We start from the raw sequence: 72,089 nt of genomic DNA, 5'->3' as shown, positions 1-72,089 counted from the left end.
CACGTCGAGCAAACCATTGGAAGAATACTGAGAAATCAGGGTAGACAGGTGTGTGAGAAGGTGCATGGTGTGGCGACCTGGGTGGAGTGGTGGTGGTGGGTGGGATGGCGGGCGGAGGTGGGGCGGCGGTGTCCGGGGCCGCCGCGTCACCCGCGCCTGCGGTAGCACCAGCCAACGTCTGTGACAGGCTGTCTGGTTGTCTCGGCGTCCCTCATCTTCCACCTCAACTCGTCTGGGAGGCTTGGGACGTCGGTTTGACCGCGCCATGCCGAGGAATTACTCGTAGATGTGAGAGCAAATGTGTCAGTGTGCCTGGTGTGGCGGGAAGACAGCTGGGCAGGCAGGCAGCGAGAGGTGCAGCAAGGAGGTATGCGCGGGCTCACGGCACGCCGCTTTCGTAATGGCAGTGCAGTCAGTGTCTTGCGGGACTCGACAGAGACCAGAGGTGCGTCGCGCTGCGCTCGTTTCTGGGCAAAGAGACGTAACCAACCCCTGAAACAAAGCGGCACCTCGATGCAAACACTCCCGGGCACTGCACTGCACTATACCGCCGCACACTGCACTGTAATACACTGCCACACGCTGCACTGCACTGCACTGTCACGTAACACGACGGGTCCGCAGCACACAGTCGTAGCACACGTCAGCAATCTCACAGCTGGTGGCGGGAGGACGTGATGGCGCCGCCGGCTACTGGGATGAGTTCTTTCCCCTCGTAACTGATGTCTTCAGGGACAAGACGTGTCGTCACTGCGCCATGTTGGTTGCGGGATGTATAATGGAGGGCGTGTATGCCTAAGTAAGGGGCAGACATACACGCAGTACACGTAGATTCTTTACTTGTCCTTAGAGCTACAAAGGGTAGGAAATGGCGGCCAGTAGCGACTCGGGAGCACAGGCTCACGCGCTAGCTGAATGCGCAGAGAAATACACAGTGTTGCCACATACACGTAATATGCATTAATACAATACATAACCCACAGTATGGTCACGGTAAAAGCTCCTGCAAGGAGGCTTTTCGATGTGGTAATTGCTCTGCACTAGATTCACACTCTGAGGAGCATTGCAATGCTGCTGCTTACTGTTGCCGTGATGCTCACCAGGTACGTTCCAGGCAATGCCCAGGTATCCCCTAGAGCAGGACATTTTACAGCTTGCTAACAACCAATTCATCAGCCTTGGTAGTGCCCGCCGTTAACTCCTGTACCGCCCGCAGAAGGGTGGTACTGGTGCGACATCCTATGCTTCATTGGCCGCTCGCTCTTCAGCTGAGTCTGCCGGACCGAAGACGACAACTTCTGCTACCTCTCGCTCTGTTGGGGCGGGTGGTCCTGTTCATTTGGCCAATAGGTTTGCCCTTTTGTTCGATGACTCGGTTGAGTCATCTCTAAGAAGTTACGAGAATAATACAGACTTGACCAAAATCACCCATATAGCAGATGTCCATTTGCCACCTGTATCTTCTAAGCCTTTGAAGGGCCTGACCAAACGGCACCGCGGCTCTGTGGAGTCGATCGATTTAGCTCAGCCTAAATAATCTAAGGTTTCTCCCGGTGCACGTGACCGTGAATCCTCCAGGGACCGCTCTGCAATGGTAGCTCCAGTTGTTTCTGTCTAGCCTTCTGTGCCGCCCTCCGTGTCAGATCGGGCTTCTTGTGATGAGGACGGTCTTAGCATGGAGACGTCCGATGATATTGTCACAGCCGTCCCTCGTGGACCCACTGTATCGGAAAGTGCAGTCCTGCCTGATCCTCGTCCTCCGAGGACCGGTAGAAGTGATGATGGTTCGCATCACCCACCGATAAGCCGAAAGACTGGGGTCCAACGACCCGGCATATCTCAACTCTCGGTGTCTTCTCGTCGTTTGATTATTTCTAGTCAGGTCAGTCACGGGCAGCCTCAAAAGGCTCGCCCGTCCACTGCACCCAAATAGTCTTCTTCAAGCTTCTACAGTGGAACTGTAGAGGCCTTCGCGCCTCGTGGGGGGAACTCCGAGCTTTACTGTTGGAGTTCTCTCCAGCCCGTGTAGCTCTGCAAGAGACTATGCTTGGTGATAGTACTTATTCTAGTCCTCCTGGCTATCGTGCCTTTTTTAGCACTTCTTTCCCCGAACAGGGCCACCACGGTGGCACAGCTATCCTAGTCCGTCAAGACATACCTATTGTCCCCTTGCAACTCAACTCTCCCCTTCAGGTGGTTGCTGTTAAGATTTTTATGGGACGATCCTACACTATTTGCAGTTTAAATCTCCCTCCTCGGGTTCCTGTCTCCAGGGGTGGGCTTGACGGTCTGGTGCGTCAGTTGCCTTCGCCTTTCCTCTTGTTGGGAGATTTTAATGGCCGTCACCCATTGTGGGATGATGGTGCTAGTAATCCTCGTGGGGTTTTAATCGGTTCTTTTATTGAGGATGAGGGATTTTAAATTCTGGGGATGTTACACATTTCCACAGTCCTACTGGGATTTTTACAGCTATCGATCTTTCTCTGTGTACATCTAATTCTTTCCTTGATTTTAATTGGCGGGTCCTACCGGATTTACACGGTAGTGACCACTTTCCGATTTTATTACAGTCTGTGAATTCTGAGCCACAGTCCCGGCCCCCACGCTGGGTTTTATCCGTCCGTTGGCTGACTTTTCTACTTGTGCTGAGGCTGTTGATTATTTTACTGATTTTTTAACTTTCAGCAGCGCTTCAGACAATCCCTAGGACGTCTGGTCGCTTTACTAAGCGTCCCGTTCCTTGGTGGAACGCAGCATGCACGAACGTTGTGAAAGAGAAACGGGCAGCTTTCTCTCGTCTCCGGCGACATCGTGGAGACCCGCAGTGTCTGGACGCTTTTCGGCACTGCCGAGCTCGAGCTTGCCGCGTTTTGAAAGAGACACAAAGAGCCTTTTGGAAAGCTTATGTCTCTTCCATTAACGCCCACACTTCTCTTACGGATGTCTTTAACAAAGTCCGCCGAATTGCTCGGAAGTATTCTGCTCCTTCCCCACCAGTTTTGTTGTCTGCTGGGCGAACGGTGGCAGACCCTAGGACTGTCGCCGACCTCTTCGCAGAGCACTTTGCCAGTGTTTCCCGGAGGCATCCTGCAGCCCCGGCGCACGTCACCGCCAGAAAATGGAATCTCTCGGCATAAACTTTTCTTCGGCTGGAGGGAATCTTATAATGTCCTTTTCTCTGCTTCCGAGTTGCGGACTGCTTTGTCTTAGTGTCATGACTCTTCTCCTGGTCCAGACGACATTCCTTATGCCTTTTTGCGTCACATGCTTTTAACTTTTTATTAAATCTTTATAATAATGATTTGGCATACAGGCGATTTTCCACCCTCTTGGGCTGTCGCAGTGGTTATTCCATTTCTTAAGCCTGGGAAAGATCACCTCCAGGCAACGAGCTATCGTCCTATATCTCTGACATCCTGTATCTGTAGTGTTGGAAATGATGGTACTTGGAGAGGGGGAACTACTTGTCATCTGTACAGTATGGTTTCCGAAAAATGAGGTCTACTACTGATGCTCTTCTATCCCTGGAGTCTTCTATTTGTGATGCTTTTACTAATCACCACCACCAGGTAACCGTTGTTTTTGATCTGGAGAAGGCCTATGACACAGCTTGGTGTCATGGCATTTTACGTTCGTTGTATAATTTAGGCCTCCGTGGCCACCTTCCTATTTTTATTCAGCAGTTTTTATCTAGACGTTTTTTTACGGGTTTGAGTGGGGAGTGTTCTCTCCGATGCTACTGCTCTAAATGACGGTGTCCCACAGGGAAGTATTCTTAGTGTTACGCTATTTGCAGTTGCAATAAATGGCGTTATAGATACTCTACCGGATGGCGTTCACAGCTCCTCATATGTGGACGACTAGGACTGCTAGGATGTCACTGATTGAGCGAAAACTCCAACTAACAATCAATCGAGTGTCCAGTTGGGCCAACATAAATGGTTTTCGTTTCTCCACCTCAAAGACCGTGTCTATGCATTTTTGTCGTAATCGTGGCGTTCATCCAGATCAGTGGCGCCTCGTGACTGTTACTGATGTGGGGGCTGTCTCACATTCAGACAAATAAAATCTTAAATGCTTTTTTTGTTATTGTTTAACATACCATTGATTGATAGATTATAAAGATAGATAGATAATTATTTAATTCTTTAGGTCTTATCCTAACAGTAAATGCTTGCTTTCCTTAGTGCTGGTTTAGGCTAGTTGAAAAGGAAGTCCATTTTCCTCTTCCTGTTTTGTGCAAACAGATCAATAACTTTTTCATTTAAACCTGGCATATTATTCATAGAAATCTTCTCTATTGAAATCATGGTAAGTGCATTGAGCCTTTCCTGCTTCATAATGCTCCTTAAGAAAGTTTTGACCCCCTTCAGGGTTGAAAACAACGTTCGGGATCTGCTGTAGTCAATGGAATTGTCAAAAGAATTTTTATAAGTTTTGTCAATTCACAGAGTACATCACCTAAGTTATTTTCATTCACAATCTTTAATAGTTCACTCAATTTGGAAAACTCATGCAAATCACTTCTGTCATAGAATGCTCTAAGTTCTGTCAAAAGTCTTTCTTTGGCAATCATGGGGTAAGCTTCAGTGGCTACTTCAACTTCTTCTAAAGTCACTTTTTGTTTGAAGTTAGTGAAACAGTCCTTGTTGAACAATTTAGCAGCTACTAATTGTTTAGTGATCAATATTTTAAAATCATCCCTGACAAATTGAAAAACACGATCGAAAATAAGACCGACGCAAGAACACTCATCTAGCCACAACAACTGCGCTGGACGCAGTCTACACTGCCATTCCGCCCGGGAAGCCTCCCCATTTCTCCCCGCTTTCGTATCATTAAATAGTAAATAATTTCCGTACTTCATTGTTTTGCAGTATTTTTTTTTCATATAAACATATGAGAATTGGTGTTTTCATGTGAATGATAGTCAAACAAATAAATTAACATTATTTTCGTGAATCCTAGAAATCCACTGGGGGGGCTGCAGTCTCGCAGTCCCTATTGACGAGCCGCCACTGATCCAGATCCCGATTTATATTTAGCCAATAGACGCATCTCATGTGTGGAGGCCACTCGATATCTTGGCTTATTGTTTGACAACCGTCTTACTTGGGTTCCCCATTTCCGTTCTCGTAAAGCGTCTTGAAGGACGGCACTATCCCTGCTTCGGGTTTTAAGTCATACTTGGGGTGCGGACAGGGACACTTTGCTGCTCCTGCACCGTACACTTTACTTCCAAAGCTGGAATATGGCTGTGAGATCTACTCATCCACAACGGATGCACGGCTACGCGTGCTTAACTCCGTGCATCATGCTGGGGTCCGCTTGGCTACGGGTGCATTTCGGACATCTCCAATACCTAGTCTATTGGTGGATGCTGGATTCTGGCCGCTCGACCTTCGGCGCCAGTCTTCGATGCTCCGGTGTTGGTTTCGCACCCACCGTCTTCCAGATTCTGTCCCTTGTCTTTCAATATTGCGGGATTCTCGTTCGGAGGTGAATGTCACTCGACCTGATCTTCCTAAACCTTTTGGCCATCGAGTTGTAAATCTCATGGCGGATTTATCTATCGACCCCACTCCTGTGTACTCTTTCCGTCTCCCACGAGTTGGTTATTGGCAGCTTCCTGTTATCTCATTATGCCCTTCTGCCATGGATGGCAAGAAGGATTTTCTGCCAGCTCTGTCCCACACGGTTTTTAGAACACTTTTTTTATCCATTCTAATGATACTCTTGTTTTACTGATGGTTCCAAATCCGACGCAGGCGTTGGGTTTAGTGTAGTTTTCCTCTTTTATCGATGTGGCAGCCTTCCTTCAGTGGCATCCGTCCTTACTGCGGAGCTGTCTGCCATAGTCTTAGCTTTACAAATAATTTGTACTCTCCTGTTTCGTCTTTTACAATTTCTAATGACTGTCGCAGTGCTCTTACTTCTCTCTCTTGCACTGTATCCTTTAACCCTTTGGTTTTATCAGCCCTGGAGTGGCTATATCTTACACAACGAGGATATCGTGTTGGGTTCTGTTGGGTCCCTGGTCACGTTGGTGTTCCAGAGAATGAACACGCAGATCGCCTCGCTAAAAAGGCAGCAAGTCGCGCTCCATCTCCTGCCCCTGTTCCGTTTCGAGATGTCTTTCCTCTAATTCGTGAGGCAGTTGCAGCAATTTGGCAGAGGAGATGGCTAACGGGGGTCGCAACCTCGAAAATGGGAGAGATCACTACTTCCACACTCCCTCTGTGGACATACACCCATGTCTGGGATCGCCGTGCACAGACTTTATTGGCGCGACTTCGTATAGGTCACACGTACCTTACACAAAGGTACCTCCTGACCAGGGACCCTCAACCTTACTGTGATGACTGCTTGGTGCCGCTCACCGTGCGGCACCTGTTGGTAGAGTGCCCTAGTTTGATCGAGTTACGACACCACTACCTCTACCGCGACAGCGGTAGAGGTAGCGGTGTCTATTACATCTCAAAGGTCCTTGGACCAGAGTGCCTGGCCCAGGGCCATGACGTTTTAAGGTTTTGGGAGAAGCAGGCCTTCTCCCAAAGCTGTGAATTTTATTTCATTTTATTCTATGTATTTTAATGTTTTATATAGTTTTATAGTATTTTAGTTCTTATCTATTTACTTGTATTGTTTTTAATTACTTTTACTTAGTTTTTAGATACATGTTAGTAGCAGTCAATTTATAGTAGCGGCGCCATATGACCTTTGTTGTTGCGGCGACATGAAACTAAAATCCATCCATCCATATCTGTGGGACACCGTCATTTAGAACAGTAGCATCGGAGAGAACACTCCCCACTCGAACCCGTAAAAGACGTCTCGATAAAAACTGCTGGATAAAAATAGGAAGATGGCCACGGAGGTCAAAATTATACAAGGATCGTAAAATGCCATGACACCAAGCTGTGTCGTAGGCCTTCTCCAGGTAAAAAAAAACCGGTTACCTGGTGGTGGTGATTAGTAAAAGCCTCACAAATAGAAGACTCCAGGGGTAAAAGAGCATCAGTAGTAGACCTCATCTTTCGGAAACCATACTGTACCGATGACAAATAGTTCCCCCTCTCCAAGTACCACATCAGCCTTACATTTACCATCTTTTCCAACACTTTACAGATACAGGATGTCAGAGATATAGGACGATAGTTCGTAGCCTGGAGGTGATCTTTCCCAGGCTTCGGAAATGGGAAAACCACTGCGACAGCCCAGGAGGATGGAAAATCACCAGTATGCCAAGTCATATTGTAAAGATATAATAAAAAAGTATAAGCACGGTCAGGCATGTGACGCAAAAAGGCATAAGGAATGTCGTCTGAACCAAGAGAAGAGTCATGACACTGAGACAAAGAAGTCCGCAACTCGGAAGCAGAGAAAGGAACATTATAAGACTCCCCTACAGCGGAAGAAATGTTTATGGCATGAGATTCCATTCTCTGGCGGTGACGTGCGCCGGGGCTGCAGGATGCCTCCGGAAAACACTGGCAAAGTGCTCCGCGAAGAGGTCGGCGACAGTCCTAGGGTCTGCCACCGTTCGCCCAGCAGACAACAAAACTGGTGGGGAAGGAGCAGAATACTTCCCAGCAATTCGGCGGACTTTGTTGCAGACATCCGTAAGAGGGGTGCGGATGTTTATGGAAGAGGCCCTTTGTGCCTCTTTCAAAACGCGCAGGCCGAGCTCGGCAGCGCCGATAAGCTTCCAGGCGCTGCGGGTCCCCACCATGTCGCCAGAGACGAGAGAAAGCTGCCCGTTTCTCTTTCACAGCTTTAGTGCATGCTGCGTTCCACTAAGGAACGGGACGCTTAGTAAAGCGACCAGACGTCCTAGGGATTGTCTAAAGCGCTACTGAAAGTAAAATATCGATAAAATAATCAACAGCCTCAGCACAAGTAGAAAAGTCAGCCAGCGGACGGATAAAAGAGCTAAGGTCTGTGAATTGAGGCCAATCTGCCATGTCTAAAACCCAGCGTGGGGGCCGGGACTGTGGCTCAGAGTTCACGGATTGTAATGAAATCGGAAAGTAGTTTCTACCGTGCAAATCCGGTAGGACTCGCCAATTAAAATCAAGGAAAAAATTAGATGTACACAGAGAAAGATCGATAGCTGTAAAAGTCCTAGTAGGACTGTAGAAATGTGGAATATCCCCGGAATTTAAAACCTCCAATCCCTCATCCTCAATAAAAGAACCGATTAAAACCCCACGAGGATTACTAGCACCTTCATCCCACAATGGGTGACGGCCGTTAAAATCTCCTAACAAAAGAAAAGGCGAAGTCAGCTGACGCACCAGGCCGACAAGCTCACCCCTGGAGAAAGAAAGCCGAGGAGGGAGATATAAACTGCAAATGGTGTAGAATCGTCCCATAAAGACCTTAACAGCAACCACCTGAAGGGGAGAGTTAAGTTGTAAAGGGATAACAGGTATATCTTGACGGACTAGAATAGCTGTCCACCGTGGTGGCCCTGGTCAGGGGAAGGAGTGCTAAAAAAGGCACGATAGCCAGGAGGACTAGAATAAGTACTATCACCTAGCATAGTCTCTTGTAGAGCTACACAGGCTGGAGAGAACTCCGACAATAAAGCTCGGAGTTCCCCCCACGAGGCGCGAAGGCCTCTACAGTTCCGCTGTAGAAGCTTGAAGATGACTATTTAGGTGCAGTGGACGGGCGAGCCTTTTGAAGGCTGCCCGTGACTCACCTGACTAGAAATAATCAACCGACGAGAAGACACAGTAAGTTGAGATGTGCCGGGTCGTTGGACCGCAGCCTTTCGGCCTACCGGTGAGTGATGCGAACCATCATCACCTACCGGTCATCGGAAGACGAGGGTCAGGCTGGACTCCACTTTTTAACACAGCGGGTCCACGAGGGACGGCTGTGACAATATCATCGGACGTCTCCTTCCTAAGACCGTCCTCATCACAAGAAGCCCGATCTGAGACGGAGGGCGTCACAGAAGGCTGGACAGAAACTACTGGAGCTACCATTGCAGAGTGGTCCGTAGAGGACTCACGATCATGTGCACCGGGAGAAACTTTAGATTGCTTAGGCTGAGCTAAATCTATTGATTCCGCAGAGCCGCGGTGCCGTTTGGTCAGTCCCTTGGAAAGCTTAGGCGATACAGGTGGCAAATGGACACCTACTACATGGGTGACTTTGGTCAAGTCCGTATTTTTCTCGTCAATTCTAAGAGATGACTCAACCGAGTCATCGGACAAAAGGGCAAACCTATTGGCCAAATGAACAGGACCACCCGCCCCAACAGAGCGAGAGGTAGCAGGAGGAGTGGTCTTCGGACCGGCAGACTCAGCTGAAGAGCGAGCGGCCAATGAAGCATAGGATGTCGCACCAGTACAGTCCTTCTGGCGGTACAGGAGTTCACGGTGGGCGCTACCAAGGCTGATGAACTGAGTGTTAGCAAGCTGTAGAATGTCCTGCTCCAGGCGATACCTTGGGCATTGTTTGGAACGTACCTGGTGAGCATCACGGCAATAGAAACAATAAGCTGCAGCATTGCAATGCTCCTATGAATGCGAGTCTAGTGCAGAGCAATTACCACATCGAGAATCCTCCTTCCTACTCAGACCTGAAGATGACGTCTCGTGGGCCAGGTCAGCCACCTCACGAGAACCTGAATGTTTTTGTGTTTTCCCATAAAAATACAGTAATACAAAGATTAGCTCCAGGGGCAAGGGAAACCACCTACTGGGACGACAATAGGAGCGAGCGCTGGCTGCCGTGGACGGGTACCTCGTCCCCATGCGGACCAATCGTTTTAAAGAAAGGCCCCACATGATGCAGAAAGTTTGTCCACGAGACCTCCCAAAGCATCCCAGCCTGGACACCCAACCATTCAACACAGTACCACCTTATATATTAAAAAGATAGCAAATAAACAACTACTTGAGGTATATGACATTTATTATGATAGTATTGCATCATACATGTTCTATACTGCAATATTACAAAAACATCTTTGTATATAATCACAGCCCACACATAATCACAGTTCCGTATCACAGAATGAAAGGAGATTCCTTTTAGAATATATAATATATATATATATATATATATATATATATATATATATATATATATATATATATATATATATATATATATATATATATATATATATATATATATATATATATATATATATATATATATATATATATATATATATATATATATATATATATATATATATATATATATATATATATATATATATATATATATATATATATATATATATATATATATATATATATATATATATATATATATATATATATATATATATATATATATATATATATATATATATATATATATATATATATATATATATATATATATATATATATATATATATATATATATATATATATATATATATATATATATATATATATATATATATATATATATATATATATATATATATATATATATATATATATATATATATATATATATATATATATATATTCTACATCTTGAATAAGTTTCTTAAGTGGAACATTGTGTTGTACTAGAAGCTGGCTAAGTTTGTCAGTTGCTTTGACACTATGGTGGAAAAAGGTGACAATTTGTTTTACTTTCTCTTTTACTATTTGTAAATACCTTGTATTTTCAGTGAATCTTGTACTACTAAATTTAGTGTATGTGCAAAGCATGGAAGATTGCGTAGTTTCATATGTGATTGGATTGCTGAGGTCATGTTAGCAGCATTATCAGTAACTATACAACATATCTTATTTAGAATTTTCCATTTATTGCATTCCTCTGCAATATTCATTGCTATATGATTTTTTTTTCATCCTTGCTGTTTCTAAAACAACTGATCTGATCTTATAGTCTGAAGAAATGAAGTGTGCCATGACCGTGATAAACTCTTGTGTTTGTCTGGAGGTCCAAATGTCGGTTGTTAATGCAATGTCCTCAATATTCTCAAGTTCCTCGCTGATTTTGGCTACTTTTTGTTCGTACAGATTAGGTAAGAGAGTCCTCGTCAATTCACGGCGACTAGGTAGCTTGTAGCGAAGGTTGAGGCCATGGACAAACTCCTTAAATCCCTTATCTTCAGTTATAGACATTGGCTGAAGATCTTTAACTACCATTTTTGCAAGAAGATCGAGTAATTTCTGTAAGACTGCGTTCTGTCTATTGTCTGCATTAAAGTTGGTTGCAAAGTAGCAGTTGATGTTCCAGGCAACCTCTCACACTCACTTTCAGACTCGTATGAGATAGTGACAGGGATGGAGTCCTCCTGCATCTGCTTGAACTCATTCGGATGTTTTGTTCTCAAATGTTTGGTCATGTTTGAAGTATTTCCACAGTATTTCAAAGAATCCTTAGAAATGAGGCAAACGGTAATGTTAGGCATTGTTTTCTCCATGTATGTCCATACTGGAGCTTTTTTACATCTCTTTGGAGCGGAGGCCATGACTAAAAATGTTGACAAGGACTTGTTTGTGACAATTTCTTGACCAAGAGTATGAGAATTCTGGGGGGGAAATTATGTTTTTCGTGCGAGGAAGGGTTGCACAGTAGTGAGGAACTGTTTGATAATTACAAAAGAATTTAATAATTTAGCATATAATCATGGTGAAGCGCAACACAGGTTTCCCCCTTGTTACGGCCCGCCCGTAACATGCATTACTACCATCACCTCCTCCGCTTGTTACCTCGTTCGCCACCTCTCCGCCTCCCTTCCACGTCACCGTCTCGTGAACCTTCCACGCCACCGTCTCGTGAACCTTCCACGTCACCGTGTCATGAAGCCCCGCTACTGTCCCGAAGTTGGATTCACGCGGCCCTTTCGACTCAACCGAAAGTGTTGAGCCAGCTCTTGGCTTTCTGGATTGGGAGTTGAGATCCAAGCCTCAACCAGTGAACACAACGCCTCTTGGGTCTACCGTGGGATCAACCATCACCCAGCATTTCACCACTGCGACACCGCATAAGTATCACTTCCCCTCGTCCGTGCTTTCCACATTGCCTCTATATAGGATTAGGATTATTGTTAGGTATTGTTGGTTTCTTTATTGTTGTATTTATTACTGTGTTATATGTATATGTGTATGTCATTTTCCTGTGTTTCATGTTTCTTGTTATATATGTGTCAATTTCATTATGGGTTATTAAAATAGCTTTTAAAGTGACCCCTTTTGCATTTCCTCACCAGTGGAACCTGCAGTGTTTTTTTTATTGTTATTGTTCACCGGCTCTCCGATGCCAATCTTACCAGTTTAACGGGTGATCGTAACACCCTTTAAAGCATTAGCTAGACTGATTGCCCTCCATTTTTTTTTTTTTTGGCCATCACCCTGTCTTGGGTATTAGGCCATTTTATTTTATTGTTTTTGTGACTTATATTTCTTTAAAATTATGTCTTTTATTTTATTTTACATATATACATTTTTTATTGGTTTATTTATTTATTTATTTTATTTATATAGTTATTTTAATTTAACCTTTTTTGTTTATTTGTTTTAATGTTAACATAAAATATCCACACACATTCTCATGCACGCTTCATTCACACAAGGAACCTATACCTATCTCAAAACTATTGTCCTTTGCCAGGGCATGGGGAAAAGAGGGATAACTCACAATCACACAGGGTGGCTACGTAGCATCACTACGTATTGCATATATACATAAAGGGAAAACATTCACATCACATCACGGAAAATTGGAATCATACACGCTTTCATACTTTTATTTACATACATATATATTTTTCAAATATTTACAGAGTGGAGAATAAATAACATAATATATACACATAAATCACAACTCTCTGATTAAATTGGTCTCAGTCAGATAAATCATCAGTCTATCGACCACATCCGGATGTTCGTCACCCAGAAGGGTGGTTTGAGTTAGCAGGAGGCCGCGACCCCGGCAATACGCCGCCAAGGGCCGCCTTTCCTCACGATAACGCAGTGAAGCAGGACGTGCTCGACAGATAGGGTGATATTACATGTGGAACACTGTGGTGGAAAGGTGTTGGCGATGAAGGTATTAAGTTGGGTTCTTTATTGTTGTATTTATTACTGTGTTATATGTATATGTGTATGTCATTTTCCTGTGTTTCATGTTATATATCTGTGGTTCATGTTTCTTGTTATATATGTGTCAATTTCATTATGGGTTATTAAAATAGCTTTTAAAGTACCCCTTTTGCATTTCCTCACCAGTTGAACCTGCAGTGTTTTTTTTTTTGTTATTGTTCACCGGCTCTCCGATGCCAATCTTACCAGTTTAACCGGTGAACGTAACAATTGGCGACCGTGACAGGACCATTATAACCCATGTTCAGTGTTCCATTTTTCCAGTGACTTTTTTCTGTGATTGCTTGTGTTTCTGTGGTGTTGTGACTCTGATGTGTTTTTTTCTGTGACTTACTCTGCGTGTGGTTTAAATTTACCTTTGTGCGATCAAGTAGCTCCTTTTGGGTTAAACGTGCTTCGTGACTTTCATTGGTATCGCATAGCAGTGGTAGAGCAGGAAACCAGGTAGAAAGGCGTGTTCACCGATAGCACTTATCTCTATTTTTGCACATAGGCAGGTGTGTAATAAGTGTTATCCAAGTGTTGGGATCATCATATGTTCATGCGAACCCTCAATCCCTCACTTCGCGGATCATTTTCTCGCTAGTTAGAATCGGCCATTTTAACTAGTCTCTCAGACTAATCCGCCTCCTTATCAATAACAAGTCTCAGTACAATTCGCTCCTCACTCTCAAGTCTCGTAACTAGAGTAATCCGGATCCCTCTTAATGCCGTTACTCTCTAGGTTACCCCTCATTAGTGATTGTACTCATAAGTGTTTGCTTAAGTATAATCTAGGTAATTTCCAAGGTTGCCTTTATTATCACTCTGCCAAGTTCCTCACTGAAGTAATTCGCTTATCATTTTTTTGTTGTGGTTTAACATCTATTTAATATGGCTTCCACTCAGTTTAACGTTGAAGATTTTTGTGTTCCATTGCTAATATAAAGAAGGACCAATGGAAGACCATCGCTAAACATTTTGATGTTCCCATCACGTCTCAGATGACTAAAGAGGTCATTAAGAATGTAGTTGTTGAACATCTAGTGCAAGAAGGTCAGTTGCTAGGAAATGCAATAGAAGAGTTAACTCCCATGTCAGCCTCTACGAGGACTATAATACACAGTCCCCAGGAAGAACAGGATAAGAGTAGGATAAGTCAATGGGAAATTGAGAAGCTTAAACTAGAATACCGGATGCATGAAAACAAATGCAACTACAGGCAGAAAAGAAGGAAAGAAATGCAACTACAGGAAAAACAAATGCAACTACAGGCAGAAAAGAAGATAAAGATAAAAAGAGAGAATTTCAGTTACAACTTAAAAGGCAGGAGAAAGAGTTAGAACTTCAGGAGTTAACTCTACGAAATGACGCTAAGTTTAGAGGAAGAAATAGATATAAAGAAACAGTTAGCAAGCTTTAATCCTGCTACAGCTGCTCCGCTATTCCCCTTTTGATGAATCTGATGTTGACGAGTCATTTCGCGCTTTTGAGAGCATTGCTAATAGGAATAAATGGCCCAAGGATCAGTGGGTGTCTCTCCTTGTCCCTAAGCTAGTAGAAAAGCTTATAGGGTATACAACGGCCTTAGTGATGAGGTAGAATATGAAGAGATCAAAGGTAACATTCTAGACACCTACTCTATCACTTCTGATGGATACAGACAGCAGTTTCGAAAGTATGTGAAACCAGTCTCACACCTATGTTGAATTCGCTAGTGAGAAACTAAGACAATTTAAGAAATGGTTAGCCGCCCTTAACATTACCACCTTTTCGGAGTTGCTCAATCTAATGGTCCTGGAAGAATGGAAGAACAAGTTACCTTTAATATTCTGAGGCATGTGGAAGAACGGGAGAGAGTGATCTTATGTTTGCCGCTAAAGTGGCTGATGCGTTTGCTTTGTTGATGGGATCCCTGGGTAGTAGAGGTCGTGGTTCACTGTCTAATGTTAGGTCCTCCTTTGGGGAAGGTTTTGGGGGCGGGTGGTAAGCCAACCGGATTCTCGCCAAATGCATATAATTCCCCTGGTGTACATACTGTAAGAAGCCAGGACACACGATCCAAAATGTAGACACCCAAATTGCAAGGGTTCTCAACGTCAATTTTCTTTTGTGTCCCTAGACCTAACACATTTGAGAACAAGAAACCAGTGGCCCTAGCTAACCCTGTCAACTCTCCTCTAGAACTTTATGACTCGTACATGTATCAAGGTAAAGTGTCCCTGACTGATGGTAAAGACAAGGCAATAAATATCAAGGTTCTGCGTGATACAGGTGCTGCCCAATCCATCTTAAGAAGGAAGATGTCATCCCTAACATCAAGCAGGCTTTCACTGGGAGAAGGTGATCCTTACAGGTCTCGAATCACAGCTCTCCTATCCCTTGGCTAATATTAGCTTACAGTGCCCGTTCATTTCAGGAGAGGTTGAGGTAGCCATTAAACCTGGTGAACTGCCAGTACCGGGGTACATCTTGTACTGGGTAATGATCTTGCAGGTAACTTGGCTGTTCCAAACTTAATTGTTCTTGATTCTCCCTTAACAGAAAGTCCCACTAAGACCCTGGACGAAACATCCCTCACTTCTTCCCAGTGTGTGCAGTCACCAGGTCTCAGTCCAAGTCCCCTGCCTTTTCATCACCTCCTCCACCAATGATTGCCTCTACTGACAACTTGTATAATAACATCATTTCAAAGGAGAATTTGATTAATGCTCAGGAACAGGATCTCACTTTGGCTAAGATCAGACATGTGGCCAGTGAGACAAAGGATATGTCTAAATTGCCTTGTTTTTATTATCAGGAAGGAGTCCTGGTGCCTACAGACAACCTGAACTGAAACAACTAGACACCTGGTCAGAAACACATCAAGTTGTCTTTAAGACCAGCCATTATAGAACTAGCTCATGATGGATTGTCAGGTCATCTAGGCATCCAAAAAAACCTACAAGAAGGCTCTTCAACATTTTTTTTTGGCCAGGAATGAAAAAGGATGTGTCACACTGTAAAAACATGTCATATATGTCAAATTGTGGGTAAGCCTAACGAACGCCTTGTGCCAGCTCCTCTGACGCCTATTCCAGTTCAGACGGAGCCCTTCGAAAAAATCATTCTAGACTGCGTAGGGCCCTTACCCAAAACCAAACGAGGGAATCAGTATTTGTTAACCCTCATGGATCCCACTACCAGGTACCCTGAAGCATTCCCTCTTAAGAACATCACATCAAAGACCATTGTAAAACATCTAATACATTTTTTCACCTCGGTAGGAATTCCAAAACAAATTCAGTCTGACAAGGGTAGCAATTTCACTAGCCATTTTTTCCAACAGATAGTGAATGAGCTAAACATCGACCATGTAACCTCCTCGGCTTAACACCCCAATCCCAAGGCTGTCTAGAGCGGTTTCATCAAACATTAAAATCCATGATGAAGAAGTATTGCTTGGAGCATCAAGGAGACTGGGATGAAAGTATTTCTTTCCTTCTCTTCGCTTTAAGAGAATCTCCTCAAGATTCTTTAGGTTACTCCCTTTTGAATTACTCTATGGTAGACAGATCAGGGGCCTCTCAAAATATTAAAGGATCAATGGTTTACTCAAAATACTCCTTCAAGCCCCAGTGTGTCTGTCTACATCAGTAACCTTAAGAATAAAATCAGTGAAGTCAGATCTTTGCTAAATCAAACTTCCTCAAATCTCAAACTAAAATGCAACAGAATTCTCTTCCCAAATCTGTCATGAAAAGTTTCAAACCAGGAGACAAGGTTTTACTTTTCTCCCCACTCCAGGCAATGCTCTTCACAGTAAGTTCATGGGACCTATGTTGTGGCTAAAAACTAAGTCCATTAAATTATGTGGTCCACACTCCTGACCGTCGTAAGGATTTCCAACTAGTTCATATTAATCTAATGAAACCTTACCACTCCAGAGAACCAGAGGACGACTTGTCTCGCGCTGTACCTGTATGTCTGGTAGGGAAGGAGTCTGGTCCTGTGCCCCCCGAGGAAGAGTCCGACATCGAATTCCTCTTCTCGTCACCTAAAGGACGCCCCTCAAACAGCCAAATCATGTCCAACCTTGATGAGGTGTTTCTTTCCTTAACACCTTCACAACAGTCTGATCTTAAGAAATTATTGCTAGACTTTTCTGAAATCACAGGTGACCTTCCAGGAGTTTGTAATACTATCCAACATGACATAACATTAATATCTAATGACATCAAGCCTATAAGACAACCAGCTTATCGCATTTCACCCATTAAAAGAGACTTGATGAAAAAAGAGGTAGACTCTCTGCTCTGTCATCACCTTGCAGAACCTAGTATATCTCCTTGGGCTTCTCCTGCCTGTTAACATCTAAGCCAGATGGTAGTAGTCGATTTTGCACCGACTACAGGAAATTAAATAAAGTTACGGTGCCAGGAGTATAGGAGTAGCCAAATTTGTAACCACTATAGACTTGCTTAAAGGTTACTACCAGATTCCCTCTCGGACGAGGCCCAAATAATATCCGCCTTCATCACCCCTTCGGACTATACCAATACACAGTGATGCCCTTTGGCTTGTCTAATGCTCCCGCCACCTTCCAGAGGGCTATAAATTACATCACTCAGGACTTGAGGAACATCTGCATATCTGGACGACCTGGTGGTGACTGCGGACGACTGGGCGACACATCTGACCCGTCTTCGGAGGCTGATGGGTCGGTTGCAAAGCCGGGCTTACAATCAACCTGGCCAAGTCCACCTTCGGGAAGTCTACGGTGGTCTACCTGGGACATGTGGTGGGGAACGGCAAGGTTCACCCCAAGAGAGCTAACGTGGAGGCCATCCTTGGCTTCCTGTTCCTACCACCAGGAAAGCTCTCATGAGGTTCTTGGGGATGGCTGGGTTTACAAATGCTTCTGTAAGAACTTCTCCACCCTGGCCGCCCCTGATGGACCTTCTCAGAACTTCCGTCCCCTTCCACTGGACCCCGACCTGTGACCAAGCCTTCCAACACCTCAAGGCGTTTCTCCTCGGAACCAGTGGTCTGGACGCCGGATCACTCCCGACCCTTCCATCTACAAGTGGACGCAAGTGGAGTTGGAGTGGGTGCTGTCCTACTACAACCGGACCCCACAAGCGGCATCCTCCATCCCATCGCCTATCACTCCGCGAAACTGAAACACCATCAACTCAACTACTCCACCATCGAGAAGGAGGCTCTGGCACTCGTGCTGGCGCTCCAACGTTTTGAGTGCTATCTTCATCCTAATCCTCACATCACCAAGGTCTTCACTGACCACAATCCTCTGGCCTTCCTGTACGCCATGAGGAACCGAAACCAACGCATTCTTAGGTGGGCCTTGTTAACTCAACCTTTCAACCTGGAAGTCCACCATATCAATGGGTGGACAACATCATCGCCGACGCCTTATCAAGATCTCCTGTCTCACCTCCTTCATGAGCCCATTACGGAGGTCTTATGGGGAGGAAATGTTACGGCCCGCCCGTAACATACATTATTACCATCACCTCCTCCGCTTGTTACCTCGTTCGCCACCTCTCCGCCTCCCTTCCACGTCACCGTCTCGTGAACCTTCCACGCCACCGTCTCGTGAACCTTCCACGTCACCGTTTCATGAAGCCCGCTACTGTCCCGAAGTTGGATTCACGCGGCCCTTTCGACTCAACCGAAAGTGTTGAGCCAGCTCTTGGTTTTCTGGATTGGAAGTTGAGATCCAAGCCTCAACCAGTGAACACAACGCCTCTTGGGTCTACCGTGGGATCAACCATCACCCAGCATTTTACCACTGCGACACCGCATAAGTATCACTTCCCTCGTCCGTGTTTTCCGCATTGCCTCTATATAGGATTAGGATTATTGTTAGGTATTAAGTTGGGTTCTTTATTGTTGTATTTATTACTGTGTTATATGTAATTTTCCTGTGTTTCATGTTATATATCTGTGGTTCATGTTTCTTGTTATATATGTGTCAATTTCATTATGGGTTATTAAAATAGCTTTTAAAGTACCCCTTTGCATTTCCTCACCAGTTGAACCTGCAGTGTTTTTTTTTTCGTTATTGTTCACCGGCTCTCCGATGCCAATCTTACCAGTTTAACCGGTAAACGTAACAGCAGATCCCGACGGAGGTTCCACGCTCCCTCGAGCTCTGCAGCAGACCGAGCTAGCATGTCAGCCTGTTCATTCCCGCGTATACTGGAATGTCCAGGCACCCAAACCAGTGAGAAGGATTTATGACATGAATTCAACTTATTAATGATGTTGCCCTGGATTTCATTTGTATCCGTGCGGCCGGACTCTATTGCCTGAAGGGCTGACATAGAGTCCGAAAAATGACAATTGAATTATGAGGTGAATTTAAAGCATAATCTATGGCTTTGTCAATTGCAAAAATTTCAGCAGAAAACACCGATGTATGGGTAGGCAGTCGGAACCTGAGGGCACATTCATTCGACCACACACTTGCACCCACACATTCACCTGTCTTGGAGCCGTCTGTGTAGAGATGTAGGGATGGAGGGAGGCCAGCGACGAGGGCCCGGAAGTGGTGTTGGAGCTCCACCTCGGTAACCACAGCCTTCTTCCCGGAAGCCAGCTCTTGATGAAGGTGGTTGTTGATTGCTTCCATGGGGAAGGGTGGTAGCACCAGGTGGTCCGCATCGTCCAGTCTCACGCCGGTTTGCTGGCAGAGCGCGTGTAGTCTGACTGAGACTGGACGGCGGACCGCGTTGTGGAGGTGGTGGTGCTGCCATATAATCTTGGTTGCTGTGTTACCGAGGGAGCCTTCCGGGCTGTTTTATCCCAAAGGATAAAAGCAGGGCGTCGCGACGAATTTCCAAGGGTGGTATATTGGCCTCAACCTCCATCCGCGCCACACGAGTGCAGCGCAGGGCTCCAAGACACATTCGCACACATTCATTCTGCAGTACATCCAATCTCCTCAGTGTTGGTTCCGACGCAGACCCATACACCAGTGAGCCATAGTCTAAATGAGAACGAATTAAGGACTTGTACACCATTAATAAAGATTTTCTGTCTGCTCCCATGAAGTACCAGAAAGGTATTTGAGGACATTGATCTTTTACGACAACGAATGAGCAATTCATTAACATGAGTCTTCCAATTGAGTCTGCTATCAAAATGCAGACCCAAGAACTTGACTGAATTTTGAAACGGTATCGGTTGGCCTTGAAGAGTTATTTGCAAATCAGGTACGTTACGTCTAGTGAAAACAACACCGATACACTTAGCAACTGAAAACTTAAATCCCCAAAGTGAGGCCCAATGCTGGACGGAATCAAGAGCATCCTGAATCCGCCCCGCCGAGAATTGTGCGTTAGGCGAGGAGTGCCATAACGCACAATCGTCGGCGTACAATGAGTATTTAAGATTCCTGGGGACGGGAGTTGTTGACAGAATATCATTAATCATTATACAAAATAAAATGGGACTAAGAACACTACCCTGCGGCACCCCGTTCTCCTGGACGAAAACGTCCGAGATTACGTTACCAGGAAGCTTGACAGAGAATGTTCTGTCCTGAAGAAAATTATAAACAAAAATGGGCAAGTTACCTCTGAAGCCATGAGCGTAGAGTTTCATGAGGATGCCGTGTCGCCATGTCATGTCGAAGGCTTTGTGGATGTCTAAAACACCCCTATCATGAATTCTTTTTGGCAAAAGCCTCTGAAATGCAATGCTCCAGGTGTGTTAGGTGATCCATCGTGCTTCGGTACTTCCGAAAGCCCGACTGCTGATCACCTAACAGACCCTTCGCTTCTAAAACAAAAAGTAGCCTTCGCTTTACCATACGTTCCATGACCTTACATAGACAGCTCGTGAGCGCAATAGGACGAAACGCACTGGGGTCCGTAAGGCGTCCAGTCTTTTGGGGATTGGGATGGTGTGGGCGAAGTGCCAAGACTGAGGAAAGTGTAGGTGGTCCATATTCTATTGTAGAGCGTTAATAATTTTGAAAGGGAGTGGTGGCCGAGATTTTGTAACATGATATATGAAATATTGTCTGGACCAGGACTGGAGCCTTTACAGGATTTCAGGGCAAAGAGGAGTTCATCCAACGTAAACTCTGTGTTGTAGTCTGAGTTTACGCCTCCTGTGGCAAAGTTTGGGACAGTGAGTTCTGCAGCCTCCTTCCTTGGAAGGAAGGTAGGGTCATAATAAGTTGTGCTGCTGGCCTGATGGAATTGGTGGGCTATGGCATTTGCTATTTCTGTTTTGTTATCAATTATATTATCATTTATTTTAAGGGTAGTGATAGGAATATATGGTTTTCTGTTGTTTAATATATTTATTGTTTGCCATACTTTGGAGAGAGGAGTGGTGCGGTTAACAGATGATATGAATTGTCTGAATGAGTCTTTCTTTGCATTACGGATGACTTTCCTTGCCTGAGCCCTTGCCTTTTATAGGCTATGAAATTTGCTTGACTGGGCTGCTGGCTGAAGTACCTGTATCGTCTATTGCGCTCACGAAGTGCTTGTCGGCAATCCGTTGTCCACCATGAGACTCCATGCTTAGTGTAAACTGCAGAAGTCTTCGGAATACAAGCCTCAGCGGCGTGTAATATGGATTGTGTTGCGTTGCTGACCATCGTGTCAATGTCCTCGCCAGATATATCCACGTCGGCAACCCCACGGAAGGTTGCCCAGTCTGCTCTCTTGAAGTTAAACTTGGGAGGGCGGGGGTGGGCGGGATGTCGCGTGCATAAGAGATGCAGATGGGCAGATGGTCACTTCCGTGGAGTCGTCGATGACTTCCCAGGAGAAGTCAGGAGTATATTTGGCGAGAGCAACGACAGATCAATGGCAGACGCGTTACCAGTCCGATCATCTACACGAGTCGCACTTCCATCGTTCAGAAGACAGAGGTTTGTCTGTAATAAAATGTTTACTATCTGCTCCCCACGTACACTTGACCTCTCACTTCCCCATTGTTGATGATGGGCGTTAAAGTCGCCAACAACTAGCCTGTTGCCCGGAAGCTGGCTAATAAGAGATGTAATATCATCATCAACAATGGAGGTATTGGGAGGCAAGTAGAGGAACAGATAGCCAGATACGTGTCGTTGAATCTCACCCTGCACGCGACCGCTTCCAGAGGTGTATTCAACGTCACTTCTGTTTGTGTCAGTGTTTTGTGTATGTATATGGCAACGCCGTGTCCCTCATATCTTCTATACGGATGGTAGTGTTTTAGCACTGCAGGATCAGGCTGATCCTGCAGTCTCGTCTCCTGTAGACAAATAACGGACGGCCTGTGTATGTTCACTAAAAGTGACAAATATGGATCTTTATTCCGAATACTTCTGCAATTCCACTGTAACACCTTGAACATTATGGCTTAAGAGTTGTGGTGGCGGCCGTTTTCTTAGTCCTTTTGCGCTCAGAGGCGCTGCCGGGGACCTCTCCCGGCCCTTACTAATGGTGACATCCATCGATTCATCAATTGTTAACTCCCGGAGCTCGTCGAGAGGGAGCGAGCGTGTGAACTCCTTCTCGACGGCGCGGGAGCGGCGACGACATGAGAAGGGCGTTGACGTTCAAGCTTTGTTAAATTTAATTTATTAGACTTGTCTGTCTTCTCACCCTTACTGGGAGTACGAGAAATAGCAGACAGGTATGGAGCAGAGGAAGTTATAGGAGTAGAGGTTTTAGTAGTAGTAGTAGTAGTAGTTTTAGCAGATGATGAGGCAGAGGTTGAAGGGGAATCAGTGGTGGTAGATGGAGCAGGCAGCAGGTCGCTGAGGTCAGTCTGGATGGCAACAGTACACATCTTAGGTGGAGCCCTTACTGTTGAAGCGTAGGAGACGTTTGAAGCAGGCGCGGCCTGCGTCTGCTTCACTCGCATCCTTGCTTCATAGTAAGAGATCCTTCAGTAGCCTTAACCGTGCAGATCTCTTTCTCCACTTTCCACGCGGGACAATCGCGTGAAAAAGTGGAGTGAGCACCTTCACAATTACGGCACTTCTCTACCATGGACGTGCACTGGTCCACAGAGTGGACCTCTCCTGCGCATCTACCGCAGTAAGCGTGGGAAGACCGACAAGCGTTACCATGGTGACCATAAAGCTGGCACTTGAAACAACGGAGAGGATTCGGAATGTAGGGACGAACGGGAACCGACTCGTACCCTACATGAATCCTCTCTGGCAACTTAGCAGCACTGAAGGTGAGAATGACTGAAGCTGTGCTCCTTCTTGTACCGTCAACCATTTTAGTAATTTTCCTAGCCTCAATGACATCCTGATCAGTCATGCAATCGACGATCTCGGTCGGTTCCATATCCACAAAATCGCGGTGGGAAGCGACTCCCCGACACGAGTTCATGGACACTGGAATCGAAGCCTCGATCTCGATGTCATGAATGAACCGGAGCTTCAACAATGATTTGACTTGACTTACGTTAACTGTCTGAACAAGTAAATCACCACTGGCAAGTTTTTTAACATTAGCAACATTTCCATTATTACAATCGATGACCTTCTTTATTATAAAAGAATTAACCGTAGACAGGCGGGTGTTCGTCTTAGAGTGGAAAGTCACAAAAGTCGCTTTGGAGGGGTCAATAGACAGTCTGGCAGTCGGGGGTCGTCGATCAGTGTCCTCCCTCTCCCTTACGGGGGGAGGGCAGGAAGGTCCGTCAGGCATGGAGGGGGGGTACACCCCCCTCCTGCAGGAGGGGAGCGGGACACAAGTGGGAGGAGGTCAGGGAGGAGTTACCTAATGTCAGATTGTCCTGCCAAACCACTCTAGGGGGGCCGGACGGTGTTAATTCACCCCAAAAGCACGCTCACTGAGGCGGATCCTCCGTAGGTGTGAGAGAAAAGACAATCTGACAACCTGGCAACAGACACCTTCTGTTGCCGCTAAGGAGAGGACAGTGAAAAGGCAAAGCTAAAAACACGGGACAATGGGAAACCTAACTTTATTTGACTAATACCTAAGCCTGATGGGCGTACAAAAATCCACACAGAGGTGGGTGAAGGACAGAGCGCAGGACGACACGTGTTTACAGCACGGTGTCTTGGCCGAGTCTTTGTGTGGATGCATTTTTTTTTTTTTTTTTTTTTTTTTTTTTTTTTTTTTGGCCATCACCCTGTCTTGGGTATTAGGCCATTTTTATTTCATTGTTTTTTGTGACTTTTATATTTCTTTAGAATTAGGTCTTTTATTTTATTTTACATATATACAGTTTTTATTGGTTTATTTATTTATTTATTTTATTTATATTTATTATTATTATTATTATTATTTTTTTTTTTTTTTTTTTTTTTTTAACAAAATATCCACACACATTCTCATGCACGCTTCATTCACACAAGGATCCTATACCTATCTCAAAACTGTTGTCCTTTGTCAGGGCATGGGGAGGGAAGGATAACTCACAATCACACAGGGTGGCTACGTAGCATCACTACGTATTGCATATATACATGAAGGAAAACATTCACATTAGATCACGCAAAATTGGAATCATACACACTTTCATACTTTTATTTACATATATATATATATATATATATATATATATATATATATATATATATATATATATATATATATATATATATATATTCAAATATTTACAGAGTGGAGGATAAATAACATAATATATACACATAAATCACAACTCTCTGATTAAATTGGTCTCAGTCAGATAGATCATCAGTCTATCGACCACATCCGGATGTTCATCACCCAGAAGGGTGGTTTGAGTTAGCGGGAGGCGGCGACCCCGGCAATACGCCACCAAGGGCCGCCTTTCCTCACGATAACGCACACAGTGAAGCAGGACGTGCTCGACAGATAGGGTGATATTACATGTGGAACACTGTGGTGGAAAGGTGTTGGCGATGTAGGGGAGCATGTGGGTGGGAGGGTGCAGCCCATCCTGAGGCGTGCGAGGACCACTTCCTCTCGCCTTGTGGGGCGATTGGAGGAGGCCCACTCGCCCAGGATGGGTTTGGTGGTGTGGAGGTGGAGGTTGTCCCAGTGACTCTGCCACAGGAGTTTTGCTGATGATTTAACAACTGAGAGACATGACTGCAGATCCCGACGGAGGTTCCACGCTCCCTCGAGCTCTGCAGCAGACCGTGCTAGCATGTCAGCCTGTTCATTCTCGCGTATACTGGAATGTCCAGGCACCCAAACCAGTGAGAAGGATTTACGACATGAGTTTAACTTATTAACGATGTTGCCCTGGATTTCATTTGTATCCGTGCGGCCGGACTCTATTGCCTGAAGGGCTGACATAGAGTCCGTAAAAATTATGATTGAATTATGAGGTGAATTTAAAGCATAATCTATGGCTTTTTCAATTGCAAAAATTTCAGCAGAAAACACCGATGTATGGGTAGGCAGTCGGAACCTGAGGGCACATTCGCTCGACCACACACTTGCACCCACACATTCACCTGTCTTGGAGCCGTCTGTGTAGAGATGTAGGGATGGAGGGAGGCCAGTGACGAGGGCCCGGAAGTGTTGGTGGAGCTCCGCCTCGGCAAGAACAGCCTTCTTCCCCGGAAGCCAGCTCTTGATGAAGGTGGTTGTTGATTGCTTCCATGGGGAAGAGTAGGTAGCACCAGGTGGTCTGTGTCGTCCAGTCGGATGCCGGTGAGCTGGCAGAGGGCGTTCAGACGCGTCGCGACTGGACGACAAGCTGCGGTGTGGAGGTGGTGGTGCTGCCATATAATTTTGGTTGCTGTTGTACCGAGGGAGCCTTCCGGGCTGTTTTATCCCAAAGGATAAAAGCAGGAAATTGCGACGAATGTCCAAGGGTGGTATATTGGCCTCTACCTCCATCCGCGCCACACGAGTGCAGCGCAGGGCTCCAAGACACATTCGCACACATTCATTCTGCAGTACATCCAATCTCCTCAGTGTTGGTTCCGACGCAGACCCATACACCAGTGAGCCATAGTCTAAATGAGAACGAATTAAGGACTTGTACACCATTAATAAAGATTTTCTGTCTGCTCCCCATGAAGTACCAGAAAGGTATTTGAGGACATTGATCTTTTACGACAACGAATGAGCAATTCATTAACATGAGTCTTCCAATTGAGTCTGCTATCAAAATGCAGACCCAAGAACTTGACTGAATTTTGAAACGGTATCGGTTGGCCTTGAAGAGTTATTTGCAAATCAGGTACGTTACGTCTAGTGAAAACAACACCGATACACTTAGCAACTGAAAACTTAAATCCCCAAAGTGAGGCCCAATGCTGGACGGAATCAAGAGCATCCTGAATCCGCCCGCCGAGAATTGTGCGTTAGGCGAGGAGTGCCATAACGCACAATCGTCGGCGTACAATGAGTATTTAAGATTCCTGGGGACGGGAGTTGTTGACAGAATATCATTAATCATTATACAAAATAAAATGGGACTAAGAACACTACCCTGCGGCACCCGTTCTCCTGGACGAAAACGTCCGAGATTACGTTACCAGGAAGCTTGACAGAGAATGTTCTGTCCTGAAGAAAATTATAAACAAAAATGGGCAAGTTACCTCTGAAGCCATGAGCGTAGAGTTTCATGAGGATGCCGTGTCGCCATGTCATGTCGAAGGCTTTGTGGATGTCTAAAACACCCCTATCATGAATTCTTTTTGGCAAAAGCCTCTGAAATGCAATGCTCCAGGTGTGTTAGGTGATCCATCGTGCTTCGGTACTTCCGAAAGCCCGACTGCTGATCACCTAACAGACCCTTCGCTTCTAAAACAAAAAGTAGCCTTCGCTTTACCATACGTTCCATGACCTTACATAGACAGCTCGTGAGCGCAATAGGACGAAACGCACTGGGGTCCGTAAGGCGTCCAGTCTTTTGGGGATTGGGATGGTGTGGGCGAAGTGCCAAGACTGAGGAAAGTGTAGGTGGTCCATATTCTATTGTAGAGCGTTAATAATTTTGAAAGGGAGTGGTGGCCGAGATTTTGTAACATGATATATGAAATATTGTCTGGACCAGGACTGGAGCCTTTACAGGATTTCAGGGCAAAGAGGAGTTCATCCAACGTAAACTCTGTGTTGTAGTCTGAGTTTACGCCTCCTGTGGCAAAGTTTGGGACAGTGAGTTCTGCAGCCTCCTTCCTTGGAAGGAAGGTAGGGTCATAATAAGTTGTGCTGCTGGCCTGATGGAATTGGTGGGCTATGGCATTTGCTATTTCTGTTTTGTTATCAATTATATTATCATTTATTTTAAGGGTAGTGATAGGAATATATGGTTTTCTGTTGTTTAATATATTTATTGTTTGCCATACTTTGGAGAGAGGAGTGGTGCGGTTAACAGATGATATGAATTGTCTGAATGAGTCTTTCTTTGCATTACGGATGACTTTCCTTGCCTGAGCCCTTGCCTTTTTATAGGCTATGAAATTTGCTTGACTGGGCTGCTGGCTGAAGTACCTGTATCGTCTATTGCGCTCACGAAGTGCTTGTCGGCAATCCGTTGTCCACCATGAGACTCCATGCTTAGTGTAAACTGCAGAAGTCTTCGGAATACAAGCCTCAGCGGCGTGTAATATGGATTGTGTTGCGTTGCTGACCATCGTGTCAATGTCCTCGCCAGATATATCCACGTCGGCAACCCCACGGAAGGTTGCCCAGTCTGCTCTCTTGAAGTTAAACTTGGGAGGGCGGGGGTGGGCGGGATGTCGCGTGCATAAGAGATGCAGATGGGCAGATGGTCACTTCCGTGGAGTCGTCGATGACTTCCCAGGAGAAGTCAGGAGTATACCTGGCGAGAGCAACGACAGATCAATGGCAGACGCGTTACCAGTCCGATCATCTACACGAGTCGCACTTCCATCGTTCAGAAGACAGAGGTTTGTCTGTAATAAAATGTTTACTATCTGCTCCCCACGTACACTTGACCTCTCACTTCCCCATTGTTGATGATGGGCGTTAAAGTCGCCAACAACTAGCCTGTTGCCCGGAAGCTGGCTAATAAGAGATGTAATGTCATCATCAACAATGGAGGTATTGGGAGGCAAGTAGAGGAACAGATAGCCAGATACGTGTCGTTGAATCTCACCCTGCACGCGACCGCTTCCAGAGGTGTATTCAACGTCACTTCTGTTTGTGTCAGTGTTTTGTGTATGTATATGGCAACGCCGTGTCCCTCATATCTTCTATACGGATGGTAGTGTTTTAGCACTGCAGGATCAGGCTGATCCTGCAGTCTCGTCTCTGTAGACAAATAACGGACGGCCTGTGTATGTTCACTAAAAGTGACAAATATGGATCTTTATTCCGAATACTTCTGCAATTCCACTGTAACACCTTGAACATTATGGCTTAAGAGTTGTGGTGGCGGCCGTTTTCTTAGTCCTTTTGCGCTCAGAGGCGCTGCCGGGGACCTCTCCCGGCCCTTACTAATGGTGACATCCATCGATTCATCAATTGTTAACTCCCGGAGCTCGTCGAGAGGGAGCGAGCGTGTGAACTCCTTCTCGACGGCGCGGGAGCGGCGACGACATGAGAAGGGCGTTGACGTTCAAGCTTTGTTAAATTTAATTTATTAGACTTGTCTGTCTTCTCACCCTTACTGGGAGTACGAGAAATAGCAGACAGGTATGGAGCAGAGGAAGTTATAGGAGTAGAGGTTTTAGTAGTAGTAGTAGTAGATTTAGCAGATGATGAGGCAGAGGTTGAAGGGGAATCAGTGGTGGTAGATGGAGCAGGCAGCAGGTCGCTGAGGTCAGTCTGGATGGCAACAGTACACATCTTAGGTGGAGCCCTTACTGTTGAAGCGTAGGAGACGTTTGAAGCAGGCGCGGCCTGCGTCTGCTTCACTCGCATCCTTGCTTCATAGTAAGAGATCCTTCAGTAGCCTTAACCGTGCAGACCTCTTTCTCCACTTTCCACGCGGGACAATCGCGTGAAAAAGTGGAGTGAGCACCTTCACAATTACGGCACTTCTCTACCATGGATGTGCACTGGTCCACAGAGTGGACCTCTCCTGCGCATCTACCGCAGTAAGCGTGGGAAGACCGACAAGCGTTACCATGGTGACCATAAAGCTGGCACTTGAAACAACGGAGAGGATTCGGAATGTAGGGACGAACGGGAACCGACTCGTACCCTACATGAATCCTCTCTGGCAACTTAGCAGCACTGAAGGTGAGAATGACTGATGCTGTGCTCCTTCTTGTACCGTCAACCATTTTAGTAATTTTCCGAGCCTCAATGACATCCTGATCAGTCATGCAATCGACGATCTCGGTCGGTTCCATATCCACAAAATCGCGGTGGGAAGCGACTCCCCGACACGAGTTCATGGACACTGGAATCGAAGCCTCGATCTCGATGTCATGAATGAACCGGAGCTTCAACAATGATTTGACTTGACTTACGTTAACTGTCTGAACAAGTAGATCACCACTAGCAAGTTTTTAACATTAGCAACATTTCCATTATTACAGTCAATGACCTTCTTTATTATAAAAGAATTAACAGTAGACAGGCGGGTGTTCGTCTTGGAATGTAGAGTCACATACGTCGCTTTAGAGGGTCAATAGACAGTCTGGCAGTCGGGGTCGTCGATCAGTGTCCTCCTCTCCCTTACGGGGAGGGCAGGAAGGTCCGTCAGGCATGGAGGGTACACCCCTCCTGCAGGAGGAGCAGGACACAAGTGGGAGGAGGTCAGGAGGAGTTACCTAATGTCAGATTGTCCTGCCAAACCACTCTAGGGGGCCGGACGGTGTTAATTCACCCCAAAAGCACGCTCACTGAGGCGGATCCTCCGTAGGTGTGAGAGGAAAGACAATCTGACAACCTGGCAACAGACACCTTCTGTTGCCGCTAAGGAGAGGACAGTGAAAAGGCAAAGCTAAAAACACGGGACAATGGGAAACCTAACTTTATTTGACTAATACCTAAGCCTGATGGGCGTACAAAAATCCACACAGAGGTGGGTGAAGGACAGAGCGCAGGACGACACGTGTTTACAGCACGGTGTCTTGGCCGAGTCTTTGTGTGGATGTTTTTTTTTTTTTTTTTTTTTTTTTTTTTTTTTTTTTTGGCCATCACCCTGTCTTGGGTATTAGGCCATTTTATATTTCATTGTTTTTTGTGACTTTTATATTTCTTTAGAATTAGGTCTTTTATTTTATTTTACATATATACAGTTTTTTTGGTTTATTTATTTATTTATTTTATTTATTTATATTATTATTATTATTATTATTTTTTTTTTTTTTTTTTTTTTAACAAAATATCCACACACATTCTCATGCACGCTTCATTCACACAGGATCCTATACCTATCTCAAAACTGTTGTCCTTTGTCAGGGCATGGGGAGGGAAGGATAACTCACAATCACACAGGGTGGCTACGTAGTATCACTACGTATTGCATATATACATGAAGGAAAACATTCACATTAGATCACGCAAAATTGGAATCATACACACTTTCATACATACATATATATATATATATATATATATATATATATATATATATATACATGGATATATATATATATATATATATATATATATATTATATACAGAGTGGAGGATAAATAACATATATATACACATAAATCACAACTCTCTGATTAAATTGGTCTCAGTCAGATAGATCATCAGTCTATCGACCACATCCGGATGTTCATCACCCAGAAGGGTGGTTTGAGTTAGCGGGAGGCGGCGACCCCGGCAATACGCCACCAAGGGCCGCCTTTCCTCACGATAACGCACACAGTGAAGCAGGACGTGCTCGACAGATAGGGTGATATTACATGTGGAACACTGTGGTGGAAAGGTGTTGGCGATGTAGGGGAGCATGTGGGTGGGAGGGTGCAGCCCATCCTGAGGCGTGCGAGGACCACTTCCTCTCGCCTTGTGGGGCGATTGGAGGAGGCCCACTCGCCCAGGATGGGTTTGGTGGTGTGGAGGTGGAGGTTGTCCCAGTGACTCTGCCACAGGAGTTTTGCTGATGATTTAACAACTGAGAGACATGACTGCAGATCCCGACGGAGGTTCCACGCTCCCTCGAGCTCTGCAGCAGACCGAGCTAGCATGTCAGCCTGTTCATTCCCGCGTATACTGGAATGTCCAGGCACCCAAACCAGTGAGAAGGATTTACGACATGAGTTTAACTTATTAACGATGTTGCCCTGGATTTCATTTGTATCCGTGCGGCCGGACTCTATTGCCTGAAGGGCTGACATAGAGTCCGAAAAATTATGATTGAATTATGAATTGAATTTAAAGCATAATCTATGGCTTTGTCAATTGCAAAAATTTCAGCAGAAAACACCGATGTATGGGTAGGCAGTCGGAACCTGAGGGCACATTCGCTCGACCACACACTTGCACCCACACATTCACCTGTCTTGGAGCCGTCTGTGTAGAGATGTAGGGATGGAGGGAGGCCAGTGACGAGGGCTCGGAAGTGTTGGTGGAGCTCCGCCTCGGCAAGAACAGCCTTCTTCCCGGAAGCCAGCTCTTGATGAAGGTGGTTGTTGATTGCTTCCATGGGGAAGAGTAGGTAGCACCAGGTGGTCTGTGTCGTCCAGTCGGATGCCGGTGAGCTGGCAGAGGGCGTTCAGACGCGTCGCGACTGGACGACAAGCTGCATTGTGGAGGTGGTGGTGCTGCCATATAATTTTGTTTGCTGTGTTACCGAGGGAGCTTTCCGGGCTGTTTTATCCCAAAGGATAAAAGCAGGAAATCGCGACGAATGTCCAAGGGTGGTATATTGGCCTCAACCTCCATCCGCGCCACACGAGTGCAGCGCAGGGCTCCAAGACACATTCGCACACATTCATTCTGCAGTACATCCAATCTCCTCAGTGTTGGTTCCGACGCAGACCCATACACCAGTGAGCCATAGTCTAAATGAGAACGAATTAAGGACTTGTACACCATTAATAAAGATTTTCTGTCTGCTCCCCATGAAGTACCAGAAAGGTATTTGAGGACATTGATCTTTTACGACAACGAATGAGCAATTCATTAACATGAGTCTTCCAATTGAGTCTGCTATCAAAATGCAGACCCAAGAACTTGACTGAATTTTGAAACGGTATCGGTTGGCCTTGAAGAGTTATTTGCAAATCAGGTACGTTACGTCTAGTGAAAACAACACCGATACACTTAGCAACTGAAAACTTAAATCCCCAAAGTGAGGCCCAATGCTGGACGGAATCAAGAGCATCCTGAATCCGCCCCGCCGAGAATTGTGCGTTAGGCGAGGAGTGCCATAACGCACAATCGTCGGCGTACAATGAGTATTTAAGATTCCTGGGGACGGGAGTTGTTGACAGAATATCATTAATCATTATACAAAATAAAATGGGACTAAGAACACTACCCTGCGGCACCCCGTTCTCCTGGACGAAAACGTCCGAGATTACGTTACCAGGAAGCTTGACAGAGAATGTTCTGTCCTGAAGAAAATTATAAACAAAATGGGCAAGTTACCTCTGAAGCCATGAGCGTAGAGTTTCATGAGGATGCCGTGTCGCCATGTCATGTCGAAGGCTTTGTGGATGTCTAAAACACCCCTATCATGAATTCTTTTTGGCAAAAGCCTCTGAAATGCAATGCTCCAGGTGTGTTAGGTGATCCATCGTGCTTCGGTACTTCCGAAAGCCCGACTGCTGATCACCTAACAGACCCTTCGCTTCTAAAACAAAAAGTAGCCTTCGCTTTACCATACGTTCCATGACCTTACATAGACAGCTCGTGAGCGCAATAGGACGAAACGCACTGGGGTCCGTAAGGCGTCCAGTCTTTTGGGGATTGGGATGGTGTGGGCGAAGTGCCAAGACTGAGGAAAGTGTAGGTGGTCCATATTCTATTGTAGAGCGTTAATAATTTTGAAAGGGAGTGGTGGCCGAGATTTTGTAACATGATATATGAAATATTGTCTGGACCAGGACTGGAGCCTTTACAGGATTTCAGGGCAAAGAGGAGTTCATCCAACGTAAACTCTGTGTTGTAGTCTGAGTTTACGCCTCCTGTGGCAAAGTTTGGGACAGTGAGTTCTGCAGCCTCCTTCCTTGGAAGGAAGGTAGGGTCATAATAAGTTGTGCTGCTGGCCTGATGGAATTGGTGGGCTATGGCATTTGCTATTTCTGTTTTGTTATCAATTATATTATCATTTATTTTAAGGGTAGTGATAGGAATATATGGTTTTCTGTTGTTTAATATATTTATTGTTTGCCATACTTTGGAGAGAGGAGTGGTGCGGTTAACAGATGATATGAATTGTCTGAATGAGTCTTTCTTTGCATTACGGATGACTTTCCTTGCCTGAGCCCTTGCCTTTTATAGGCTATGAAATTTGCTTGACTGGGCTGCTGGCTGAAGTACCTGTATCGTCTATTGCGCTCACGAAGTGCTTGTCGGCAATCCGTTGTCCACCATGAGACTCCATGCTTAGTGTAAACTGCAGAAGTCTTCGGAATACAAGCCTCAGCGGCGTGTAATATGGATTGTGTTGCGTTGCTGACCATCGTGTCAATGTCCTCGCCAGATATATCCACGTCGGCAACCCCACGGAAGGTTGCCCAGTCTGCTCTCTTGAAGTTAAACTTGGGAGGGCGGGGGGTGGGCGGGATGTCGCGTGCATAAGAGATGCAGATGGGCAGATGGTCACTTCCGTGGGAGTCGTCGATGACTTCCCAGGAGAAGTCAGGGAGTATACCTGGCGAGAGCAACGACAGATCAATGGCAGACGCGTTACCAGTCCGATCATCTACACGAGTCGCACTTCCATCGTTCAGAAGACAGAGGTTTGTCTGTAATAAAATGTTTACTATCTGCTCCCCACGTACACTTGACCTCTCACTTCCCCATTGTTGATGATGGGCGTTAAAGTCGCCAACAACTAGCCTGTTGCCCGGAAGCTGGCTAATAAGAGATGTAATGTCATCATCAACAATGGAGGTATTGGGAGGCAAGTAGAGGAACAGATAGCCAGATACGTGTCGTTGAATCTCACCCTGCACGCGACCGCTTCCAGAGGTGTATTCAACGTCACTTCTGTTTGTGTCAGTGTTTTGTGTATGTATATAGCAACGCCGTGTCCCTCATATCTTCTATACGGATGGTAGTGTTTTAGCACTGCAGGATCAGGCTGATCCTGTAGTCTCGTCTCTGTAGACAAATAACGGACGGCCTGTGTATGTTCACTAAAAGTGACAAATATGGATCTTTATTCCGAATACTTCTGCAATTCCACTGTAACACCTTGAACATTATGGCTTAAGAGTTGTGGTGGCGGCCGTTTTCTTAGTCCTTTTGCGCTCAGAGGCGCTGCCGGGGACCTCTCCCGGCCCTTACTAATGGTGACATCCATCGATTCATCAATTGTTAACTCCCGGAGCTCGTCGAGAGGGAGCGAGCGTGTGAACTCCTTCTCGACGGCGCGGGAGCGGCGACGACATGAGAAGGGCGTTGACGTTCAAGCTTTGTTAAATTTAATTTATTAGACTTGTCTGTCTTCTCACCCTTACTGGGAGTACGAGAAATAGCAGACAGGTATGGAGCAGAGGAAGTTATAGGAGTAGAGGTTTTAGTAGTAGTAGTAGTAGATTTAGCAGATGATGAGGCAGAGGTTGAAGGGGAATCAGTGGTGGTAGATGGAGCAGGCAGCAGGTCGCTGAGGTCAGTCTGGATAGCAACAGTACACATCTTAGGTGGAGCCCTTACTGTTGAAGCGTAGGAGACGTTTGAAGCAGGCGCGGCCTGCGTCTGCTTCACTCGCATCCTTGCTTCATAGTAAGAGATCCTTCAGTAGCCTTAACCGTGCAGACCTCTTTCTCCACTTTCCACGCGGGACAATCGCGTGAAAAAGTGGAGTGAGCACCTTCACAATTACGGCACTTCTCTACCATGGATGTGCACTGGTCCACAGAGTGGCCTCTCCTGCGCATCTACCGCAGTAAGCGTGGGAAGACCGACAAGCGTTACCATGGTGACCATAAAGCTGGCACTTGAAACAACGGAGAGGATTCGGAATGTAGGGACGAACGGGAACCGACTCGTACCCTACATGAATCCTCTCTGGCAACTTAGCAGCACTGAAGGTGAGAATGACTGATGCTGTGCTCCTTCTTGTACCGTCAACCATTTTAGTAATTTTCCGAGCCTCAATGACATCCTGATCAGTCATGCAATCGACGATCTCGGTCGGTTCCATATCCACAAAATCGCGGTGGGAAGCGACTCCCCGACACGAGTTCATGGACACTGGAATCGAAGCCTCGATCTCGATGTCATGAATGAACCGGAGCTTCAACAATGATTTGACTTGATTTACGTTAACTGTCTGAACAAGTAGATCACCACTAGCAAGTTTTTAACATTAACAACATTTCCATTATTACAATCAATGACCTTCTTTATTATAAAAGAATTAACAGTAGACAGGCGGGTGTTCGTCTTGGAATGTAGAGTCACATACGTCGCTTTAGAGGGTCAATAGACAGTCTGGCAGTCGGGGTCGTCGATCAGTGTCCTCCTCTCCCTTACGGGGAGGGCAGGAAGGTCCGTCAGGCATGGAGGGTACACCCCTCCTGCAGGAGGAGCAGGACACAAGTGGGAGGAGGTCAGGAGGAGTTACCTAATGTCAGATTGTCCTGCCAAACCACTCTAGGGGGCCGGACGGTGTTAATTCACCCCAAAAGCACGCTCACTGAGGCGGATCCTCCGTAGGTGTGAGAGGAAAGACAATCTGACAACCTGGCAACAGACACCTTCTGTTGCCGCTAAGGAGAGGACAGTGAAAAGGCAAAGCTAAAAACACGGGACAATGGGAAACCTAACTTTATTTGACTAATACCTAAGCCTGATGGGCGTACAAAAATCCACACAGAGGTGGGTGAAGGACAGAGCGCAGGACGACACGTGTTTACAGCACGGTGTCTTGGCCGAGTCTGTGTGTGGATGCAGGCCTTTTTTTTTTTTTTTTTTTTTTTTTTTTTTTTTTTTGGCCATCACCCTGTCTTGGGTATTAGGCCATTTTATATTTCATTTTTTTTTGTGACTTTTTATTTCTTTAGAATTAGGTCTTTTATTTTATTTTACATATATACAGTTTTTATTGGTTTATTTATTTATTTATTTTATTATTTATATTATTATTATTATTATTTATTTTTTTTTTTTTTTTTTTTTTACAAAATATGACACACATATTCTCATGCACGCTTCATTCACACAGGATCCTATACCTATCTCAAAACTATTGTCCTTTGTCAGGGCATGGGGAGGGAAGGATAACTCACAATCACACAGGGTGGCTACGTAGCATCACTACGTATTGCATATATACATGAAGGAAAACATTCACATTAGATCACGCAAAATTGGAATCATACACACTTTCATATATATATATATATATATATATATATATATATATATATATATTCATATATTTAATAAATAACATAATATATACACATAAATCACAACTCTCTGATTAAATTGGTCTCAGTCAGATAAATCATCAGTCTATCGACCACATCCGGGTGTTCATCACCCAGAAGGGTGGTTTGAGTTAGCGGGAGGCGGCGACCCCGGCAATACGCCGCCAAGGGCCGCCTTTCCTCACGATAACGCACACAGTGAAGCAGGACGTGCTCGACAGAGAGGGTGACATTACAGCTGGAACACTGTGGTGGGAAGGTGTTGGCGATGTAGGGGAGCATGTGGGTGGGAGGGTGCAGCCCATCCTGAGGCGTGCGAGGACCACTTCCTCTCGCCTTGTGGGGCGATTGGAGGAGGCCCACTCGCCCAGGATGGGTTTGGTGGTGTGGAGGTGGAGGTTGTCCCAGTGACTCTGCCACAGGAGTTTTGCTGATGATTTAACAACTGAGAGACATGACTGCAGATCCCGACGGAGGTTCCACGCTCCCTCGAGCTCTGCAGCAGACCGAGCTAGCATGTCAGCCTGTTCATTCCCGCGTATATTGGAATGTCCAGGCACCCAAACCAGTGAGAAGGATTTATGACATGAATTTAACTTATTAATGATGTTGCCCTGGATTTCATTTGTATCCGTGCGGCCGGACTCTATTGCCTGAAGGGCTGACATAGAGTCCGAAAAATGATGATTGAATTATGAATTGAATTTAAAGCATAATCTATGGCTTTGTCAATAGCAAAAATTTCAGCAGAAAACACCGATGTATGGGTAGGCAGTCGGAACCTGAGGGCACATTCACACGACCATACACTTGCACCCACACATTCACCTGTCTTGGAGCCGTCTGTGTAGAGATGTAGGGATGGAGGAGGCCAGCGACGAGGGCTCGGAAGTGGTGTTGGAGCTCCACCTCGGTAACCACAGCCTTCTTCCCTGAAGCCAGTTGATGTTGAAGGTGGTGGTTGAAGCTTCCATGGGGAAGGGTGGGTAGCACCAGGTGGTCTGCATCGTCCAGTCTCACGCCCGTTTGCTGGCAGAGCGTGTGTAGTCTGACTGAGACTGGACGGCGGACCGCATTGTGGAGGTGGTGGTGCTGCCATATAATTTTGTTTGCTGTGTTACCGAGGGAGCTTTCCGAGCCGCTTTTATCCCATGAGATAAAAGGAGGGCGTCGCGACGTAGTTGTAGCGGTGGTGTATTGGCCTCAACCTCCATCCGCGCCACACGAGTGCAGCGCAGGGCTCCAAGACACATTCGCACACATTCATTCTGCAGTACATCCAATCTCCTCAGTGTTGGTTCCGACGCAGACCCATACACCAGTGAGCCATAGTCTAAATGAGAACGAATTAAGGACTTGTACACCATTAATAAAGATTTTCTGTCTGCTCCCATGAAGTACCAGAAAGGTATTTGAGGACATTGATCTTTTACGACAACGAATGAGCAATTCATTAACATGAGTCTTCCAATTGAGTCTGCTATCAAAATGCAGACCCAAGAACTTGACTGAATTTTGAAACGGTATCGGTTGGCCTTGAAGAGTTATTTGCAAATCAGGTACGTTACGTCTAGTGAAAACAACACCGATACACTTAGCAACTGAAAACTTAAATCCCCAAAGTGAGGCCCAATGCTGGACGGAATCAAGAGCATCCTGAATCCGCCCGCTGAGAATTGTGCGTTAGGCGAGGAGTGCCATAACGCACAATCGTCGGCGTACAATGAGTATTTAAGATTCCTGGGACGGGAGTTGTTGACAGAATATCATTAATCATTATACAAAATAAAATGGGACTAAGAACACTACCCTGCGGCACCCCGTTCTCCTGGACGAAAACGTCCGAGATTACGTTACCAGGAAGCTTGACAGAGAATGTTCTGTCCTGAAGAAAATTATAAACAAAATGGGCAAGTTACCTCTGAAGCCATGAGCGTAGAGTTTCATGAGGATGCCGTGTCGCCATGTCATGTCGAAGGCTTTGTGGATGTCTAAAACACCCCTATCATGAATTCTTTTTGGCAAAAGCCTCTGAAATGCAATGCTCCAGGTGTGTTAGGTGATCCATCGTGCTTCGGTACTTCCGAAAGCCCGACTGCTGATCACCTAACAGACCCTTCGCTTCTAAAACAAAAAGTAGCCTTCGCTTTACCATACGTTCCATGACCTTACATAGACAGCTCGTGAGCGCAATAGGACGAAACGCACTGGGGTCCGTAAGGCGTCCAGTCTTTTGGGGATTGGGATTGTGTGGGCGAAGTGCCAAGACTGAGGAAAGTGTAGGTGGTCCATATTCTATTGTAGAGCGTTAATAATTTTGAAAGGGAGTGGTGGCCGAGATTTTGTAACATGATATATGAAATATTGTCTGGACCAGGACTGGAGCCTTTACAGGATTTCAGGGCAAAGAGGAGTTCATCCAACGTAAACTCTGTGTTGTAGTCTGAGTTTACGCCTCCTGTGGCAAAGTTTGGGACAGTGAGTTCTGCAGCCTCCTTCCTTGGAAGGAAGGTAGGGTCATAATAAGTTGTGCTGCTGGCCTGATGGAATTGGTGGGCTATGGCATTTGCTATTTCTGTTTTGTTATCAATTATATTATCATTTATTTTAAGGGTAGTGATAGGAATATATGGTTTTCTGTTGTTTAAAATATTTATTGTTTGCCATACTTTGGAGAGAGGAGTGGTGCGGTTAACAGATGATATGAATTGTCTGAATGAGTCTTTCTTTGCATTACGGATGACTTTCCTTGCCTGAGCCCTTGCCTTTTATAGGCTATGAAATTTGCTTGACTGGGCTGCTGGCTGAAGTACCTGTATCGTCTATTGCGCTCACGAAGTGCTTGTCGGCAATCCGTTGTCCACCATGAGACTCCATGCTTAGTGTAAACTGCAGAAGTCTTCGGAATACAAGCCTCAGCGGCGTGTAATATGGATTGTGTTGCGTTGCTGACCATCGTGTCAATGTCCTCGCCAGATATATCCACGTCGGCAACCCCACGGAAGGTTGCCCAGTCTGCTCTCTTGAAGTTAAACTTGGGAGGGCGGGGTGGGCGGGATGTCGCGTGCATAAGAGATGCAGATGGGCAGATGGTCACTTCCGTGGAGTCGTCGATGACTTCCCAGGAGAAGTCAGGAGTATACCTGGCGAGAGCAACGACAGATCAATGGCAGACGCGTTACCAGTCCGATCATCTACACGAGTCGCACTTCCATCGTTCAGAAGACAGAGGTTTGTCTGTAATAAAATGTTTACTATCTGCTCCCCACGTACACTTGACCTCTCACTTCCCCATTGTTGATGATGGGCGTTAAAGTCGCCAACAACTAGCCTGTTGCCCGGAAGCTGGCTAATAAGAGATGTAATGTCATCATCAACAATGGAGGTATTGGGAGGCAAGTAGAGGAACAGATAGCCAGATACGTGTCGTTGAATCTCACCCTGCACGCGACCGCTTCCAGAGGTGTATTCAACGTCACTTCTGTTTGTGTCAGTGTTTTGTGTATGTATATAGCAACGCCGTGTCCCTCATATCTTCTATACGGATGGTAGTGTTTTAGCACTGCAGGATCAGGCTGATCCTGTAGTCTCGTCTCTTGTAGACAAATAACGGACGGCCTGTGTATGTTCACTAAAAGTGACAAATATGGATCTTTATTCCGAATACTTCTGCAATTCCACTGTAACACCTTGAACATTATGGCTTAAGAGTTGTGGTGGCGGCCGTTTTCTTAGTCCTTTTGCGCTCAGAGGCGCTGCCGGGGACCTCTCCCGGCCCTTACTAATGGTGACATCCATCGATTCATCAATTGTTAACTCCCGGAGCTCGTCGAGAGGGAGCGAGCGTGTGAACTCCTTCTCGACGGCGCGGGAGCGGCGACGACATGAGAAGGGCGTTGACGTTCAAGCTTTGTTAAATTTAATTTATTAGACTTGTCTGTCTTCTCACCCTTACTGGGAGTACGAGAAATAGCAGACAGGTATGGAGCAGAGGAAGTTATAGGAGTAGAGGTTTTAGTAGTAGTAGTAGTAGATTTAGCAGATGATGAGGCAGAGGTTGAAGGGGAATCAGTGGTGGTAGATGGAGCAGGCAGCAGGTCGCTGAGGTCAGTCTGGATAGCAACAGTACACATCTTAGGTGGAGCCCTTACTGTTGAAGCGTAGGAGACGTTTGAAGCAGGCGCGGCCTGCGTCTGCTTCACTCGCATCCTTGCTTCATAGTAAGAGATCCTTCAGTAGCCTTAACCGTGCAGACCTCTTTCTCCACTTTCCACGCGGGACAATCGCGTGAAAAAGTGGAGTGAGCACCTTCACAATTACGGCACTTCTCTACCAAGGATGTGCACTGGTCCACAGAGTGGCCCTCTCCTGCGCATCTACCGCAGTAAGCGTGGGAAGACCGACAAGCGTTACCATGGTGACCATAAAGCTGGCACTTGAAACAACGGAGAGGATTCGGAATGTAGGAATGTTAATTCACCCCAAAAGCACGCTCACTGAGGCGGATCCTCCGTAGGTGTGAGAGGAAAGACAATCTGACAACCGGGCAACAGACACCTTCTGTTGCCGCTAAGGAGAGGACAGTGAAAAGGCAAAGCTAAAAACACGGGATAATGGGAAACCTAACTTTATTTGACTAATACCTAAGCCTGATGGGCGTACAAAAATCCACACAGAGGTGGGTGAAGGACAGAGCGCAGGACGACACGTGTTTAAAGCACGGTGTCTTGGCCGAGTCTCGTTTTCCCTCCACCCAGGGTTGCCACTTGCCAGACACTACACATGAAAAAGGACAGACCTGCTTTAAAAAGGACATTTGCCTCCAAAAAGGACAGCACAACAAAAGTGTGTGTATATATATATATATATATATATATATATATATATATATATATATATATATATATATATATATATATATATATATATATATATATATATATATATATATATATATATATATATATATATATATATATATGTGTGTGTGTGTGTGTGTGTGTGTGTGTGTGTGTGTGTGTGTGTGTGTTTAAGGTATGTGTTTAAAAGTGTATAACAGAGAGAGAGAGTGTGTGTGTGTGTGTGTTTAAGGTATGTGTTTAAAAGTGTATAACAGAGAGAGAGAGAGAGAGAGAGAGAGAGAGAGAGAGAGAGAGAGAGAGAGAGAGAGAGAGAGAACTTGCAGGGTTATATGAAATTTAACAACATTTAGGCTAGACTGGGAGGCTGGGAGTGGGAGCGCTTTTTAAGGAGTTGCCGGTTGCTTATTATAGTTACCAGTCTGCGATCCCACAGAAAAATCATAAGTTTATAATATTCTCGATTTATTTTCATATAACACAAGAACAAATATGATAAAACAATAAAAGATAGGAAGTTGCAGAAACAAATTTATTGACTGCGTGTTTGAAGGTTTGACCGGATCCGTGGTTCACAATGAATAAACAAATAAATAAATAAATTTTGCTGAAAAAGGACAGAAAAGGACAGATTTTGACTGTCCTTTTTACAAGAAAACTTAAGGACAAACAGGCTAAAAAGGACAGACTGTCCTTAAAAGGACAAACATGGCAACCCTGCCTCCACCTCTTCCTCCTTTATATATAGCCGCGTGATGCCGCAGGCATCTGGCATCAATCACCTGACGTCACAGGGTATCGACCAATTAAATAGTGTTTTTCTCCCTTTAGATGCCACTGCCCAGATTCCATTGTTGCATTGCCTTTTGTGTGCATCAAATCTAGTGGAATCGTCAGGCTATGGAATTGATTCCATCAGTTCTGTGGCGGAATCGCTGGAATCGATTCCGGAATCGTATTTTGCCCAGGCTTATTGTCGGGGTGTAAGTAACGCGTTACAACGTACAGACATGTTGTCCCGTATACGCCACACTCTTTTCCAGATCTCTGCATTTAATCTTAAATATATTTATAGATATATAAAGTTCACCTTTGATATTCACCTGAAAACCACAGAAACTCAACCAAGTGACTTTACCTACAACAGAAAGGTAAGAACTTATTAATAGCATCCGGGGTAATTGATAATTCTAAATACCAAGCTGGAACACACTCAGGGACGTCACGGAACGACTGACTTCTGATCTTTGTAAGATTTTGACTGTGGCAGAGAAAACTTACTAGTGTTCAATGCCTCAAAAACTCAATTTCTCCCTCTTTCAACTCGACACAACCTTCCAGACAACTATCCTTCTTCTTTAATGACACTCAACTGTCTCGCTCTTCTACATTTAATATTCTCGTGTGTGTGTGTGTGTGTGTGTGTGTGTGTGTGTGTGTGTGTGTGTGTGTGTGTGTGTGTGTGTGTGTGCGTGAAACTATGAAGGAGTGTTGAATGTGTTCCTTGCCTATTATTGTGGACTTCAGTAAAATCAATGTATGCTTCAATTCAAATTATTGTTTACATTTCAGTTGGATTTATTGTTGTACGCTAAATCTATATATCAGATGATGTGGTCAATAAATCTATGTATCTCTGTATGTGTGGATGTAGGTATATATATGTGGATGTATGAATTTTTACTATTTACTACCAGCTAGTTTTTTTTTTTTTTTTTAATTTTTTTTTTACCTTTTTGTTGTATTATATATGTATGTATGTATTTCCTTAGGGAGGGCTACGGTAACCTTAGCGCTAAAATGATCGTAAAAAGTCAGCAACCACTACGAGCGTTTGAACATGCAACGTATAACAGCGAAACATTTGAAAATAAGCCTTGCTTGCATTGTATTACAGTTATGATGAGCTGACTCCAATTTTTAACCATCACATAGTTTATGTATAAGATTTTCTCAAGCAAAAGGACTACTACTACTACTGCTACTACTTCTACTACTATTTACTTGCTATCATTACAGGTACTTACACGAAGATACATAGAACATAGATACATAGATGTCATGGGCTTACCTGCTGTTCCTGATGCTGCTACTCCTCCTGCTGCCGGTCGGTCATCTTCTTCATCTGCTGCTGCTGCTATTGCTGCTGCTGTTCTACCTGTATGGGAGAGACAAGTAATGGATTAGTACATAGATACATAAAACATAGATACATACATAGAACATAGATACTTAAAACAAAGATATCATGCACTTACCTGCTGCTCCTGCTGCTGCTGATGTTGCTGCTGCTGCTTCTGCTGCTGCTACTGCTGGTCGGTTATCTTCTTACTCTGCTGCTGCTGCTACTGCTGCTGTACCTGTATGGAAGAGACAAGTAAAGGAATAGTATGGGAGATATCATGCTGCTGATCGGTCCTCTTCTTCTTCTTCCTCTGCTGGTGCTAATGGCGGTGCTTCTCCTCTTTCTCTGTTGCTGTTGCTTCTTCTTCTTCTTCATCCTCCTGACCCTGACCCTGTCGGTTATCTTCTTCTTACTCTGCTGCTGCTGCTACTGCTGCTGTACCTGTATGGAAGAGACAAGTAACGGATTAGTATGGGAGATGTCATGCTGCTGATCGGTCCTCTTCTTCTTCTTCTTCATCTGCTGGTGCTAATGGCGGTGCTTCTCTTCCTCTGTTGCTGTTGCTTCTTCTTCTTCTTCATCCTCCTGACCCTGACATGGGCCACCTAACTGACTAACTATCCTAGCCTAACCTAACTTACTCTAACCTAACCTATCCTATCCTATCCTATGCTTGAGTCACCATAATTTCTCCTGGAAACCCTGGTGTATTTCTGTCTGTATTGTGGCTATTAGGCATTAACACCATTAAAGGGTCTACATGACATATCTAGAAAATTACAATGTGGTTTACATAAGTCAAGCCATCAGTTCTTTCTTTATGTTCGTCTAGTAATGAAAAGAAATTGGCAATTTCTTTTGTGGGTCTGTTTGGTATGGCTCGTGTTGCTGGCTCAGTCATTCAGTGTGGCATTATGAGCGTTGCTGTGAGTGGTGGTACTTCTTTGTTGATCGATGCTTTGTTGTGATTCTTGTTAGTGTTGCTGCTGTTATTATTAATGCTATTATTGTTATTATTATAGCTTGTGGTTCTGCTCCTATCACTACTGCTGTTACTATTACCACCGCTACCACCTCCACCACCATTTCCAACCAACACCTTTACCACAAGTGCTACTACTACTAAAACTACTACTACTACTACAACAACTACTACTACTACTACTACTACTACTACTACTACTACTACTACTACTACTACTACTACTATTACTACCACCACTACCACAACTACTACCACAAACACTACGATGTCAGATTGGAAATACTCATGTTAACTCTTGCACTCATATTAGTAAACTCTCCCCTCCCTCCTCTCCCCATCACGAACACCCACACCCGGCACCCAACACTCTTATTGCCACCACCCATCCATGACAGTTTGTTGATATTTACTTGCTTGTGTGAAGATGGATAGCTAAGTGGGTAATTTCATTGGTTGATAGATAGGTAAATGGACAGTTAGATAGATAAACAGATGGATAAATGGATAGGTACGCAGAAAGATAAGTAAATAAATTCATATATAGATAAGAAGATAGATATGCATGGAAAATGTATATATTCCTCATCTTGTCACTTCACCATGGGATATTGTCAAAAATACTCGTATATCAAAAGGCGATAGAAAATAGAGAATGAAAGAAAATATCATAGTCTACCTTTTAAACACCTCGTTTGATTGAGTATCGGGATATGTTTTGAGTGTGTTTTGGAACATTTTGAGGATGTGTGGGTGGGGCACCAATGTATAATGAGTACGATTGCCTACCGTCATTCACATTAAATACTACGAATTACACGATATATTTGTCAGTATTTTCATCTTAATGGTCTCCTGCTTACTTACTGTGCATTAACCCCCCACATACCAAAACAACAATCACTTCTAAATATTATTGCTTACCCACACTCACTTGATCTTACAAATACCAAAACGAGTGTTCAGTTTAAGGTGTTTATCAATTTAGAACACGCTGCCGACAATGTTATATCGGTCTAAAATTGTTGAAACTACCTTTGTCTTGTCACCTTGGAAACTGCCACCATGCAACACCTCAAAATACCAATAAACGCACTTAGAATTCATCACAATACACACAAATACCAATACTACCCTTCACTGACCATCCTCGTGAACTAGCATTCAACTTTGCTATCCTCCATGACCTAGAGCAACTGGTTCAACATCCTACTCGTGTTCCTGACTGTCTTCTCGTTTCGAGATATTTTTTTCATAAAACACCTTAAAAATACAGAAATAAAACGCTTTTACAAATGTTGTGTATATACTCGTTTTCCCTGCATTTCTGAATTTTGGTGCAATAAAAGCTGGAAGACACCAAAATTACCAATAATTTCAATATTTCATTTTCTTCATTACATATTGTTTATATACGCATTTTGTCTGCGTATCTAAGTTTTGGTGCATGAAAAGCTGAAAAATACTAAAATAACCCGTTTTTGTTACTTCTCTATATTGGCTTACGTTCACCAATATTATTGTTTTATAGTATAATAATGTAAAATGCCTTCAATATACAAAATTTTCAATTGAGATAGTTTTTTTTCTTCGTAAAACACTTTAAAAACCAAAAAAATAAGCAATTTTTCCAAATATTGTGTATATACTTGTTTTGAATGCATTTCCGAGTTTTAGTGCAAGCTGGAAAACACCAAAATTACTTTTTTTTTTTCAGATTTCACTTTCTTCAACATATATTGTTTATATTCGTGTTTTGCTTGAATTTCTGAGTTTTGGTGCATAAAAAGCTGAAAACCATTAAAATAATTCATTTTTGTTACTTTCAACTTTTTACTTTAATGCAGGCAAAACGAGTATATACACAATATTTGAAAAATATCCTATTCATGTGTTTTTAAGGTGTTTTCTGAAAAAAAAACTATATTGAAAATTTAGTATATATAAATTTTTTTCTTGCATTCTCATGCTTATAACGATAAAATTAATGAAAATAAGCCATTATAGAAAATTAAATAAAAAGTTGGAGAACCACAAAATAATATTTTTTTTTTTCATATTTCACTTCCTTAATCTAATAATGTGTATATACTCATTTTGCCTGCATTTCTGAGTTTTGGTGCATAAAAAGCTAAAAATCACTAAAAATAACACGTTTTTGTTACTTTTTTTCTTAACATTCGCTTATATTCGTTAATTTTATCGTTATGAAATATAATGATGAAAAAAAATGCAATCCTGATATTTATTTTTCATAAAACAGCCTAAAAACACAAAAATAAGACGTTTTTTCATATGTTGTGTATATACACGTTTTGCCTAGATTTCTGAGTTTTGGTGCATAGAATTTTGCAAAACAACAAAATAACACGTTTGTTTTCTGGCATATTTAACTTCTTCCAACAAATATAGATAATAGTTTTTTTTCTTTTGTTCCTTTATATTGGCTTATTCTAATAATTTTTTTCTTTTTAAAGCGTAACAATGTAAAATTACTTTAATATAGAAAATCTTCAATCGAGATTGTTCTTTTTTTTTTAAAGTACCTTGAAAACACATAAATAAGACGTTTCTAAAACATTGTGTATATCCTTGTATTGCCTGCATTTCTGAATTTTGGATGATAAAATGTTGGAAAACAACAAAATAACCCATCACCGTTTCTATTTCTATGATCAATAAAAAGAAAAATCCATCTATTAATATTCTCCTACAATATCAAAACACAACAGACCCCCTCTCTCTCTCTCTCTCTCTCTCTCTCTCTCTCTCTCTCTCTCTCTCTCTCTCTCTCTCTCTCTCTCTCTCTCATCCCTTCCTCCTCTAACCTAACCTAATCTAACCCATGTATTGCTTGCATTTCTGTGTTTTGGTGCAAAAAAGCTGAAAATTACTAAAATAACACGTTTTTGATACTATTACTTTGGTTTCTCTATATTGGTTTGTTTCCATCAATTTTATCGTTTTGAAACAACAATGTAAAATGACTTGAATATACTAATTTTTCAATTGAGATAGATTTTTTTTCATAAAACACTTGAAAAACACATAAATAAGACGTTTTAGGACATATACTGTTTTACCTGCATTTCTGAGTTTTGGTGCATAAAATTTTAGAATACACCAAAATAATCAGTTTTTGACATATTTCAGTTCCTTCAACAAATAGTGGGTTTTGGCTTTATTTCTGTGTTTTAGTTGAAAAAAACCCGTAAACTACTAAAATAACACGATTTTGTTACTTTTGCTTTGGTTCCTCTATATGGGCTTGTTTTTATCAATTTTATAGTTTTGAAATATAACGATGGAAAATGACGAATATACAAAATTTTCAAAATTTTCGATTGAGATAGTTTTATTCATAAAACACCTTAAAAACACATAAATAAGACGTTTTAACAAAAATATTGTTTTATCTGCATTTCTGAGTTTTGGTGTAAAAATTGCTGAAACACACCTAAATAACGCGTTTTTGACATATTTCATTTTATTCAACAAATAGTGTGTTTTCCTTGCATTTCTTTGTTTTGGTGCAAAAAAGGTGAAAACTACTAAAATAAAATATTTTTGTAACTTTTACTTTGGTTTCTTTATATTGGCTTCTTTTCATCTACTTTATCGTTTTGAAGCATAACTTCAATATACTAATTTTTCAATCGAGATAGATTTTTTTTTAATAAAACACCTTAAAAACACACAAATAAGAAGATTTAGCAAATATAGTGTTTTTCCTGTATATCTGTGTTTCGGCGCATAAAATGCTAGAATACAACATAAAAATCCCTTTTTGACATATTTCAGTTCCTTCAACAAAGTGTTTTTTTTCTGCATATCTGTGTTTTAGTTGAAAAAAACCTAAAAACTACTAAAATAACACGTTTTTGTTACTTTTGCTTTGGTTTCTCTATACTGGCTTGTTTTTATAAATTTTATCGTTTTGAAATATTGTAATGTAAAATGACATGAATATACAAAATTTTCGAACGAGATAGTGTTTTTTCATAAAACACATTAAAAATACATAAATAAGACGTTTTAACAAATATATTGTTTTATCTGCATTTCTGAGTTTTGGTGCAAAAAATGCTGAAATACACCTAAATAACCCGTTTTTTTTTTAAATATTTCATTTTATTCAACAAAGAGTGTGTTTTTCTTGCATTTCTGTGTTTTGGGGCAAAAAAGGTGAAAACTACTAAAATAACACGTTTTTGTAACTTTTACTTCTGGTTTCTCTATATTGGCTTGTTTTCTTTCATCAATTTTATCGTTTTGAAGCATAACAAATGTAGAAAAACTTCAATATACAAAATTTTCAATCAAGATAGTTTTTTTCTCCATAAAACACCTAAAAACACATAAATAAGACGTTTAAACAAATATAGTGTTATGCCTGCATTTCTGAGTTTTGGTGCATAAAATCCTAGAATACATTAAAATAACCCATTTTTGACATATTTCAATTCCTTCAACAAATAGTGTGTTTTGCCTTCATTCCTTTCCTTTAGTGAATAAAAATTTGAAAACTACTAATATAACACGTTTTTGTTCCTTTGGTTTGGTTTCTCTATATTGGCTTGTTTTCATCGATTTTATCGTTTTGAAATATAACGATGTAAAATGACTTGAATATACTAAATTTTCAATCGAGATAGTTTTTTTTTATTTTTCATAAAACACATTATAAACACAAAAATAAAACGTTTTTAGCAAATATAGTGTTTTGCCTGCATATCTGAGTTTTGGTGCATAAAATGCTAGAATACACCAAAATAATCAATTTTTGATATATTTTAGTTTCTTCAACAAATAGTGTGTTTTGACTTTATTTCTGATTTTTAATGGAAAAATCCCTGAAAACTACAAAAATAACAATTTTGTTACTTTTACTTTTGTTTCTATATATTAGTTTGTTTTTATCAATTTTATCGTTTTGAAATATAACAATGGAAAATGACTTGAATATACAAAATTTTCAATTAAGATAGTTTTTTTTTTTTTACATAAAACACCTTAAAACATATAAATAAGAAGTTTTAACAAATATAATATCTGCATTTTTGAGTTTTTGTGTAAAAATTAATGAAACACCTAAATAGCACGTTTTTAACATATTTCATTTAATTCAACAAATAGTTTGTTTTCCTGCATCTCTGGGTTTCGTAGCAAAAAAGGTGAAAACTACTAAAATAACACATTGTTGTAACTTTTACTTTGGTTTCTCTATATTGGCTTGCTTTCATCTACTTTATCGTTTTGAAGTATAACAATGTAAAATGACTTCAAATACAAAATTTTCAATCGAGTTTTTTATTCCCATAAAACACCTAAAAACATATAAATAAGACCTTTAAACAAATATAGTGCAATTCTGAGTTTTAGTGAATAAAATGCTAGAAAACACCAAAATAATCAATTTTTGACATATTTCAGTTCCTTCAACAAATAGTATGTTTTGCCTGCATTTCTTTGTTTCAGTGGGAAAAAAAAAAAAAAATTGAAAACTACTAAAATAACACAATTTTGTTACTTTTGCATTAGTTTCTCTATGTTGGCTTGTTTTCATCAATTTTATCATTTTTAAATATAACAATGTAAATTGACTTGAATATACTAAATTTTCAATCGAGATAGGTTTTTGTTCATAAAACACCTTAAAAACGCGTAAATAAGACTAAACGTTTAAACAAATATAGTGTTGTGCCTGCATTTCTGAGTTTTGGTGCTTTAAATGCTAGAATACACCAAAATAGCCCATTTTTGACACATTTCAGTTACTTCAACAAATAGTGTGTTTTGGCTTCATTTCTGTGTTTTAGTGGAAAAAAAACCCCGAAAACTACTAAAATAACACGATTTTGTTATTTTTGGTTTGGTTTCTCTATATTGTTTTTTTTTTTTTTTTATCACTTATCATTTTGAAATATAGCAATGGAAAATAACTTGAATACACAAAATTTTCAATTGAGACAGTTTTTCATAAAACACCTTTAAAACACATAAATAAGATGTTTTAGAAGATATATTGTTTTATATACACTTCTGAGATTTGTTGTAAAAATTGCTGAAACACACCTAAATAACCTGTTTTTGACATATTTCATTTAATTCAAGAAATAGTAAGATTTCCCTGCATTTCTGTGTCTTGGTCCAAAAAGGTGAAAACCACTAAAATAACATATTTTTGTAACTTTTACTTTGGTTTATCTATATTGGTTTATTTTCATCTACTTTATCGTTTTGAAGCATAACAATGTAAAATGACTTCAATATACAAAATTTTCAATCGATATAGTTTTTTTCCTTAAAACACATTTCTGTGTTTTGGAGCAAAATAAGCTGAAAACGACTAAAATAACACATTTTTGTTACATTTACTCTGGTTTCTCTATATTCGCTTTCTTTCATCAATTTTATCGTTTTGACGCATAACAATGTAACGACTTGAATATACCAAATTTTCAATTAAATTAGATTCAATTCAATTCATAAAACACCTTAAAAAAACGCATAAATAAGATGATTTAGAAAATATAGTGTTTTGACTGCATTTCTGAGTTTTGGTGCATAAAATGCTTAAAATATAGTGTTTTGCTTGCATTTCTGCGTTATGGTGCAAAAAAAAAAAAAATGAAAACTATTAAAACAACACATTTTTGTTACGTTTACTTTGGTTTCTGTATATTGGCTTGTTTTCATCAATTTTATCGTTTTGAAGAATAAATATGTAAAATGACTTGAATATACTAATTTTTTAATCGAGATAGTTTTTTTTTCATAAAACACCTTAAAAACATAAAAAAAGAGGTTTTAGCAAATATAGTGTTTTGTTTGCATTTCTGCGTTTTGGTGCAAAAAAGCTAAAATTACTAAAATAACATGTTTTGTTACTATTACTTTTTTTTCTCTATATTAGCCTGTTTTCATAAATTTTATCGTTTTGAAACATAACAATCTAAAATGACTTGAATATACACATTTTTCAATCGAGATAGTTTTTTTTCATAAATAAGACGTTTTGGTAAATATAGTGTTTTGGCTGCATTTCTGTGCTTTGGTACAAAAAGCTGAAAACTACTAAAATAACACGTTTTTGTTACTTTTACTTTTACTTTTGCTTGTTTTCATCAATTTTACAGTTTTGAAGCATAACAATCTAAAATGACGAATATACAAATTTTTCAATCGAAATATTTTTTTTTTTCATAAAACACCTTAAAACACATAAATAAGACGTTTTAGCAAATTATGTGTTTTGTCTGTATTTCTGAGTTTTTGTGAATAAAATGCTAGAATACACCAAAATAATCCAATTTTGATATATTTCAGTTCCTTCAACAAAGTGTGTTTTGCCTGCATTTCTGTGTTTCGGTGCAAAAAAATCCTGAAAACTACTAAAAAAAGTTTGTTACTTTTACTTTGGTTTCTCTATATTTGCTTGTTTTCACCAATTTTATCGTTATGAAGTATAACAATGTAAATTGACTTGAATATACTAAACTTTTAATAGAGATAGTTTTATTTTTTTTAGAAAACACCTCAAAAACACATAAATAAGACGTTTTAGCAAATATAGTGTTTTGCTGCATATCTGAGTTTTGGTGCATAAAATGCTAGAATACACCAAGATAACCCATTTATTTTACATATTTCAGTTCCTTTAACAAATAGTGTGTTTTGCCTGCATTTCTGTGTTTTGGTGCAAAAAAAGCTGAAAATTTCTAAAATAACACGTTCTTGTTACTTTTACTTTGGTTTCTCTATATTGGCTTGTTTTCATCAATTTTATAGTTTTTTTTAACATAAGGTAAAATGACTTTAAAATGCTAATTTTTCAATTGAGATTTTTTTTTTTCCATGAAACACCTTAATAACACATCAATAAGACGTTTTAGCAAATATAGTGTTTTGCCTGCATTTCAGAGTTTTGGTGCATAAAATGCTAGAATACACTAAATTAATCCATTTTTGACATATTTCAGTTCCTTCAACAAATAGTGTGTTTTGGCTTCATTTCTGTGTTTTAGTTGAAAAAACCCCCGAAAACTACTAAAATAACACGGTTTTGTTACTTTTGCTTTGGTTTCTCTATATTGGCTCGTGTTTATCAATTTTGTCGTTTTGAAATATAACAATGAAAAATGACTTGAATATACAAAATTGCTGAAACACACCTAGATAACCCGTTTTTCATATATTTGATTTTATTCAACAAATATAGTGTTTTTCCTACATTTCTGTGTTTTGGTGCAAAAAAGGTGAAAACTACTAAAATAACTTATTTTTGTAATTTTTTCTTTTGGTTCCCTATATTGGCTTGTTTTCATCATTTTTATCGTTTTGAAGCATAACAATGTAAAATGACTTCAATATACAAAATTTTCACTCTAGATAGTTTTTTTTTAATAAAACACCTAAACACATATAAATAAGACGTTTAAACAAATATAGTGTTGTGCCTACATTTCTGAGTTTTATTGCATAAAATGCTAGAATACACCAAAATAACCCATTTTTGACATATTTCAATTCCTTCAACAAATAGTGTGTTTTGCCTTCATTTCTTTGTAATAGTGGACAAAAGTTGAAAGCTACTAAAATAATACATTTTTGTTCCTTTGGTTTGGTTTCTCTATACTGGCTTGTTTTCATCAATTTTATCGTTTTGAAGCATAACAATTTTAAATAACTTGAATATACTAATTTTCAATCGAAATAGTTTTTTTTCTTTTAAACACCTTAAAAACATAAATAAGAAGTTTTAGCAAATACAGTGTTATGCCTGTATTTCTGAGTTTTGGTGCATAAAATGCTAGAATGCAACAATATAATCCCTGTTTGACATATTTCAGTTCCTTCAACAAATAGTGTGCTTTGCCTGCATATTTGTGTTTTAGTTGAAAAACACCTGAAAACTACTAAAATAACACGTTTTTGTTGATTTTGCTTTTGTTTCTCTATATTGGCTTGTTTTTATAAATTTTATCGTTTTGAAGAATAAAAATATAAAATGACCAATATACAAAATTTTTAATCGATAGTTTTTTTTTTCCATAAAACACCTTAAAAACACATAAATAAGACGTGTTAACAAATTCCTGAAACGCACCTAAATAAAGCTTTTTTGACATATTTAATTTAATTAAACAAATAGTGTGTTTTCCCTGCATTTCTGGGTTTTGTAGCAAAAAAGGTGAAAACTACTAAAATAACACATTTTTGTAACTCACTTTGGTTTCTCTATATTGGCTTGCTTTCATCTACTTTATCGTTTTGAAGCATAACAATGTAAAATAACTTCAATATACAAAATTTTCAATCGAGATAGTTTTTTTTTTCCATAAAACACCTAAAAACACATAAATAAGACGTTTAAACATATATTGTGCATTTGTGAGTTTTAGTGCATAAAATGCTAGAAAACACCAAAATAACGCATTTTGACATTTCAATTCCTTCAACAAATAGTGTGTTTTGCCTGCATTTCTTTTTTAGTGGAAAAAAACCCCCGAAAACTACTAAAATAACACGATTTTGTTTCTTTTGGTTTGGTTTATAAGCTTGTTTTTATCAATTTTATCTTTTTGAGAAAAAAAAACACGTTTTTGTTACTTTTACTTTGGTTTATATAGCCTTGTTTTCATTAATTCTATCGTTTTTAAATATAAGAATGTAAAATGACTTTATACTAAATTTTCAATCAAGATAGTTTTTTGTTCATAAAACACCTTAAAAAACGCGTAAATAAGACGTTTAAACAAATATAGTGTTGTGCCTGCATTTGAGTTTTGGTGCATAAAATGCTAGAAGAATACACCAATATAACGCATTTTGACATATTTCAGTTCCTTCAACAAATAGTGTGTTTTGTCTGCATTTCTGTTTTAGTGGAAAAAAAAAAAAAACCAAAACTACTAAAATAACACGATTTTGTTTCTTTTGGTTTGGTTTCTAAGCTTGTTTTTATCAATTTTATCTTTTTGAAATATAACAATGGAAAATAACTTGAATATACAAAATTTTCAATTGAGATAGTATTTTTCATAAAACACCTTAAAACATCCGAAACAGGTTGATTTCTGGGAAATCGTATTTTCAGCAGGAAAGCAATAACTAAGGTAGCTACGAGCAGCATCTTTAATGGGCCAAACGTTTCGACATTTCATCTTATGTCATCATCAGTGGTCTAAAATAAAATAAAACGATAAAATAAATATAAGTATAAAAGAATAAAGTAAAAATACAAAGAGAATTACAATGGTAAAAATTCACACTATCATAAGTGGGTATGGTGACAGAGTATTGTTGAGGGATGGCTTTACTTGGGAAATATATAGGGATTCCAGTATTCTTAAACTGTGTCTATTACAGGTGGCGAGGATACGGAAATGACTGAGATTGGGTTGAACCTTACATGAGAGGCAGTGGTCCCGTATCGCGGAAAATGGGGCGTTGTGTAGCGGGCGCCCTGTTCTGGCAGACTGGCCTAAATGCTCGCTGGCTCGGTTTATAAGTGAGCGCAAGGTGCTACCCTTATACTCAGCCTGGCAGCTGGGACAAGTGAAACAATAAACAGCCGACGAGCGTAAGGCAGTTGGCAGAGTGTCCTTAAAAAGGAAAAAAACTACCTATACATAGACTATTTGTAGACACAATACGAAAATGTTTATCAGGATAATATTTTGTAAGTTTTTCATAGAGACCCTTTCTAATTTCTTGGAAACCTCACCTAAAATGGAATACGTAAATAGATTGTTTCTTTGGCAACAGTGGTAATTGGATGTTTAAGAAGGTATTTACTTTGGAGAAAGTTATTCAGAGTTTTCTCAAACAGGTTGGTGGTGAAGCCATTGTTATAGAAAAAATCCTTTAGGAAATTAACTTCATTATGGAAATTTAGGTAAGAAGAAGACAGAGCAAAGGCACGGTGTAAGAGGGTACGGACTGAATTGATTTTGAAACGGAGACTGCAAAAGCTGAAAAACTAATACCGAGGCCAGAAAATGTAGGTTTACGATAAATAGAGGTGGAAAGTCTACCATTGATTTTTGTGATATTTAGGTCAAGGAAGGATTTGTGAGTCTATTTCAGATTCCATAGTGAACTTGATATTGTCATGTTGTGAGTTAAGGTAATGTAGGAAATGGTCTGCATGTGATGCTTCCTTAAAAACACCAAAGTATCATCAACATATCGTATATATGACATAGGTTTGAAAGCGATAGGACAATCATCGAGCCAGTTTCGTTCGTGGTAACAAAGGAAGATGTTAGCGAAGGTGGGTCCGAGTGGTGAGCCCATCGCCACGCCGTCTGTTTGTTTATATAATTCATTGTTAAACACAAATAGATTATCCTTAACACAAACACGTAGTAGATTCGTAAATAGGGATTTTGTCATATTTTTAAAAATGTCCAGACCTGAGAACACAGAGTTTACAGATATATCTATTGTCTCATCCAGTGGAATGTTAGTAAAAAGTGACTGAACATCATAGCTAACCATAAAACACGATTCTGGTAGTCTGTAGTTCGAAAGGGATTGAGAGAGTTCATGAGAATTTTTTACAGTATAGTTATTAGTAGTGTATGGCCTAAGAATGGGAACCAGGAATTTTGCAAGATTATAAGAGGCACTATTATATGCCGCAATGATAGGTCTAAGTGGGACAGAAGGTTTATGAACCTTAGGGAGTCCATACATCACAGCAGGATTCGAACCAGTGGGTTTCAGAAGTGAAGCTTCTTCCTCATTAACAGCACCAAGAGTTTTAAGATTATTAATGAAGCGTGTGATTTTATCTTCAACTTTAGTTTTGAGCTTATAGATGTCATCGAAAACAAGTTTAGAGAACTTAGTATCATCCTGGAGGATATCACGCATTTTAGAAACATAATCAGACTTGTTTAAGAGAACAACGCCTCTCCCTTTGTCAGGTCTACAGATCACCAGGTCCTTGTTATTACCTAGATTTTTTAACAAGTTAAAATCAGATTTAGAGAAGACAGGAGAAAATACTTTGTATGAGCTAAAAGTATAAAAAGTACTATGTGCAAATTGTTTTATGGAAGTTAAAACATTACTGAAATCAACATCTGGTGTGATTTTCAAGCCTTTTATCCGCTTGATTATAAGCTCAAAATCCAGAAAATATCTATAAAATGAAGGTTTGAATACAGGGAGGCAGAAGTCTAATCCAAAAGACAGTAAAAATTTCTCTCTGGGAGACAAGGTAAAATCTGAGAGGTTAAAAATTACTTTGTCTGGGTCACCAATATTACGTAACTTCTTTTCATGGGTAGCACTGACACTTTTTTTCATATACCTGGGTATTAGTCTTAATGAACTTACTTAAACAAATAAAATCCAGTCGAGACACAACAGATCTGAGAGTTTCGAACGAACAAGAAAGATAAGATGATGACATAAGATGAAATGTCGAAACGTTTGGCCTATTAAAGATGCTGCTCGTAGCTACCTTAGTTATTGCTTTCCTACCTTAAAAACACATAAATAAGACGTTTTAACAAATATATTGTTTTATCTGTATTTCTGAGTTTTGGTGTAAAACACACTGAAATAAACCTAAATAACCAGTTTTTGACATATTTCATTTAATTCAACAAAGTGTGTTTTCTGTTTTGGTGCAAAAAAAGGTGAAAACTACTAAAATAACACGTTTTTGTAACTTTTACTTTGGTTTCTCTATATTGGCTTGCTTTTATCAATTTTATCGTTTTCAAGCATAACAATGTAAAATGACTTCAATATACAAAACTTTCAATCGAGATAGGTTTTTTTTTTTTTAATAAAACTCCTAAAAACACATAAATAAGACGTTTAAACAAATATAGTGTTGTGCCTGCATTTCTGAGTTTTGGTGCATAAAATGCAAGAATACACCAAAATAACCCATCTTTGACATATTTTAGTTTACCTTCAAAAATAGTGTGTTTTGACTTCACTACTGACTTCTATACTGGCTTGTTTTCATCAGTTTTATCGTTTTGAAGCATAACAATTTTAAATGACGAATATAGTAATTTTTCAATCGATATATATATATATTTTTTATAAAACACCTTAAAAACATATAAATACGAAGTTTTAGCAAATATAGTGTTTTGCCTGTATTTCTGAGCCTTGGTGCATAAAATGCTAGAATACACCAAAGTAATTCATTTTTGACATATATCAGTTCCTTCAACAAATAGTGTGTTTTGCCTGCATATCTGTGTTTTAGTTTAAAAAAAACCCTGAAAACTACTAAAATAACACGTTTTTTGTTACTTTTGCTCTGGTTTCTCTATATTGGCTTGTTTTTATCAATTCTATCGTTTTGAAATATTACAATGTAAAATGATTTGAATATACAAATTTTTTAATCGAGTTTTTTTTTTCATAAAACACCTAAAAATACATAAATAAGCCGTTTAAACAAATATAGTGTTGTGCATGCATTTCTGAGGTTTGGTGCTTAAAATGCTAGAATACATCAAAATAATCCAATTTTGACATATTTCAATTCCTTCAACAAATAGTGTGTTTTGGCTTCATTTCTGTGTTTTAGGGAAAAAAAACCGAAAACTACTAAAATAACACGATTTTATTACTTTTGCTTTGGTTTCTCTATATTGGCTCGATTTCATCAATTTTATCGTTTTGAAATATAACAATTTGAAAATGACTTGAATATACAAAATTTTTAAATTGAGATAATTTTTTTCATAAAACACCTTAAAAACACATAAATAAGAAGTTTTAACAAAAATATTGTTTTATCTCCATTTCGGAGTTTTGGTGTATTGCTGAAACACACTTAAATAACACGTTTTGATATATTTAATTTTATTCAACAAAAGCATGTTTTCCCTGCATTTCTGTGTTTTGGTGCAAAAAAAAAGGTGAAAACTACTAAAATAACACATTTTGTAACCTTTTCCTTGGTTTCTTTCTCTACATTGGATTGTTTTCATCTACTTTATCGTTTTGAAGCATAATAATGTAAAATAGCTTCAATATACAAAATTTTCAATCGAGATATTTTCTTTCTTCCATAAAACACCTAAAAATAAATAAATAAGAAGTTTAAACAAATATAGTGTTGTGCCTGCAATTTTATGAGTTTTGGTACATAAAATGCTGGAATACACCAAAATAACCCATTTTCGACATATTTCAGTTCATTTATCAAATAGTGTGTTTTTCCTACATTTCTCTGTTTTGTTGCAAAATAAGCTGAAAACTACTAAAATAACACGTTTTTGTTACTTCTACTTTGGTTTCTCTATATTAGAACTATAATACACAGTCCCACGAAGAACAGGATAAGAGTAGGATAACTCAGTGGAAAATTGAGAAGCTTAGACTAGAATACCGGATGCATGAAAACAAATGCAACTACAGGCAGAAAAGAAGCGAAATAAATGCAACTACAGGCAGAAAAAGAAGAGAGAGAATTACAGGAAAGACAAATGCAACTACAGGCAGAAAAGGAAGAGAGAGAATTTCAGTTACAACTTAAGGCAGGAGAAAGAGTTAGAAGTTCAGGAGTTAACCCTTCGAAATGACGCTAAGTTTAGAGGGGAAGAAATAGATATAAAGAAAAAGTTAGCAAGCTTTAATCCCGCTACAGCTGCTCCGCTAGTTCCCCCTTTTGATGAATCTGATGTTGACGGGTCATTTGCGCTTTTGAGAGCATTGCTAATAGGAATAAGTGGCCCAAGGATCAGTGGGTGTCTCTCCTTGTCCCCAACCTAGTAGGAAAAGCTTATAGGGTATACAACGGCCTTAGTGATGAGGTAGAGTATGAAGAGATCAAAGGTAACATTCTAGACGCCTACTCTATAACTTCTGACGGATACAGACAACAGTTCCGAAAGTATGTGAAACCAGACTCTCACACCTATGTTGAATTTGCTAGTGAGAAACTAAGACAATTTAAGAAATGGTTACCCGCCCTTAACATTACCACTTTTTTGGAGTTGCTCAATCTAATGGTCCTGGAAGAATGGAAGAACAAGTTACCCTTTAATATTCTGAGGCATGTGGAAGAACGGGAGAGAGTGATCTTATGTCTGCCGCTAAAGTGGCTGATGCGTTTGCTTTGTTGATGGGATCCCTAGGTAGTAGAGGTCGTGGTTCACTATCTAATGTTAGGTCCTCCTTTGGGGAAGGTTTTGGGGGCGCGGGTGGTAAGCCGACCGGATTCTCGCCAAATGCGTATAATTCCCCCCTGGTGTACATACTGTAAGAAACCAGGACACACGATCTAGAAATGTAGACACCCAAATTGCAAGGCCAAATTGTGGCCCCTAAACCTAACACATTCGAGAACAAGAAACCAGTGGCCCTAGCTAATCCTGTCAACTCTCCTCTAGAACTTTATGACTCGTACACGTATCAAGGTAAAGTGTCCTTGATTGATGGTAAAGACAAGGCAATAAATGTCAAGGTTCTGCGTGATACAGATGCTGCCCAATCCATCTTAAGGGAAGATGCCATCTCTAACATCAAACAGGCTTTCACTGGGGAGAAGGTGATCCTTACAGGTCTGGAATCACAGCTCTCCTATCCCTTGGCTAAAATTTGCTTACAGTGTCCTTTCATTTCAGGAGAGGTTGAGGTAGCCATTAAACCTGGTGAACTGCCAGTACCGGGGGTACATCTTGTACTGGGTAACGATCTTGCGGGTAACTTGGCTGTTCCAAACTTAATTGTTCTTGATTCTCCCTTAACAGAAAGTCCCACTAAGACCCTGGACGAAACATCCCCTCACTTCTTCCCAGTGTGTGCAGTCACCAGGTCTCAGTCCAAGTCCCCTGCCCTTTCACCAGCTCCTCCACCAATGACTGCCTCTACTGACAACTTGTACAATAACATCATTTCAAAGGAGAATTTGATTAATGCTCAGGAACAGGATCTCACTTTGGCTAAGATCAGGCATGTTGCCAGTGAGACAAAGGATATGTCTAAATTGCCTTGTTTTTATTATCAGGAAGGAGTCCTGATGCGTGCCTACAGACCTCCTGAACTGAAACAACTAGACCCCTGGTCAGAAACACATCAAGTTGTCATCCCTTGTCTGTAAGACCAGCCATTATAGAACTAGCTCATGATGGATTGTCAGGTCATCTAGGCATCCAAAAAACCTACAAGAAAGCTCTTTAACATTTGTTTTGGCCAGGAATAAAAAAAGGATGTGTCACACTATGTAAAAACATGTCATATATGTCAAATTGTGGGTAATCTCAAACTAAAATGCAACAAAACTCTCTTCCCAAATCTGTCATGAGAAGTTTCAAACCAGGAGACAAGGTTTTACATTTTCTCCCTACTCCAGGCAATGCTCTTCACAGTAAGTTTATGGGACCTTATGTTGTGGCTCAAAAACTAAGTTCATTAAACTATGTGGTCCACACTCCTGACCATCGTAAGGATTCCCAACTAGTTCATATTAATCTAATGAAACCTCACCACTCCAGAGAACCAGAGGACGACTTGTCTCGCACTGTACCTGTATGTCTGGTAGGGAAGGAGTCTGGTCCTGTGTCCCCGAGGAAGAGTCCGACATCGAATTCCTCTTCTCGTCACCTAAAGGACGCCTCTCAAATAGCCAAATCATGTCCAACCTTAATGATGATTTTCTTTCCTTAACACCTTCACAACAGTATGATCTTAAAAAGTTATTGCTAGACTTTTCAGAAATCATAGGACTTTGTACTACTATCCAACATGACATAACATTAATATCTAATGACATCAAGCCTATAAGACAACCAGCCTATCGCATTTCACCCATTAAAAGAGACTTGATGAAAAAAGAGGTAGACTATCTGCTCTGTCATCACCTTGCAGAACCTAGTATATCCCCCTGGGCTTCTCCCTGCCTGTTAACATTTAAGCCAGACGGTAGTAGTTGATTTTGCACCGACTACAAGAAATTAAATAAAGTGACGGTGCCAGACTCCTACCCATTGCCCTTGATAGAGGACCTTATAGATAGCATAAGAGTAGCAAAATTTGTAACCACCATAGATTTACTTAAGGTTTACTACCAGATTCCCCTCTCGGACGAGGCCCGAATAATATCCGCCTTCGGCTTATCTAATGCTCCCACCACCTTCCAGAGGGCTATAAATTACATCACCCAGGACTTGGAGGGAACATCTGCCTATCTGGACGACCTGGTGGTGACTTCGGACGACTGGGTGACACATGTGACCCGTCTTCGGAGGCTGATGGGTCGGTTGCAGGAAGCCGGACTTACAATCAACCTGGCCAAGTCCACCTTCGGGAAGTCTACGGTGGTCTACCTGGGACATGTGGTTGGGAAAGGCAAGGTTCGGCCCAGGAGAGCAAACGTGGAGGCCATCCTTGGCTTTCCTGTCCCTACCACCTGGAAAGCTCACATGGCTGGTTTCTACAGACGATTCTGTAGGAACTTCTCCACCCTGGCCGTACCCCTGACGGACCTTATCAGCACTTCCGTCCCCTTCCACTGGACCCCGACCTGTGACCAAGCCTTCTAACATCTCAAGGCATTCCTCTCCTCGGACACCAGATCACTCCCGCCCCTTCCATCTACAAGTGGACGCGAGTGGAGTTGGAGTGGGTGCTGTCCTCCTTCAAGTAGACCCCACAAAAGGCATCCTCCATCCCATCGCCTATCACTCCGCCAAGCTGAAGAAACACCAACTCAACTACTCCACCATCGAAAAGGAGGCTCTGGCACTCGTCCTGGCGCTCCAACGTTTTGAGTGCTACCTTCATCCTGGTTCTCAAACTACGAAGGTCTTCACCGGTCACAACCCTCTGGCCTTCCTTCACGCCATGAAGAACCGAAACCAACGCATTCTTAGGTGAGCCTTGTTAACTCAACCCTTCAACTTGGAAGTCCACCATATCAAGGGGATGGACAACATCATCGCCGACGCCTTGTCAAGATCTCCCATCTCACCTCCTTTATGAGCACATTACGGTCTTAGGGGGGGGAGGAAATCTTGCGGCCCGCCCGTAACATACTCCACTACCATCACCTCCTCCGCTTGCTACCTCGTTCGCCACCTCTCCACCACACCTTCCACGTCACCGTCTCATGAACCTTCCACGGCACCGTCTCATGAACCCTCCACGTCACCGTCTCATGAAGCCCGCTACTGTCCCGAAGTTGGATTCACGCGGTCATAATCGACTCAACCGGAAGTGGCTTTCTGGAAGTCAGTGGAGATCCAGGCCTCAACCAGTGAACACAACGCCTCTTGGACTACCGTGGGATCCACCTCACCCAGCTCTGCTTCCCAAATCTGTCATGAGAGGTTTCAAACCAGGAGACAAGGTTTTACTTTTTCTCCCCACTCCAGGCAATGCTCTTCACAGTAAGTTCATGAGACCTTATGTTGTGGCTCAAAAACTAAATCCATTAAACTATGTGGTCCACACTCCTGACCATCGTAAGGATTCCCAACTAGTTCATATTAATCTAATGAAACCTTACCACTCCAGAGAACCAGAGGACGACTTGTCTCGCACTGTACCTGTATGTCTGGTAGGGAAGCAGTCTGGTCCTGTGCCCCCGAGGAAGAGTCCGACATCGAATTCCTCTTCTCGTCACCTAAAGGACGCCCTCAAACAGCCAAATCATGTCCATCCTTGATGAGGTTTTCTTTCCTTAACACCTTCACAACATTCTGATCTTAAAAGTTATTGCTAGACTTTTCAGAAATCACAGGTGACCTTCCAAGACTTTGTACTACTATCCAACATGATATAACATTATTATCTAATGACATGAAGCCTATAAGACAACCAGCCTATCGCATTTCACCCATTAAAAGAGACTTGATGAAAAAAGAGGTAGACTATCTGCTCTGTCATCACCTTGCAGAACCTAGTATATCCCCATGGGCTTCTCCCTGCCTGTTAACATCTAAGCCAGATGGTAGTAGTCGATTTTGCAGCGACTACAGAAAATTAAATAAAATGACGGTACCAGACTCCTACCCATTGCCCTTGATAGAGGACCTTATAGATAGCATAGGAGTAGCCAAATTTGTAACCACCATAGATTTGCTTAAAGGTTACTACCAGATTCCCCTCTTGGACGAGGCCCGAATAATATCCGCCTTCATCATCTGCATATCTGGACGACCTGGTGGTGACTTCGGACGACTGGGTGACACATCTGACCCGTCTCCGGAAGTTGATGGGTCGGTTGCAGGAAGCCAGTCTTACAATCAACGTGGGCAAGTCCACCTTCGGGAAGTCTACGGTGGTCTACCTGGGACATGTGGTGGTGAACGGCAAGGTTCGCCCCAAGAGAGCCAACGTGGAGGCCATCCTTGGCTTCCTGTCCATACCACCAGGAAAGCTCTCATGAGGTTCATGGGGATGGCTGGATCTACAGACGATTCTGTAGGAACTTCTCCACCCTGGCCGCCCCTCTGACGGTCATTATCAGCACTTCCGTCCCCTTCCACTGGACCCCGACCTGTGACCAAGCCTTCCAACATCTCAAGGCGTTCTTCTCCTCGGACTCCCCCAGATGGGAACCGCCTTGTCGTGGTTGGGGGCTTGCGTGCCCCTGTGACCTGGCGAGCTATGCTAGACGGGGCTTAGGCCCCTGCTCTGCCTTTTCGAGGGGGAGAGGGCTACCCATGTTAGTAAGGTCGCCAGTGAGGGGCCAGACTAAATGGTTCCTACGTAGGCTAGCAGTGGACCAGCGGAGCCACCCGCTGGAGGGATCGCCCAGTAGGGGCCGTCCTGTGCTGGATGGTTGGGTGTCCAGGCTGGGATGCTTTGGGAGGGGGTCTCAGCTCTGTCGTGGACAAACATTCGTATCATGTGGGGCCTGTTTTAAAACGACTGGTTCGCATGGGGACGAGGTACCCGTCCACGGCAGCCAGAGCTCCCTCCCATTGTAGTCCCAGTAGGTGGTTTCCTTGCTTGCCCCAGGAGCTAATTTTTGTGTAACTTTATATATATCGTGAAACACAAAAATCTGTCAGGTACTCGTGAGGTTGCTGATCTGGCCCGCGAGACGTCATCTTCAGGTCTGAGTGGAAGGAGGATTCCCTCTACAAGAGCCTCCGCAGCAGTCTCCTGTTCTGGGAGTTTTCTGAGGGACGTATTTCTGCTGCATATGACTCCCTTGTGATGGTAAATGTTAACCCATCATTTTCTTATCACGCCTTGCACTCACTTCTCAAGGTGTACGGTACGGTTCTTCGCATTCGACTTATTTATGATAAGGATTTTCTATCTAACCGCTGCTCTGTGACTTTTCTTTCATGCGACGAAGCCCATTTGGCAGTAGAACATGTAGCATCACTGCCACTTGCTGGCTGTGGTTTTAAGACAGAACTTCTCCACTCTCGCAATATTTCGGACAGTGACACGGACTACATCCCAAATCTTTTTGACAACCATTCCGAGAATTCAGTTTCTGAAGTCCGCAAGATCCCGCCTCCACGTTGGTTTGTGGCCTACTACAGAAATGGGCGCGGAATTTCATTCATGCCTCCCGGTACTTGTCCAAAGAGATCGGCACGATTCCTGAGGGAAACCTCAAGAAATATGGAAGGGGTGCTCGTGCGAGCAAAGACTTCACGCAGGTAAGGATGTTGCAACATCTCCCTGCCCTAATGACAGCATGTTTGAGACTATTAAGGCACATCCCACCTTTAATTACAGTAAAGGTTGTGTGTACAGTCAGGATCTCTATGAATTTCCTGAGGAGGAAATACTGGCTATGTGTCCTAACTCTGTCCAGAAGGTCACTAAGATGAGGAAGTCCTCCAACATGGTCCTTCTCACCTTTTTTGGGTCCACCCTCCCTGACCGTGTTAATGTCGGACTTATTAATCTTAGGGTGAGGCATTTTGTTTCTCGTCCTCTTCAGTGCTTCTCATGCTATGGGTACGGTCACGGTAAAAGTACGTGTAAGGAAGCTTCTTGATGTGGTAATTGCTCTGCACTAGACTCACATACTGAGAAGCATTGCAATGCTGTAGCTTATTGTTTCCATTGCCGTGATGCTCACTAGGTACGTTCCAGCCCGACCCTCGTCTTCCGATGACCGGTAGGAGTGATGATGGATCGCATCACTCACCGGTAGGCCGAAAGGCTGCGGTCCAACGACCCGGTACATCTCAACTCCCGCTGTCTTCTCGTCGGTTGATTATTTCTAGTCAGGCGAGCCACGGGCAGCCCATTCAAAAGGTTCGCCCGTCCACTGCACCTAAATAGTCATCCTCAAGCTTCTACAGTGGAACTGTAGAGGCCTTCGCGCCTCGTGGGGGGAACTCCGAGCTTTATTGTCGGAGTTTTCTCCAGCCTGTGTAGCTTTACAAGAGACTATGCTTGGTGATAGTACTTATTCTAGTCCTCCTGGCTATCGTGCCTTTTTTAGCACTCCTTTCCCTGACCAGGGCCACCACGGTGGCACAGCTATCCTACTCCGTCAAGACATACCTGTTGTCCCCTTGCAACTCAACTCTCCTCTTCAGGTGGTTGCTGTTAAAGTTTTTATGGGACGATCCTACACTATTTGCAATTTATATCTCCCTCCTCGGGTTCCTGCCTTATGCATCAGCTGACTCCGCCTTTTCTTTTGTTGGGAGATTTTAACGGCCGTCACCCATTGTGGGATGAAGGTGCTAGTAATCCTCGTGGGGTTTTAATTGGTTCTTTTATTGAGGATGAGGGATTGGAGATTTTAAATTCTGGGATGTCACACATTTCCATAGTCCTACTGGGACTTTTACAGCCATCGATCTTTCTATATGTATATCTAATTCTTTCCTTGATTTTAATTGGCGGGTCCTACCGGATTTACACGGTAGTGACCACTTTCCTATCTTATTGGAATCTGTGAACTCTGAGCCACAGTCCCGGCCCCCACGCTGGGTTTTAGACAAGGCAGATTGGCCTCGATTCACAGACCTTAGGTCTTTTATCTGTCCGTTGGCTGACTTTTCTACTTGTGCTGAGGCTGTTAATTATTTTACCGATTTTATACGTTCAGTAGCACTTCAAACAATCCCTAGGACGTCCGGCCGCTTTACTAAACGTCCTGTTCCTTGGTGGAACGCAGCATGCACTGAGGCGGTGAAAGAGAAACGGGCAGCTCTTTCTCGTCTCCGGCGACATCGTGGGGACCCACAGTGCCTGGAAGTTTTTCGGCGCTGCCGAGCTCGGGCCCGCCGCGTTTTGAAAGAGGCACAAAGAGCCTCTTGGAAAGCTTATGTGTCTTCCATTAATGCCCACACCCCTCTTACGGAAGTCTTCAAGAAAGTCCGCCGAATTGCTGGGAGGTGTTCTGCTCTTCCCCACCAGTTTTGTTGTCTGCTCGGCGAATGGTGGCAGATCCTAGGACTGTCGCCGACCTCTTCGCGGAGCACTTTGCTAGTGTTTCCCAGAGGCATCCTGCAGCCCCGGGCGCACGTTACCGCCAGAGAATGTAATCTCTCGGCATAAATTTTTCTTCCCCTTCTCTGCCTCCGAGTTCAGGACTGCTTTGTCCTAGTGTCATGACATCTCCTGGTCCAGACGACATTCCTTATGCCTTTTTGCGTCATATGTCTGACCGGGCTTTTAACTTTTTATTAAATGTATATAATATGATTTGGATACCGGTGATTTTCCACCTTTTTGGGCTGTGGCAGTGGTTCTCCCATTTCCGAAGCCTGGGAAAGATCCTATATCTTTGACGTCTTGTATTTGTAAAGTGTTAGAAAAGATGGTAAATGTAAGACTCATGTGGTACTTGGAGAGGGGGAAGTACTTGTCACAGTATGGCTTCCGTAAGATGAGGTCTACTATGGATGCTCTTTTATCCCTGAAGTCCTCTATTTGTGAGACCTTTGCTTATCACCACCACCAGGTTACTGTATTTTTGACCTGGAGAAGGCCTACGACACAGCTTGGTGTCATGGGATTTTACGTTCCTTGTTTAATTTTGGTCTCCGTGGCCACCTTCCTATTTTTATCCAGCAGTTTTATCCAGACGTCTTTACGGGTTCGAGTGGGAGTGTTCTCTCCGATGCTACTACTCTAAATGACGGTGTCCCACAGGAAGTATTCTTAGTGTTACACTATTTGCAGTCGCAAGAAATGGTGTTATAGATACTCTACCAGATGGCGTTTACAGCTCTTTATATGTGGATGACTTGTGCATCTCCTTTGCTGCTGCTAGGATGTCACTGATTGAGCGAAAGCTTCAACTGCAATCAATCGAATATCCAGTTGGGCCAACATAAATGGTTTTCGTTTCTCCACCTCAAAGACCGTGTCTATGCATTTTTGTCGTAATCGTGGCGTTCATCCAGATCCCGATTTATATTTAGCCAATAGACGCATCTCATGTGTGGAGACCACTCGATATCTTGGCCTCTTGTTTGACAACCGTCTTACTTGGGTTCCCATTTCCGTTCTCTTAAAGCGTCTTGCAGGACGGCACTATCCCTTCTTCGGGTTTTAAGTCACACCTCTTGGGATGCGGACAGGGACACGTTGCTGCTGCTTCACCGTACACTCATACTTCCGAAGCTGGAATACGGCTCTGAGATCTACTCATCAGCAACGGATGCACTACTACGCACGCTTGACCCCGTGCATCATGCTGGGATCCGCTTGGCTACGGGTGCATTTCGGACATATCCAATACTTAGTCTTCTAGTGGATGCTGGTTTCTGGCCGCTTGACCTCCGGCGCCAGTCTTCGCTGCTCCGGTGTTGGTTTCGCACCCACCGTCTTCCCGATTCTGTCCCTTGTCTGTCAATGTTGCGGGACTCGCGTTCGCAGGCAAATGTCACTCGACCTAAACCTTTTGGCCTTAGAGTTGCAAATCTCATGGCAGAGTTATCTATCGACCCCACTCCTGTGTACTCTTTCCGTCTCCCACGAGTTGGTTATTGGCAGCTTCCGGTTGTTTCATTATGCCCTCCTGCAATGGATGGCAAGAAGGATTTTTGCCAACTCTGTCCCACTCACGGTTTTAGAACACTTTTAACTCATTCTGATGATATTCCTGTTTTACTGATGGTTCCAAATCCGACGCAGGCGTTGGATTTAGTGTTGTTTTCCTCTTTATCGGTGTGGCAGCCTTCCTTCAATGGCATCCGTCTTCACTGCGGAGCTGTCTGCCATAGTCTTAGTTTTACAGATAATTTTTACTTTCCCGGTTTCGTCTTTCACAATTTCTTGTGACTCTCCCTTAACCCATTGGTTTTATCAGCCCTAGAGTGGCTATACCTACTTACTAGAAGAGGATTTCGTTGGTGTTCTAGGGAATGAACACGCAGACCGCCTCGCTAAAGAGGCAGCAAGTCGCGCTCCATCTCCTGCCCCTATTCCGTTCCGAGATGTATTTCCTATAATTCGTGAGGCAGTTGCAGCAATTTGGCAGAGGAGATGGCTAACGGGGGTAGCAACTTCGAAAATGGGAGAGCTCACTACTTCCTCTATCCCTCAGTGGACATACACCCATATCCGGGATCGCCGAGCACAGACTTTATTGGCGAGACTGCGTATAGGTCACACGTACCTTACAAATAAGTTCCCGTTGACCAGGGACCCTCAACCTTACTGTAATGACTGCTTGGTGCCGCTAACGGTTCGGCACCTCCTAGTGGAGTGCCCTAGTTTGACTGACTTAATACACCGCTACCTCTACCGCTGTCGCAGTAGAGATAGCGGTGTCTATTATATCTCAAAGGTCCTTGACCAGAGTGCCTGGCCCAGGGCCATGATGTTTTCGTTTTTGGGAGAAGCTGGCCTTCTCCCAAAGCTGTGAATTTTATTTGATTATATTATATGTATTTTAATGTTTTATTACTTTTATTGTATACTGTATTTTAGTTAGTTTTGATTTCAGAATTTCACTTTGTTTTTAGTTTTGTAGTTTTGATTGCTTTTAGTTTTTTTTTTATACGATATCTTTTTAATTTTACGATGTGTTTTAACAATTCGTAGCGGCGCGAAATGACCGCTGATGTTGCGGCTCCTTATTTTAACACCCTCCTCTCCTCGGAGCCAGTGGTCTGGACGCCAGATTACTCCCGCCCCTTCCATCTACAAGTGGACGCGAGTGGAGTTGGAGTGGTGCTGTCCTCCACAAGCGGACCCCACAAGTGGCATCCTCCATCCCATCTCCTATCACTCCGCCAAGCTGAAGAAACACCAACTCAACTACACCATCAAGAAGGAGGCTCTGGCACTCGTCCTGGCGCTCCAACGTTTTGAGTGCTACCTTCATCCTGGCCTTCAAACTACGAAGGTCTTCACCGATCACAACCCTGTGGCCTTCCTTCACGCCATGAAGAACCGAAACCAACGCATTCTTAGGTGGGCCTTGTTAACTCAACCCTTCAACTTGAAGTCCACCTTATCAAGGGGGTGGACAACATCCTCGCCGACGCCTTATCAAGATCTCCCCTCCCGTCTCACCTCCTTCATAAGCCCATTACGGAGGTCTTAGGGGAGGAAATGTTACGGCCTCGTTCGCCACCTCTCCACCTCCCTTCCACGTCACCGTTTCATGAACCTTCCACGCCACCGTCTCATGAACCTTCCACGTCACCGTCATGGATTCACGCGGACCCATTCGACTCAAGCGAAAGTGTTAAGCAATCTCCCTGCTTTCTGGAAGTCAGTCGAGGTCAAGGCCTCAACCAGTGAACACAACGCCTCTTGGACTACCGTGGGATCCACCTCACCCAGCACTTCACCACTGCGACACCTTATAAGTATCACTTCCCCTCGTCCGTTTTTTCCACATTGCCTCCATATAGGATTGTTAGGTATTAAGTTGGGTTCTTTGTTATATTTATTTATGTGTTATATCTATATGTGTATGTCAGTTACATTATTGGGTTATTAAATAGCTTCTTAAGTGCCCCCCTTTGCATTTCCTCACCAGTTGAACCTGCAGTGTTTTTTTTTTTATTGTTATTGTTCACCGGCTCCCCGATGCCAATCTTACCCGTTTAACCGGTGAACGTAACAGGGGCAACACAGCAACAATCTGTGTGACGGCGTGGCTCAGGCTGCCCCGTCAGTGTGCCCCGTGGAGTGACGTTTGTCTCGCCCCAGGTCTGGGAGCCGCTGGGGGAGGAGGAGGCGCACTGCCTCCTTCGCCTTACCCAGGAAGGACAAAAAGGAGAGCTTAGCTCTGAGTCCTGCACAGCTGGCGCAGCATCGCGTCCCTCCCAGCCCTCAACGTCCGCCTCCACGAGATGGCCACCAAGGTGTGGCAGCGGATGGAGGACGAGGTTTGGGACCAGTACCGAGAACTACAGGCCCTGCATGAGGAGACTCCAAACCGGCAGCACGCTTGGTTCCCGAGAAGTGTCCTACGACTGGAAAAAGGACAGCCAGAGCCAAGATACAGGTGAAAGTTAAAATTCCGTTTATATAAGTCCACCCCATATCTAAATTTCATCACCTGTATCCTTTGACGCTTCCCTCCTATTACTATGATATACTCGTAGATGGTATACATGCCTTGCAGGAACTTCATCCCGCCTTCTTCATCCCACCACGTGACCTGCGGAATGCGAATGCTGATGTTGACGGAGAGAGAGCCTGCAGCCTATTGAGAGACAAGGACCAGGAAGATGACAGTGCAGCGGATCAACGAAGATAAGGCACCCCGGGGATCTGCCAGGACTGAGGACATCTCCAGATGACACCGACGGCAGCCCCAGTGCCGGTTCCTTCGGTGTGGCTTCTCCCTCACGCCCTACGCCCTGAGTTGTTGGGACACTGGCCTACGTTACAGCAATGGGTACCTGACCTCCGGGATGCTTGCAAAACTTCCGGCAGTGGGGGTGAGCTCCAGGGACACACAGACGAGGGATCGTGCCAACGTCACCCACGGCCGTCCTACAAACCACGTCTTCGCCATAGACTGTGACCATACCGTGTCGGCCTGCATGGCTGCAGGGTTCACCGACTGCGACCACTACCGGATAAAGACATTCTTTGTGTGCCACTATCTGTGACAAGATACTTATGTTCAAGTGCCAGTGCATTGGCAATAAGGAACATTTCAATGTACATACATGTATATATAACTATCTTTTCTTTTAGCAGTAGCACATCCACAGCAGCACGGGTGGTTTTCCTCCCGGAGCTCCGGTTTCCACCTAGAAGACATCTGTGTTCCTGTGGGAAGGGGTAATCACTCATATGTATATACCTGTAGCCTTTCTTGTAGACTATATAAATAATGTATGTAATAAGGATTGATGTAACCTCCCTTTCTCGCTCTCTCACAGCAGTATGGGTGGTTTTCCTCCGGGAACTCCGGTTTCCACCCTTGACCCATCACGTACTGCCCTGTGGCATTCATCACTTTACAGCAGCAGGCCGGACCGCCCGGCAACTTTTTCCCTCTTACTGTATTTCTATATTTCCTCGCTTTTTCTTCCAGTGTACCAGTCCCGGTACACTCTACCCTTCTATTGTAACCCTCTTACTTAATAAACTTTTGAACTTTTTTCTGGCCGCAGTGCCCTGGGTACTGGAGAGGGACGGCCAGACCCCGTCACGGTGGGCTGCGTACCGGTGGGATGTCCATCCTCAGGTGGCGGTTGCCGCCCTCCTGCAGGTGTTGACGCGCACCACGACATGCCCC

General features: G+C 42.6%; 1 long non-coding RNA gene across 1 annotated transcript; it reads right to left on the bottom strand.

Moving 5' to 3' along the window:
* Positions 1-54,512: 54,512 nt before the first annotated feature.
* Positions 54,513-55,140, bottom strand: LOC123500539. The gene is made up of 2 exons (XR_006673371.1): positions 54,867-55,140; positions 54,513-54,638 (listed from the first exon to the last, which is right to left on the bottom strand). It is a non-coding gene; the product is annotated as an uncharacterized LOC123500539 (long non-coding RNA).
* Positions 55,141-72,089: the final 16,949 nt, after the last annotated feature.

The sequence above is a fragment of the Portunus trituberculatus genome, unplaced genomic scaffold, assembly GCF_017591435.1.
Source record: "Portunus trituberculatus isolate SZX2019 unplaced genomic scaffold, ASM1759143v1 PGA_scaffold_396__16_contigs__length_748793, whole genome shotgun sequence".
NCBI classification, from domain to species: Eukaryota; Metazoa; Arthropoda; class Malacostraca; order Decapoda; family Portunidae; genus Portunus; species Portunus trituberculatus.
The sequence above is the reverse complement of the archived record's forward strand: the minus strand, read 5'-3'. Positions and strand labels throughout refer to the sequence as shown.